We start from the raw sequence: 72,089 nt of genomic DNA, 5'->3' as shown, positions 1-72,089 counted from the left end.
TTCGAATTTTTTTCGAATTTAAATAATTGAAATTTAATTAAAGTTGGATTTTCGTTAATTTAATTTTTTTTTAACAAAACCAACTTTAATTTGTAATTTTTCATTATTAAAATATGGAATAAATGATTGAATAAAATACATATTTTTTTAAATAACGAGCTTTAATCAGAAGACATTCGATCTCCATTGTTGGTTTTACATAGCTATTGTTTTAGTGAGTAATCCTCCCTAATGGAGGAACGTTCATTAGCAAGTTAGCGCCGTTCAATCTCGAAAGATAAGTATTTTTGTAAGTTTTTTATATTAGTATTGCTCACCCTAATGGTGGCGACTGTATAAGACTTACAAGAGTATGAAACAATGGTAGAAGCTCATGAAATAAGAATGGCCTTGACTCTCGCCTAAACGGGACAACGTCGGATTCTCTTTTCGATCGAATAAAAGGTTGCTAGAATGTTTATCATTTTAGATGAATTGACAACTCTATTAAATGGATGATGCTTTGACTCTCGCCTAAACGGGACACTGTATCAGTTTGTTGGAAACCTTAGAAAATAAACTATGTTAAATTTAGTATTTTTATAACATATGTGATTATTTGTTATTTTCTAAACTTGTGTATGAATTTATTGAACCAAAACCTTACTTGTGTTTTATTGATGTGTTGTAGTGCCAATATGAATAACCCTCACCCCGATCCACTTCTAGTCAATGTCTTAGAAAATAAACTCTATATTGTGAAAATGCATCCTGGTAGTTGCTTTAACTCGCACCTATTGATGATGAATCTGAAGTTCCAAAAGGTAAATCTACTTGGAATTGAATTATCAAAGGAACAATGGGTACAATTCATTCTTAATAGTCTTCCTCCGGAGTATAATGCATTTGTTGTATCTTACATGATCAACAATTTTAACTCCTCCGACGTAGATAAGCTCGAAGCAGAATTACGAGCTCATGAACGGAATTTGATTACAATGCCACCTCTTGCTTTTGCAAACTTTAATAAGAGGAAGAGGATTAAGCATGAAGGCTCTAACAAAGCTGCTTCTTCAAGTACAATTATCAGACATGATCTTCTATGATCGAATTGTAATGAAAAGGGACATTAGGAAGAACGATGTCCCCAGCTTCTAAACAATTCAAACGAAGGTAATACTTTTGTCTTTGAATCATGTGTTTTAGAGAATGACAAATCCACATGGATTGTTGATTCTGGGTCTACTAACCATGTTTGTTCTTCATTGCAGCTGCTTGAAACTTGGGAAAATCTGCACCCAGAAGAGTTAAAGCTTAAAGTTGGGAATGGCGAATAAGTATCGGTCAAAGCAAGAGGAACGACCCGTATCAAGTTTCATACAAAAAGATTTTTACCTTTACAAAATGTTTTATTTATTCCAAACTTTAGTAGAAACTTGATTAGTGTTTCATGTTTACAAACACAATTTTATATACTAAAATTTTTGAGTTCTAATTGTTCAATTTCTCGTAATGGATTTCATATATGTGTTGCTAACATGGAACAAGGGCTTTATGTTTTAAGACCAAATACACAAATTGCACTAAATACTGAATTTTTCAATGTAGCTAAACCTAGAAGCCTTCAAAAGAAAGAGATTGATAATGATGAACAAACTTATCCATGGCATTTACGTTTAGGTAACATAGGCTTTGATAGACTCAAAAGGCTGACCAAGGACGGTTCATTAAAAGATGTCGTCTTAGGTGAATTACCAGTATGAGAGTCTTGCCTAGAAGGTAAAATGACCAAACGTTCTTTCTCTGCACAGGGAGAGCGTGCTAAACAAACCTTAGGGTTAGTGCATTCAGATATTTGCGGACCTCTGAATGTAAAAGCCCGAGGTCGTTATGAGTATTTCGTCACTTTCATTGACGATTTCTCTATCTACAGTTTTCTTTACCTAATGCAAAAGAAATCTGAAACGTTTGAAAAGTTTCAGGAATTTCATGCTTTGGCTAAAAACCAATTAGGTAAAACATGAAAGATCTTGCGAACTGATAGGGGTGGAGAATATATGGATATGCAGTTCAAAGATCATTTAATTAAACTTGGAATTGAATCCCAATATACTGCCCCAAGCACTCCACAACAAAATGGAGTTGCAGAGAGAAGAAATCTCACTCTTTTGGAAATGGTTAGGTCTATGCCGAGTTATTAACCTTTGTCTACGTCCTTCTGGGGATATGCTATACAAATGGCCAACGACATTTTAAATGTAGTTCCATCGAAAGCAGTCCCTAAGACAGCCGTCGAACTATGGAATGGTCGTACACCTAGTTTACGCCATTATAGAATTTGCGGGTGCCCTGCTCATGTTTTGAGAAAGAAAGAAGGCAAACTGGAATCGCGAACTGAAGATTGCATGTTTGTCGAAAATTCTAAAGTGACTAGGGGTGGACTATTTTATAGCTACAAGGATAATAAAGTATTTGTTTCTACAAATGCTACTTTCCTTGAAGAAAACTATATTAAAGACAACAAACTGAAAAGTAAAGTTGTATTAGAGGAAATGCTTACAGATATAACTCCTTCCAATGTTCCGTCCTCTTCCACTTAAGAAGAGGATAATCCCACTCCCTCAGTCGAAACAACTGAGAAAACTACTACTAGAGTTCTTGTTCAGAAGATCACCGCTCCTCGTCGTAGTGGGAGGGTTTCTACAAAACCGTCTCGTTATGGCTTAGAAGGTGAAATCAGTATGGTCGTTTGTGACGGTATTGAAGAAGAACCATTAACCTATAAACAGGCAATGGCAAGTCCAGAACGGAAACGCTGGTCAGCCGTCATGGATTCAGAAATGGATTCCATTAAAAAGAAAAAATTCTGGGAATATGTAGACGCACCCGATGACTATCGTCCAATCGTATGTAAGTGGGTCTACAAGAAGAAAAGAGGCACTGGAGGCGAAGTCAAAACTTTTAAAGCTAGACTGGTCGCCAAGGTTTATACCCAAAGAGAAGGTGTGGACTATGAGGAAACTTTTAGTCCAGTCGCCATGCTCAAATCCATCCGAATTCTTCTCTCCATTGCAGCCGCTTTCGACTATGAAATCTGGCAAATGGATGTCAAGACAGCCTTCCTTAATTGGGTTCTTGAAGAAACCATCTATATGGAGCAACTGGAAGGCTATGTTCTTCGAGGGCAGGAAAATAAAGTTTTCAAGTTAAATAGGTCTATTTATGGACTTAAGCAAGCTTCTCGCTCGTGGAATAAAAGGTTTGATGAAATCATCAAAACCTACGGCTTTCTTCAGAATGAAGATGAACCTTGTGTTTACCAACTCAAGGAAGACCAAGTAGTAGTATTCTTGGTCCTTTATGTTGACGACATTTTGATCATTGGCAACAATATCAAGAAAATGACTGACATTAAGGAATGGCTAGACACTTAATTCGAAATGAAAAATTTGGGTGAGGCTGCCTATGTTTTCGGTATTCAAATTATCAGAAACCGAAAGAACAGATCCCTTGCTCTCTCTCAAACAACTTACATTGATAAAGTTTAGAGAGATTTTCCATGACCAACACCAAAGGGCGACTATGCCTTCTAGATATGGTATCCATCTATCTAAGGAACAGTGTCCTACTGATCCTCAAGAGATAGAAGACATGGGAAAAGTTCCTTATGCTTCTGCAGTTGGAAGTCTAATGTATGCAATGTTGTGCACTAGACCTGACATCTGCTATGCAGTAGGAATTGTGAGCAGGTATCAGAAAAATCTAGGACAGGAACATTGGAATGTTGTTATGTATATTCTGAAATACTTGAAGAGTACAAGACATTATGTGTTAGTCTACAAGGGTGGTTGTTTAAATCCCATAGGCTATACCGACTCAGATTTCCAGGCATGTCTTAATGACAGGAAATCTACATCTGGGATGGTGTTTACTCTTGGGGGTGGAGCAGTGGTTTGGAGAAGTGCTAAACAAACAACGATTTCAGATTCTACCATGGAGGCAGAATACATAGCAGCTGCAGAGGCTGCCAAAAAACTAGTTTGGCTGAGGAAGTTCTTCACAGGTCTCAGAGTCGTGCCTGGAATGGAAAAACCTCTAATTTTGCTTTGTGATAACACTGGAGCTATAGCCAACAATAAAGAGCCTCGAAGCCACAAGATAAGCAAACATAAAGAAAGGAAATATCATATCATCAGAGAATATGTGGCAAGAGGGGATGTACTGGTGGAAAAAGTGGACACAGAAGATAACTTAGTTGATCCATTCACCAAAGTCTTGGCAGTAACTGCATTATAAAAGCACTGTCAGAATTTAGGATTAGTTGAGATGTACAGATTAGTTTTATATTAGTGCAATTGTGAGTTTGTTGGGTTTTATGCCCTAAATAAAACTCCATTTCAATGTAATCCGTATTATTCAATATCAATAAAGAAACAGAATTATTTTTCATTCATTTGTGTATGTTTTGGATCACATCATCAATTATTTGTCTATTTGATTTATAAATTCATCTAAACCCCTTTCACTTTCTTGCTCTGGTTTATTGTGTCGTCAAGCACAGTGGAAAGTAAACAAGACTATGTGATTAAAGATTCCTAGATTTATTAGAACACTCAATTACTGATATGATAATCTACAACAGAGTTTACTTGCATTTGGGGAAATGCTATGTTCTTTCCAGAGCATTGGTTAAAGGAAAGCTTGGGTTGGATGCATGGAGTATGCATCGAAAGGGACCGATATTGAACTTTGACATAGATTTATTAAACTTACCGTAATATCTATTCAATTCAATATCACCTAGTTGATCCTAGATCAAATGATCTTAATCCATATATGATTAGGCTCAATCTCAAGAGTGTTATTCGTGTTCTTTGATTTGTTAGTTAAGCCTACTTTTGGGTCAGGGTGATACGTACATTTTGGGAACACAGTAGTGCACTTGAGTGGGAGCGCTAACATAAATATGGAACCTATAGCTTCTATCTGGCGAATAGAAAGTAAAAGATGATTTCCTTCGAGCTTTACTAAATGAAAATAAATGGTTGAGTACTCATTTCACTTCGCTGAAATATCATTTATACGGGGCTAAGTGTTTTAAGGATAAAATACATTGTAGGGTGTTACGATAATTTGATCCCTTTATAGTGTAGATCATCTATATAGAGGATCATTGATAAAATTAGGATTATAACAATTGATAATTAATAGCGTGTATATATGGTGGAACATATAGAGCGTTCTATATAGCTGAGAGTGCAATTTTAAGTTGTATGCGTGGATTCAACGAATAATTAATAAGTCAGTGAATTTACTTGGTAGATTCTTGATATGCTTATTGGAAGCTCAGATATATAGGCCCCTGGTCCCCACACTAGTTGAGACAATACTACTTGTAAGACTCATTTAATTGGTTTTGATTAATCAATTATAATTATCAAATTAGACTATGTCTAGTTTGTGAATTTATCACTAAGCAATGACGAAACTGTAAAGAAAGAGTTTCTAGGGTATATTTGTTAATTAAGAGACTTTGGTTAGTCTAATTAATAAATATAATAAATGACAATATTATTTAATAATTAATTATAGTTATTAAATAGTTGAAATTTGCATTTAAATGGTTGAATTTGAAAATTGGCGTTTTTTGAGAAAATGAGATGTAGAAATGATAAAACAACAAATTGAAAAAGTGGGGCCCATATCCACAAGCCATGGCCGGCCACTTATGTAGGATTTATCATTTAATATTTTCATTATTTTAATGCCAAATAATTCAAACTTAACCCTATGTGGCATACTATAAATAGAGAGTGATGTTTTCAGAAAAAGATGATGCATCTTATTCCTTTCGAAAAAAAAACATGAGCCTTCTATCTAACCTAGCCGCCACCTCTCTTTCCTTCTTCTTCTTTGTTTGTTTCGAACCCCTTAGGGATAGAGTAGTGCCCACACACAGCAAGTGGTACCTCAATCATAGTGTGGAAGATCATGAAGAATCCAGATTGAACAAGGAGGACATTCGGGCTCAGATCTTGATAATACTCTACGACAGAAAGGATACAAGGGTTAGAGATCTGAGTGGAAGGAGACATATTATTCCGCTGCACCCAATGTAAGGTTTCTCATATTTTATATTTGTTTATTTATAATCGTTTTAGAAGTTCATATTTAGGGTGTTAAACAACATACTTCTGAGTAGATCTAAGATCCTGGTAAAATAATTCCAACAGATTGTCACAATCACCTCCCCTTACGGGGTCTAACGTCCTCATCGTCCACACTTCTGGCTGGGTCAAGGCTCTTATACCATTTGTAACGTCCCCGCTTCAAGCCTCCATTGGGGCCCTTACACCCACGGAATGAATGGCTCTTATACACGAGTACATCACTCTGGCTGCTTCATGGACTGATGACTGACCCTACAGAACAACACGAGTGTTTCCAACGTGCTTTGTCCTTACTCGCACGCTTCCTGGGAAAACTTCCCAAGAGGTCACCCATATTGAAATTGCTCCAGGCCAAGTACGCTTAACTCTGGAGTTCTTTCGTGATGGGCTACCAAAAAATAAGATGCACCTTGTTGATATAGGTAGTACCAATCAATCATCCCATACCTACACAGTCTCAGAATCATCCCACTTGTAGTCCCATACCTACACAGTCTCAGAATCATCCCACTTGACCTTCCCCAGGCGATGTGGGGTTGCATAACTTACCCAGTATTTCCCCTTACGGATCACGGGACTACTGACTGTTGCAAGATTTCATTTATCTTAGGAAAAGTCTCAACTATTCGAGAAAAGATAAAGCCGTGAAGGAATTCCTTGAATCAACAGTGAGAGGTCTCAGATATGCTTTGTTATGCATTAGACCAGACACCTGCTGTTGAGTCGGAGTAATGAGTTGGTATCAGATTAATCCAGGAAAGGAACATTGGAAGACAATCAAATAAATCTTAAGATCAAGAAGTGGAACTATATGTTAGTCGATAAGGGTGGTATTTTAGTACCCTTAGACTACACCAAATAAAATTTCTAGACTTGCCTTAGTGCTAGAAAGTTTGCTGATGAGAGGGTGATTACTCTGGGGGTGGAGTAGTGATTTTGGAGAAGTGTAAAGACCTATCTGAAGTCTGTAAGTCTACTAGAGAGACTGAATGTTAAGTTGCAGGAAAGATACTTATTCAGTCTAAGAAAAGTTCTATACATTTTTGGCATTGTACCAAAATTTATTAACTACTAGTGTTACTTCCTGACTAATGCAAAAGTAGTTGCCAAAAAGTAAGGAATCCAGTATCCCTAGAGGAGTAGACATATAGAGAGGAATTTCACAATATCAAGGATTTTGTGGTTAAGGAAATGTAATGGTGGAGGAAAGGTTGTATTGAATACAACCTGTCAGATCCTATTACGGAGAGAATACTACATACTACACTTGATCAGGATATCAAGGTGTTGAGATTAATTGAAATGCATTTTTTGTTTTATATTAGTGCAAGTGGGAGTTTGTTGGGTTTTGTGCCCTAAATAAAACCCATTTCAATATAATTAGATTTACTAATTAATAAAGATAAGAAACGACATTTTATGTTGCATGGTTCACATGATTTATTTCATGATTGTTTAATGTATAAATTCTATTAAGTCCAGAACATATATATTTATTCTTGATTATAGTGTTGTCAGAACAGTGGAATATAATCATGATTATATGTTCAAAAGTTTAATTCCCTGATTTGTCAATTCACTGGATTTAGACTGGCATGATAATCAACGATAGGTATAATACACCTTGGATAAGTGTTATGTCCTTTGTAGGGCATTGGCAAAGTTTACCAGTATCGGATGTATGGAGTAAATATTGGAAGGGACTGACATTGTTCTTAGATAAGATATCCTAAACTTACCGTTATATCTTTCTAAGTCAATATCAATGGTTGATCTTAGGTCTATGGATCTTAATCCTGACATGACGAGGTTCAATCTCAAGAGTGTTATTTGTGTTCTTTGATTTGTTAGTTAAGCCTACTTTTTGGTCTGGGTGATACGTACATTTTGGGAACATGATAGTACAATTGAGTGGGAGCGCTAATCATTGATATGAAATTTATAGCTTCTATAAGTTTTTAGAAGTGAAACAATGATTTCCTTCGAGCTTGGCTGAATAGAGATAAATGATTGAGATCTCATTTTAGTAATTATATTAGTTTACTGAAATATGATTTATAGGTAGCTAAGTGTTTTAAGGATAAAATACATTGAAGGGTAGAACGGTAAATTTGTTCCTATTCAATGTAGATCATCTATAGAGGATCTTTGACTATTAGGATTGTAACAATATATAATCATAACGTATCTATATCGTGGTACATATAGAACGTTCTATATAACTCAGAGTGTATTCAATTCCAAGTTCTATAGTGGTTCAATGAGGAATTAATAAGTTGAGAATTTACTTGGTGAATTCTAGATCTATTTATTGAAAGCTCAGTGATATAGGCCCATGGTGCCATCACTAGTTGAGATAATACTGCTTGCAGACTAAGTTAATAGATTTTAACTAATCAATTATAATCTAAAATTAGACTATGTCTTATTTATGAATTTTCACTAAGCAAGGACATAATTGTGAAGAAAAGAGGTTTTGGGGTCAGTTTGTTAATTAAGAGACTTTGTATGGTCTAATTAATAAATTACATAAATGACAATTTTATTTAGTAATTAATTATAATTATTAAATAAATAGTTTTGACATTTATAAGGTTGAATTGGAAAATATGGTATTATTGAAAAGAAGAATAAATGGTTGAAATGAAGTGGCAAAAATCTAACTAGAGATAAGTCCCATTAAGTGTACGACCAAGTGTGGATTTTTGCCCAATATTTTATTCTTTTTTAATCCATATAATTCAACACTAACCCCTAGTTGAAACACTATAAAAGGAACATGATACTCTCACTCATCAAACTTTTGTCAACCTGATTATTCAACCAAACCTAGATGAGAGAGTTTCTTCTATAGAGATTTCACCTCCTTCAATGTTCTTCACCATATTCGAAACCTTGAGTGATGAGTGCCATGCCCACTCATAGCAAGTCAAGTACTCAATCATAGTGAGTAAGACGGTGGTAACCAAACCTGAAGGAGAGAAAGAGAGCCAGGTTCAGATCTTGATAATGCTCTGCTACAGAAAGGAATCAAGGGCTAGAGATATGAACAAAAGGAGTCATTATATTCCGCTACAATCAATGTAAGGTTTTCTTAAACCCTTATGTGTTTATTTCATTGTTTTAGAGAATTCGTATTTAGGATATTAATGAAACATACTTGTTAGTAAATCAAGATCCTGGTAAAATATTCCCAACATGTGGAGCTATAGTGACCTGCCAGAATCGATAGGCCTTGTCGTACGAGGTCTTGGTAGGACAATGGCCGGCAAGTATTGACCTGGGAGGACCATGGCTGGTCAGACTTCCCTGTAGGTCTATGGATGGCTAGGATTGACCTGGTAGGACTCCATGAACAACTCTACACGTGGACATCAAAGGTGGGCTACGAATTGGGCCCTAAAAGTCTAACAAAATAGCTAAATAATATATAGAATCAAGGCCATTTGGGTCTTTTGTAAATATCTAACTAATTATGCTGTTTCCAAGGGATTTGAATTGTAAACCTAGGGTTTAAGACTTCCCATATAAAGGCCTTAATCTCTAGCTGAAAACCTAAGTTTCCTTTAAGTCACTTAGCCTCCTATAGCTTTAAGTCTCTCTCTCTCTCTCTCTCTCTCTCTCTCTCTCTCTCTCTCTCTCTCTCTCTCTCTCTCTCTCTCTCTCTCTCTCTCTCTCTCTCTCTCTCTCTCTCTCTCTCTCTCTCTCTCTCTCTCTCTCTCTCTCTCTCTCTCTCTCTCTCTCTCTCTCTAATTGGCAACCAAAAGGGGAGTAGGTCATTACCCGCTATTACAAGGGATTCGAACCTCTATAACAAATCTTTGTGTTTATTTGTGTAACACGTGGCAAACATCAGATCTATACGACCCAGCTGTCAGTTGATCATCTTTTAAGGTCAACAACATATTTTTTTAGTAAAATATTATATGATAATTATCTTTTATGTTAATTAAATACTAATAAAATTTAAAATTAATCTAGATATTTTATAGATATCATAATTGTTGACGCTAAAAAGTTACCAACATCAGCTCGCTAATTGGCAAGATGATTAATAATTTAAGTAAATAATTTAGAGAGACACAAAATATTTATTGTAGCTCACTCCCTATGTAAAGCCCGCTTAGTTAATTTGGAAATTAGCAGTTGTTTATGTTTAAACATGAAATTATTTATAGCCATTTAAATAATTTATTGTGGATATTTATGGAGTTCAGATATGCATGGGTATGTTATCAGTAGCTTTTATATTTCGCATTTCTGGTGTCCGGTATTTTGGAACGCGGCGTTTGGCTCAGTAGAAATCACAACTTAGTATGTTAGTATTTTGGGGACGGGTTTTAGACATTGGGAATGTCGGGAATGGCCGGGAATTTAGAATGTCCCAAAAATACCCCTTTAGTATGATTTATGTGATTTTATGGTGGAGGGGCAAAATGGTCTTTTTGCCCCATTAGTGTTTTGTCTTATGTGAGTTTATTAAATGAATTAAATGGTTATTTTATGCATGTTATTTGGCTGAATATATTGAATTATTATAGCTTTTATTCTTTTCCCAAACTTAGAAAATAAAATCACTTTTTATTCAAAGAAACTCTCTCAACTCTCTCTCTCTCTATTCGGCCATTAGAGGCAGCTCCTAGGGTGATTTTCCTCTTCAAATTCTTGTAGATTTTAGCTTGTTGTGTGTCTCTAATCAAGGTAATTCTTGTCTTGCTCTTCTATTTAGTTTTCTTGAGTTTTTTTGTGAAATTGGATGAAATGCATGTTGGATTTTATGTTGTTGTTGCTGCTGTAATCTGATTATTATTTTGAGTTTAAGCATGTTAGTTTAGGGTTGTTTTGATGCTTGATTACTAGGTTGAGCATGCTAGAGGTTTATATGTGAAAATATGTGATTTTGAAAGAAAATGTGATGTTTTGTTTCTGTGAATTGCTGGATGTTGTTGTTTGGTTTCAGAGGTTATATTATGCTAGTTTAAGAAGTTTTAAGCTAGTTTGATTGCTGTTTAGGTGGTTTTGCTCAAGCTTGAGTTTGGAACTCAAAGCTTGAGCTCCAATGGTGAATTTTGCATGTGTGATTTCTGGGTAGGTTGGATGCTCTAGAATTGTTATTTGGGACATATAGAACAGGTCTGGAAAGTTTGGGACCAATTGGGGTCGAATTGGTCAAGTTATGTAATTTTATGTTTGCTGCCTGCGAGGAACCGGAATTCCGGTTGAGCATCCGGAATTCCGGATGGGGGTTCAGAATTTCCCAGAACCGGAATTCCGGTTGGGCAACCGGTCTGCCGGTTGGGGGATTTTTCAGAACCCTAGTTTTCCTCGTTTTTGGGTTTTTAGGGGTATTGCCATGCTTTTTATCGATAGGGAAACTTTTAGTTTCAAGTTTTAGTCCCCGGGAAGTGATTTAGCGTGTCACTTATAGCGTTGTGATTTTTATGGTTTAGGAGCCGATGTCCGTTTCGGCTTCGGTTCCGGTCGGGTTGGCCAAGCACACCTGAAATCGGAATCCAGGTAAGATTAGTATAACAGTATGCATATGTAGATTACATGTTTAGCGTGCATGTAGGAAGCCTGTTAGATTACATTAGATATGTATTTAGGCTTCAAACCACCCAACCCTGTCACGTCGGTACAGGCTGGAGTATGACCAGCAGCCGGAGTATGACCGGTTCGACCGATCAGGCTGACACTTGGTTGGTGGTTCAGGGCTATTGACCTATCCCGTCGGTACGAGTGGAGTATGACCGGCGGCGGAGTATGACCGGTTCGACCGATCAGGAGGATACTTGTCAATAGTACCGTCCCCTGAACGTTCAAAACTCAGTACCATGTTGGACATGGCAGTAGTGCTCAGTACCATGTTGGACATGGCAGTAGCGGGACTCAGTATCGTGTTGGACACGGCAGTCAGTTTTATGTATGATATTATTATGCTTTTCTTACTGAGTCTGTCGACTCACAGTTTATGTTCATGTGTAGGTAAAGGCAAGGCGATTCTTTGATGGACCGTGAGCGAGCTTATGAGATTGTACATGTCGGGGCGGTTAGGCCTGGAGCGTACGATCCTCGGGACAGCACGGCTGAGATTTTGTAACTGTCGTTAGACGACTTTCTTTTTGATGTAAAAGTTAATCAGTCAAAACTTTTGTAAATATTTTTAAATCGGGATCCCGAGACTTTTGTAAAATGGTTTATAAGTTTAATGAAAAAGCAAAATTTTAATTAATCACATTTTTCCATAAACCTCGTTGATTAGCAACGAGCTGCACAGTACGTTTAAAAATCACGTAATACGCCTAAGATAGTTAGGGTGTTACAATTTGGTATCAGAGCCGCCAGGTTGTCTTCCGAAGATCGTCACGACATGTACAATCATCATCAGCAGTTAGCTCGGTTCACGGTTCAGTAAGCCTTTATTGCTTTAGTAGTTTATTTTATTCAGTTATGAAAAAGAAAAGCCTGTTAGGAAGCATGTTAGTGGCCTGATAGTAGAATAGGCGCATGTTTCATTTCTAATTTCCAAATTAAGCGGCATTAGTAACCTCGCCCTGAATACGACCTGATATGCCAACTCTTGGTTTCGCAGGCGGTTCTAACTAGATGGACGCCAGGCGGACTACCAGGAGTCAGGGCAACTCCGTAGGGTCGAATCAGGGACAGGGAGCTCAGTTTCCCCCACCTGCTCGGGGCCGAGGTAGAGGTCCCCGAGGCAGAGCTCGTGGTCGGGGTGATGAGAACCCGCCACAGGCTGCCCAGGCTCCCCCAGCCGATCAGGGAGCCCCGAATTGGGAGTTGCGGTTTGCGGAGATGCAAGCCAGGATCGAAGAGCAAGAGATTCAGAGGTTGAGACAGCAGGGTGCTCCTGCAGTTCCAGTGCCCGTAGTTCCAGTGGCACCTGCCCCTGCTGCCCAGGCCGAGATAGTGGTGGCGGCCCACAGATTGGAACCATTGTATGAGCGGTTCCGGAAACAAGCACCTCCTGTATTCCTGGGAGGTCCAGATGTATCGAAAGCCGAGCAGTGGCTGACGGTGATTAACCGAATTCTGAATTTCATGGGTGTCACCGGTAATGACAGAGTGGTGTGCGCCACATTTCAGTTCCAGGAGGATGCCCTGGTATGGTGGGACATGGTGTCTCAGATTCACGATGTCACCACCATGACCTGGGAAAGGTTCCAGGAACTCTTCAACGCGAAATACTATAATGAGGCGGTCAGAAGCGCCAAGAGGAAAGAGTTCGTTCACCTGACCCAGCGGGAGAACATGAGCGTCACTGAGTATACTACTCAGTTTGACCGGTTGGCGAGGTTAGCCTCGGGAATTGTGCCGACCGACTTCAGTAGAAAGGAGAAGTATCTGGACGGGTTGAATCCCAAGATCAGGCATGACCTGATGATTACCACAGACGACAGCACCACCTATGCTCAGATGGTGGAGAAGGCATTGCGAGCTGAGGGCGCAGTGGGGTGCATGTCAGAGTCAGCTAGTACTCCGATTAGTGGCGGAGCTCCTACCCCTCCTGCATCAGGCTTTAGCAGGGGGAGTAGTGGTTCGGCCATTGATCAGAGGAAGAGGGCACCCACTGCTTCCGGCAGCTCGAGTCAGAACAAGAGGTTCCGGGGGAACCCGAACAGAGGGAGTCGTCCTGGTGGTAATGAGACCCGATTCTCCTATCCCGAGTGCCCTAGTTGCAAGAGGCATCATCGGCGTGAGTGCAAGGGGCAGGGATGCTTTCATTGTGGCATGCCCGGACACTTCAAGAGGGAATGTCCCCAGCTCCGACCTGAGGCACCGAGAGCTCCAGCGATACCCACTCCAGCCAGGGTGTTCGCTATCACGCAGGCTGATGCAGATGCCAGCCCATCGGTTGTTACGGGTCGGCTTTTTATTAACAACTCGCTTTATTCGGTCTTTGTTTGATTACGGGGCTACACGTTCTTATGTGGCGGCCGAGTCTTTAGTAAGTTGGGTAGACCCTTTGATAGATATGAATCGGGGTTTGGAACCCCGTTACACAGCGGAGAATTGGTTATCTCCAATAGGTGGATTAGGTCTATGCCGATCAGGGTAGATGGTAGAGAGTTAAGCGCTGATCTGATAGAGATGAGCTTAGTCGAATTCGATATTATTTTAGGAATGGATTTCCTATCTAAATATTCGGCGAGCATTGACTGTAAGAGGAAGATGGTGGTCTTTCAACCAGAAAGTGAAGAACCGTTCGTATTTGTGGGTTCGGTTCAGGGATCTCGGATCCCGGTGATCTCGGCTATGTCAGCGAGAGAATTATTGCACGGTGGGTGCTTAGGGTTTCTGGCCGTGGTGGTGGACACCACTCGGCCAGACACCATTCGGCCAGAGGACATCAGAGTGGTTCGGGAATTTTTGGACGTTTTTCCCGAAGAACTTCCAGGGTTACCACCTCAGCGGGAGATTGACTTCGTGATTGACTTGGCACCAGGGGTGGATCCGGTTTCTAAAGCCCCGTATAGGATGGCTCCAGCTGAACTTAAGGAGTTAAAGATTCAGCTCCAAGGGTTGCTTGACATAGGGTTCATTCGGCCCAGTGTGTCACCCTGGGGAGCCCCGGTTTTGTTCGTCAAGAAGAAGGATGGATCTATGAGGATGTGCATCGACTACAGAGAGTTGAACAAGCTGACGGTGAAGAATAAATATCCATTACCTAGGATCGATGACTTGTTCGATCAGCTTCAGGAGAAGACGGTCTTTTCTAAGATTGATCTCCGTTCGGGTTATCATCAGTTGAGGATCCGAGAGGAGGACATTCCAAAGACGGCTTTCTGCACTAGGTATGGACACTACGAGTTTCTGGTTATGTCATTCGGACTAACCAATGCTCCTGCAGCATTCATGGACCTGATGAATAGAGTATTCAAGGATTTCCTCGATATCTGTGTGATTGTGTTTATCGACGACATCCTCGTGTACTCTCAGTCAGAAGAGGAGCATGAGTTACATCTTCAATTGGTACTGCAACGACTTCGAGAACATAGACTTTACGCCAAGTTCAAGAAATGTGAGTTCTGGTTGTCTCAAGTGTCCTTCCTAGGACACATTGTGGGTGAAGACGGGATCAAGGTGGATCCCGGGAAGATCGAATCCGTCAGGGATTGGCCGAGACCGAAGACAGTGACAGAGATCAGAAGCTTCTTGGGATTAGCTGGGTACTATCGTAGGTTCGTGGAGGGGTTCTCCAAAATTTCAATGCCCCTAACCGAGCTTACAAAGAAGAATCAGCGATTTATCTGGTCAGATAAATGCGAAGCTAGTTTTCAGGAGCTGAAGCAGAGATTGATTACTGCTCCGGTACTAGCTTTGCCTTCGGACAAGGAGAAGTTCGTAGTCATCTTGTGACGCATCCAAACAGGGTTTGGGGTGCGTATTGATGCAAGCCGATCGGGTTATCGCTTATGCCTCCCGTCAGTTAAAGGATTATGAACAGCGATACCCGACTCATGATTTAGAATTGGCCGCAGTGGTTTTTGCACTGAAGATTTGGCGGCATTACCTTTATGGGGAGAAGTGCGAGATCTATACCGACCATAAAAGTCTCAAGTATTTCTTTACTCAGAAAGATTTGAACATGAGACAAAGGCGTTGGTTGGAGTTAGTGAAGGATTATGATTGCGAGATCCTCTATCATCCCGGAAAAGCCAATGTAGTGGCCGATGCCCTGAGCAGAAAGGGTCCCGGGCAAGTAGCTGGCATGGTTCAGATCTCACCCCAGCTAGCAGTGGATATGGTTAGATCCAGCATTGAGTTTGTGGTAGGTCAGCTTCACAACTTAACGCTGCAATCTGATCTGTTGGAAAGAATAAAGGTTGCTCAGATGACAGATCCGGAGTTAGTGAAGAACCGAGACGAGGTATTGGCTGGTCAAGCCAAAGACTTTTCAGTGTCAGATAGTGGGATGCTTTTGTATAAAGCTAGGGTTTGTGTTCCGAGCAGTGTGGAACTGAGAAATGAGATCTTTGAGGAGGCTCATTCTACTCCATATTCTCTGCATCCCGGCACCACCAAGATGTACCAAGATTTGAAACCGTACTTCTGGTGGAACGGTATGAAGAAGAATTTGGTAGAATTCGTATCGAGATGCCTCACGTGTCAACAGATCAAGGCTGAACATCAGAGACCAGCAGGATTGTTGCAGCCTCTAACCCTACCAGAATGGAAATGGGAGGATATTACTATGGATTTTGTGGTCGGGTTACCTAGGACCACGGGTATGTTTGATTCCATCTGGGTAGTAGTGGACCGATTTACGAAATCTGCTCATTTTCTGCCGGTTAGAACAACGTTTACAGTGGATCAGTTGGCAGAGTTATATGTTAGGGAGATAGTGAGACTTCACGGGGTACCGAAGTCTATAGTTTCGGACAGGGATCCGAAATTCACCTCCAAATTTTGGCAAAGTTTGCAACGGGCAATGGGTACGAAGCTAAAATTCAGTACAGCATTCCATCCTCAGACAGATGGTCAGTCCGAAAGGACAATTCAGATATTGGAGGATATGTTGAGAGCCTGTGTTATGGACTTTGAGGGTTCATGGAGTAAATACCTACCGTTAATAGAATTTTCATACAACAACAGTTACCAGAGTACGATAGGGATGGCACCCTATGAACTGTTGTACGGTAGGAAATGTAGATCCCCTATCCACTGGGATGAGACAGGGGAGAGGAAATACCTAGGTCCGGAGTCAGTTCAGCGGACCAATGAGGCAATAGAAAAGATAAAAGCTAGAATGCTTGCCTCACAGAGCAGACAGAAGAGTTACGCAGATCCGAAACGTAGGGACGTTGAGTTCCGAGTAGGGGACCATGTGTTTTTGCGAGTATCTCCGATGAAGGGGATTAAACGTTTCGGGAAAAGAGGCAAGTTATGCCCTAGATTTACAGGACCTTTCGAGATTCTCGAGAAGATAGGTCAAGTGGCATATCGGTTAGCATTGCCTCCAGCTTTATCAGCAGTGCACAACGTATTTCATGTCTCAATGTTGAGAAAATACGTTTCAGACCCCTCTCATATACTCAGTTATGAGAGCCTTCAGCTTCAGTCAGATATGTCTTATGAGGAACAGCCAGTGCAGATCCTGGATAGAAAGGATAAAGTCCTTCGGAATAAGACCATAGCGTTGGTTAAGGTTCTCTGGAGAAACAGTAAGCCACCTGGGAGCTTGAGTCAGATATGCGAGCTCAATATCCAGAGTTATTCAGGTTAGATTTCGGGGACGAAATCCTTTTAAGGGGGGGATAGTTGTAAAGCCCGCTTAGTTAATTTGGAAATTAGCAGTTGTTTATGTTTAAACATGAAATTATTTATAGCCATTTAAATAATTTATTGTGGATATTTATGGAGTTCAGATATGCATGGGTATGTTATCAGTAGCTTTTATATTTCGCATTTCCGGTGTCCGGTATTTTGGAACGCGGCGTTTGGCTCAGTAGAAATCACAACTTAGTATGTTAGTATTTTGGGGACGGGTTTTAGACATTGGGAATGTCGGGAATGGCCGGGAATTTAGAATGTCCCAAAAATACCCCTTTAGTATGATTTATGTGATTTTATGGTGGAGGGGCAAAATGGTCTTTTTGCCCCATTAGTGTTTTGTCTTATGTGAGTTTATTAAATGAATTAAATGGTTATTTTATGCATGTTATTTGGCTGAATATATTGAATTATTATAGCTTTTATTCTTTTCCCAAACTTAGAAAATAAAATCACTTTTTATTCAAAGAAACTCTCTCAACTCTCTCTCTCTCTATTCGGCCATTAGAGGCAGCTCCTAGGGTGATTTTCCTCTTCAAATTCTTGTAGATTTTAGCTTGTTGTGTGTCTCTAATCAAGGTAATTCTTGTCTTGCTCTTCTATTTAGTTTTCTTGAGTTTTTTGTGAAATTGGATGAAATGCATGTTGGATTTTATGTTGTTGTTGCTGCTGTAATCTGATTATTATTTTGAGTTTAAGCATGTTAGTTTAGGGTTGTTTTGATGCTTGATTACTAGGTTGAGCATGCTAGAGGTTTATATGTGAAAATATGTGATTTTGAAAGAAAATGTGATGTTTTGTTTCTGTGAATTGCTGGATGTTGTTGTTTGGTTTCAGAGGTTATATTATGCTAGTTTAAGAAGTTTTAAGCTAGTTTGATTGCTGTTTAGGTGGTTTTGCTCAAGCTTGAGTTTGGAACTCAAAGCTTGAGCTCCAATGGTGAATTTTGCATGTGTGATTTCTGGGTAGGTTGGATGCTCTAGAATTGTTATTTGGGACATATAGAACAGGTCTGGAAAGTTTGGGACCAATTGGGGTCGAATTGGTCAAGTTATGTAATTTGATGTTTGTCGCTCGCGAGGAACCGGAATTCGGTTGAGCATCCGGAATTCGGATGGGGGTTCGAAATTTCCCAAAGCCGGAATTCGGTTGGGCAGCGATACTGTAGGTTGGGGGATTTTTCAGAACCCTAGTTTTCCTCGTTTTTGGGTTTTTAGGGGTATTGCCATGCTTTTTATCGATAGGGAAACTTTTAGTTTCAAGTTTTAGTCCCCGGGAAGTGATTTAGCGTGTCACTTATAGCGTTGTGATTTTTATGGTTTAGGAGCCAGTAATCCACCGTTCAGCTTCGGGCCGATCGGGTTGACCGCACACACGAAATCGGAATCCGAGTAAGATTAGTATAACGGTATGCATATGTAGATTACATGTTTAGCGTGCATGTAGGAAGCCCGTTAGATTACATTAGATATGTATTTAGGCTTCAAACCACCCAACCCCTGTCACGTCGGTACGAGTGGAGTATGACCGACGGCGGAGTATGACCGGTTCGACCGATCAGGCTGACACTTGGTTGGTGGTTCAGGGCTATTGACCTATCCCGTCGGTACAGGCTGGAGTATGACCAGCAGCCGGAGTATGACCGGTTCGACCGATCAGGAGGATACTTGTCAATAGTACCGTCCCCTGAACGTTCAAAACTCAGTACCATGTTGGACATGGCAGTAGTGCTCAGTACCATGTTGGACATGGCAGTAGCGGGACTCAGTATCGTGTTGGACACGGCAGTCAGTTTTATGTATGATATTATTATGCTTTTCTTACTGAGTCTGTCGACTCACAGTTTATGTTCATGTGTAGGTAAAGGCAAGGCAGTTGCTGATGGACCGTGAGCGAGCTTATGAGATTGTACATGTCGGGGCGGTTAGGCCTGGAGCGTACGATCCTCGGGACAGCACGGCTGAGATTTTGTAACTGTCGTTAGACGACTTTCTTTTTGATGTAAAAGTTAATCAGTCAAAACTTTTGTAAATATTTTTAAATCGGGATCCCGAGACTTTTGTAAAATGGTTTATAAGTTTAATGAAAAAGCAAAATTTTAATTAATCACATTTTTCCATAAACCTCGTTGATTAGCAACGAGCTGCACAGTACGTTTAAAAATCACGTAATACGCCTAAGATAGTTAGGGTGTTACACCCTATATGGTGATAGTAATGGAACTATGTCTATTTCAAGTTTTTATTTCTCACAAGATGGTAATTACAATAATAGCATAAGTATTAGAATCTCCAAACTCTAGAGAGAGAGAAAGTCTAAAGAGAGAAGCTCTAACTTTCTGGGTAGTTTTCAAAAAATCAGCTAAGGGAACTGTCCTTTTATAGGTGAAGGAGACAAACAAAAAAAGATAAAAAATTAAAAATAAGTTATTTTCCACTATTGCCAATTTTTTGAGCCTAGTGGGTCTCGCTTCGGGTAACGAAGAGCTTATTTCCGTAACTCCCTAAGGGATGAAATTTAATGATGATAGATTTAGAATTACATATGGAGTGTGAGACATGACTTGATAGATCATTGAAAAAAAATTAAATACTCAAGTTGAATCACATCAATCAGAGAAAAATTAAGTGAGTTATGGTTGTTTTACTAAAGGAAGTTCAAGTCCCACAACCAGGTTGACACCTAGCGCCCAGGTTGACATCCCACGCCTAGGTTGACATCTAACGTAAACCTGGACGATGGGTAAGTATAAAAACGTCAAAAGGATGTCCTTTAAGATGCCTAAATTATAGTTTGACCCCACTTAGTCCACTAATATGTTCTGGTGAAGATGATCACCTGTTCGCAGAGATGTTGCTATTTCGCGAAAATGTGAGACTCAAAACTCTTCATTTCTAGGTGTGCTGGAAATGAGAAATGCGAAGTTGTGAATTTGATTCTTCTAACTTTGTAGATCTTGGATTCGTAAAAACTAGACCGACGGTCAAAATGACATCAATGATAGATAAGTAAAACCTAGTGCATCAGGCCATTTGTTGACTTAAGCATTGGGCCTTTTCAACTGAGCTCCTGGGATTCTATTTTTGATACTTCCATGGTTTTTGAAATTAAAGATGGGGTCTCCTAGACAGTTTTTGACCATGCTAGATTCAATAGGTTCATTGGATTTGGCATTTGAGTAATTAAATGTTGCATTTTAGGTTGCTTGTCAACCTGGGCGCTAGGCCCAACCCTAGGTCAACCTGGGCATTGCGCCCTATTTCTAGGGACTCAACCTTGTGTTTTTCTCCCCAAGTTTACTTGAATCTTTTTTATTTCTAATGATGGAAAAAAATCTCGGAATACTTTTTGCTAAAATTGATCTGAAATAGCCCAGGTTGACAAAATGTCAACTTGGGCACTGGGCCTAGCCCCACGTGGTATTTCCTCTCAATGTGTTTACACCGCTTGTGGCTTCGAGGCTCTTTAGTTTTTGCTATAGCACCAGCGTTGTCACAAAGTAAAACTAGTGGGTTTTCCATTCTAGGAACAACACCAAGTTCTACAAAGAACTTTCTTAGCCAAATAAGTTCCTTAGCAGCGTCAGCAGCAACTATGTATTCGACCTCCATGTTAGAGTCAGATATTGCAGACTACTTGTCACTATTGGGTTTTATGCCCTAAATAAAACTCAATTTCAATGTAATCTCTATTATTCAATATCAATAAAGAAACATAAGTATTTTCATCACTTATATGTGTGTCATTTGGTTCATGTTATCATTTACTTGTTTATTTGATTTATAAATTCATCCGAACCCTTATCACATTTATGTTCTTGTTTATTGTGTTGTCAGCACAGTGGAAAGTAATCAAGATTATGTGATTAAAGATATATTCCTAGATTTATTAGTACACAGGGTTTAACTGATATGACAATCTACAACATAGTTTACTTACACCTTGGATAAGTGCTATGTTCTTTCCAAGGCATTGGTTATAGTAAAGCTTCGGTTGGATGCATGGAGTATGCATCGGAAGGGACCGATATTAAACTTTGAATCAGATATATTAAACTTACCGTAATATCTATTCAATTCAATATCACCTAGTTGATCCTAGATCAAATGATCTTAATCCTGATATGGTTAGGTTCAATCTCAAGAGTATTATACATGTTCTTTGATTTGTTAGTTAAGCCTACTTTTGGGTCAGGGTGATACATACATTTTGGGAACATGGTAGTACAATTGAGTGGGAGCGCTAAACATAGATATGGAATCTATAACTTATATCTAGCAAATAGAAGTGAAATGATGATTTTCTTCGAGCTTGGCTAAACAGAGATAAATTGTTGAGTACTCATTTCAGTTCGCTGAAATATCATTTATACGGGGCTATGTGTTTTAAGGATAAAATACATTGAAGGGTGTAACGGTAATTTAATCCCTATACATTGAAGATCATCTATAGATGATCATTGATTATTGGGATTATAACGAATAATTGATAGCGTATCTATATGGTGGAACATATAGAGCGTTCTATATAGCTGAGAGTGCAATTCCAAGTTCTATGCATGGATGCAACAAGGAATTAATAAGTCAGTGAATTTACCTGGTAAGTTCTTGGTCTGCTTATTGGAAGTTCTGATACATAGGCCCATGGTCCCCATACTATTTGAGATAATACTACTTGTAAGACTCAGTTAATTGATTTTGATTAATCAATTATAATTCTAAAATTAGACTATGTCTAGTTTATGAATTTTCACTAAGCAAGGGCTAAATTGTTAAGAAAGAGTGTCTAGGGTACATTTGTTAATTAAGAGACTTTGGTTAGTCTAATTAATAAATATATTAAATGACAATATTATTTAATAATTAATTTTTAGTTATTAAATAATTAGAATTGGCATTTAAATGGTTAAATTAGAAAATTGACGTTTTGGAGAAAATGAGATGTAGAAATGATAAAACAACAAAATTGTAAAAGTGGGGCCCATTATCCTATACCTAGGCCGGCCACTTATCTTGGTTTTTATCATTTATTTTTTCATTATTTTAATGCTAAATAATTCTAACCTAACCCTAGGTGGTTGACTATAAATAGGTAGTGATGGCTTCAGGAAAAGATAATGCATCTTAATTCCTTCAGAGAAAAACTGAGTGCCTTCTCTCCTTAACCTAGCCGCCACCCTCTCCTCCTCTTCTTCACCACTGTAACCGAACCCTTGAGTGATAGAGTGAGTGCCCACACACATCAAGTGGTACCTCAATCATAGTGTGGAAGATTGTGAAGAATCCAGATTCAAGAGAAGGACATTCAAGCTCAGATCTTGGTGATACTCACCGACAGAAAGGATACAATGGTTAGAGATCTAAGTGGAAGGAGACAATAAATTCTACTACAACCACTGTAAGGTTTCTCATACTTTATAAGTGTTTATTTAATATCGTTTTAAAAGTTCATATTTATGATGTTTAAACGACATACTTGTTAGTAAATCTATGATCTTGGTAAAATATTTCCAAAAACTGGTATCAGAGCCATGATAATTGATTTATTATCAAGAAATTTGGACTTAAAAAGATTTGTGTGTGATTTGGATGGTTTCATGTTGATCTGTATGTTATTTGATGATTGATTGATGCTTGTGAAATTTTATGAAAAATAGTTGAATTTTTGTTTCTGGAATTATTTTTGTTGGATAGTTTAGAAAAAATTAAGCAATTCACCGTTTTACAGAACTTAATTTCGATTTTATTTGATTTAGTTATGATTTTTTGAAGTTTTGAAAAAGGATAGAGTGATCACTCTCCCTCACGCGCGCGGAACCGAGGTGCACTCGGTCAGCAGCGTGTTTGGACACGTTTTGTCCGAAGGAACACGTGCAGGGATGTCTGAAGTCCCGTTCTGCGTGCGCGGAAATCCTGCCAGCAGCCTCTGGCGCCGAGTTTTCTCAGCTTTGCACTTTGTGGGCGCGCACAATTTTTTCGATTTTTCATGCTATTTCATTGAATTAATTTCCAATTTTTTGTGTAGTTTTGTATTTTTATTTTTACTTTTCATATTTCAAATCTAATTATAAGAAATAAATTAATAGGATTTTTAAAAATTAATTTAAGATATTTGTGTAATTTTAACTTGAAAATAGGTAAAAATCTATCTTTTTGCTTAATTAATTATCTTATTTTTAAAATTTGATTATTTTATCTTATTTTTAAATTTAAGGTGAGATATTATTAATTTTTTTAAATTATTCTATGTTTAAATAAATTGACCTTATTTAAATTTAAAATCATGATATTTTGAATAGATATAGAATATTTTGCTAACTTTTAAATTTTTTTATTTTTTTTTATTTAAATTAAATTATAAAATCAAAAAAAGGATATTAAATTATCATTTTATTTTATTGAATATTTAATTTATAACATAACATGAAATTTAAAAGATAGTTAGCATTTTTTTTAAAAGATATTTAGGTTAGTTGAAACTTAATTTTTCAAAATTGTAGGTTTAATTTTAAATTTTTTTATTATTTATTTAATTACTTTTTTTAAAACCGAAAATATTTTTTTATTGTTATTTATTTATTTTCGAAAAATATTAAATAAATCCTACATCCAACTATCCAACTTGTTGTACGAGTATGTATTTTTAGCTTGTTTGTAACTTATATAAAACCTATTATTGCTTGATCTAAATTGTCATGGCTAACTTGTTGACAGATCCAATGATCTGATTTTAACCCATGGTTCAAGTGATAATTTGTAACAGGTAAATTTTACATTCTTCTTTCATCTGTGTATGACCTAGAAACATGATAGGATCCATCCAAATCTGTGTGCCTGTGTGAGCCTATATGTTTACTTTATGTTTAGATGCATATAGGTAGTTCATTTAATTTTCTTTAATTAAGATGAACCAGGTTGCTAAATAAACTGTCACACAATGATAGATTTTATTTAGGCCCATTTAGTTTTTTGGCCTATTCAATTAATAATAGCTGTTCATTTTAAGGTTAAATTCCTCTTTTTTGGGCCTTGTGTGAGAGTTAGGGGGCCAATAGAAGTGGGTACGACATACTGAACCCAACTCTCCCTCAGATGAACAATCCCAACTGTGAAAGCCCATTTGCCTGATTTGAATAATTGTACTAGGTTACTTAAATTACTTTAACCTAATAAAATTCATTAGCAACATAATTAATTTCAAAGTAAATGGATTTTTTTTTTCATTCGTATATTTGGAAATTAATTTAAGAAAAACAGACTTAGTTTAATGAAATTATTTCTAGATAAACTATATGTATTTTTCTTGTATCTAATTAAATATGAATTATAACTAACTAGATTCTTTCTGAAGCTTATTTTAATTAATTCCTTAAATATTCCTACTTTAGTTGTAAATTGGTTATTTCTAACTAATTTTATTTATCAACTTAAATTTGAATATCTTTTGAATTTCAAAATTAAGTTAAGGAATTCTAGGAATTGGTTATTGAAGATTCTTAAGATATTTTTTAAGTTGAATTTTTTTTTAAATTTTGGATCAACTTAAAATGGAATATTTTTCAATTTAGGTAGTTACAACTTGATTTTGATATTTAATTAAATTTTATTTGAAAAATATTTAAGTTTAGATTTTTCTAGAACAACTTAAATTAGATATTTTTTCAGATTATATTTTATTATATTTTAATTATTTATATAATTTCGAATTTTATTTATAATTTTCCAATATTAAATAATTTGAAAATTTTAATTAAAGTTGGAAATATTTTAAATAATTTTTTTTACCAACTTTAATTTATAATTTTCATTATTAAAATATAGGATAAAATATAGGATAAAATAAATGATTAAATAAAATACATATTTTAAACAATGAGCTTTAATCAAGAGACATTCGATCTCCATTGTTGATTTTACATAGTTATTGTTTTAGTGAGTAATCCTCCCTAATAGAGGAACGTTCCTTAGCAATTTAACGCCGTAGAATCTTGAAAGATAAGTATTTTTTGTAAGTGTTTATTTTAGTATAGATCACCCTAATGGTGGCGACTATTATAGGGCTTACAAAAGTATGAAACAATGGTGGGGGCTCATGAAATAGGAATGGCCTGGACTCTCGCCTAAACGGGACAACGTTGGATTCTCTTTTCGATCGAATAAAAGGCTGCTAGAATGTTTATAATTTTAGATGAATTGACAACTCTATTCAATGGATGATGCTTTGACTCTCGCCTAAACGGGACACTCTATCAGTTTGTTGGAAACCTTGAAAAATAAAATATGTTAGAATTTCGGTATGTTTATAAACATATGTGATTACTTGTTATTTTCTGAACTTGTGTATGAATTTATTGAACCAAAACCTTACTTATGTTTATTGATATTTGTAGTGCCATTATGAATAACCCACACCCCGATCTACTCCTAGTCAATGTCTTAGCAAATGAACTCTATAGTGTGAAGATGCACCCTGGTAGTTGCATAAACTCGCACCTATTGATGGTGAATTTGAAGTTCCAAAAGGAAAATGTACTTGGAATTGAATTATCAAAGGAACAAAGGGTTCAATTCATACTTAATAGTCTTCCACCAGAGTATAATGCATTGTTGTATCTTACATGATCAACAATTTTAACTCTTCCAGCATGGATAAGCTCGAAGCAGAATTACGAGCTCATGAACGGAATCTGATTGCAATGCCACCTCCTGGTTTTGCAAACTTTAATCAGAGGAAAGGGATTAAGCATGAAGCTTCAAACAAAGCTGCTTCTTCAAATACAATTGATAGTCATATTCTTCTATGTTCGAATTGTAATGAGAAAGGACATCAGGAAGAACGATGTTCCAGGCTTCTAAACAATTCAAACGAAGGTAATGCTTTTGTCTTTGAATCATGTGTTTTAGAGAATGAAAAATCCATATGGATTGTTGATTCTGGATCTACTAACCATGTTTGTTCTTCATTTCAGCTGCTAGAAACTTGGGAAAATCTGCACCCAGAAGAGTTAAATCTTAAAGTTGGAAATGGCGAGTTAGTATCGGTCCAAGCCAAAGGAAAAGCCCACCTCAAGTTTCAAAATAGATTTTTACTTTTAGAAAATGTTTTATTTATTCCAAACATTAGTAGAAACTTGATTAGTGTTTCATGTTTGGAAACACATCTTTATAAATTGAATTTTTCGAGTACTATTTGCACAATTTCTCGTAATAGATTTCAATTATGTGTTGCTCACATAGAACAAGGGCTTTATGTTTTGAGACTGGATATACAAATCGCACTAAACAATGAACTTTTCAATGTTGCTAGACCTAGAAACCTTAAAAGAAAAGAGATTAATGATGATGAACAAACTTCTCTATGAGATTTACGTTTAGGTCACATAGGCTATGATAGACTCAATAGGCTAACCAAAGACGGTCCATTGAAAAATGTCGTCTTAGGTGAATTACCTGTATGCGAGTCTTGCCTTGAAGGAAAAATTACCAAACGTTCTCTCTCTGCAAAGGGAGAGCGTGCCAAACAACCCATAGGGTTAGTACATTCAAATGTCTGCAGACCCTTGAATGTCAAAGCCCGAGGTGGTTATGAGTATTCCGTCACTTTCATTGACGATTTCTCTAGATATATTTTCCTTTACCTAATGCAAAAGAAATCTGAAACGTTTGAAAAGTTTCAGGAATTTCATGCTTTGGCTCAAAACCAATTAGGTAAAACATTAAAGATCTTGCGAACTGATAGGGGTGGAGAGTATATGGATATGCAGTTCAAAGATCATTTAATTGAACTCAGAATTGAATCCCAATATACTGCCGCTAGCACTCCACAGCAAAAGGGAGTAGCAGAGAGAAGGAATCGCACTCTTTTGGAAATGGTTAGGTCTATGCTGAGTTATTCAACTCTGCCTACGTCCTTCTGAGGATATGCTATACAGATGGCAAATGACATTCTAAATGTTGTTCCATCTAAAGCAGTCCCTAAGACAACCGTCGAACTATGGAATGGTCATACACCTAGTTTACGCCATCATAGGATTTGGGGGTGCCCTGCTCATGTCTGGAGAAAGAAAAAATGCAAACTGGAATCGTGAACTGAAGTTTGCATGTTTGTCGAAAATTCTAAAGAGACTAGGGGTGGACTATTTTATAGTTACAAGGATAACAAAGTGTTTGTCTCTACAAATGCTACTTTCCTTGAAGAAAACTATATTAAAGACTACAAACCGAAAAGTAAAGTTGTGTTAGAGGAAATTGTTACGATTTTTTATGTTTATTACGCAAGTGTACGCAATCAAGTAGTATCTCACGCAAGTGAGGTCGAACCACAGGGAATTGGATTACGTACGACTAAACTATACTTATGATTCTATTTGGTAAAATAATAAGTTTGCAATTTGAAAGTAAATAACTCAGAAAATTAAAGAGAAAATAAACGAAGATTAATCAAGATGAGAGATTAGGGAGGTGAATCCTGTTGATCAGTTACCAATGTTAATACCTAATTGCTATCCTTATCTCAATGTGAATGACAGATTATAAATTAACCTAACTCTTTTCAGATCTTTTAGGTTCTAAATAATATGTTCTCTAATTAACTTCTTACTTAAATCAACACAAAATCAGCATTAAGCAATAATCTATTCGTCACTGAGGCTATGTAAATACTTTCGTTTCACATCAAAACCTAGACTATCCAAATTTTAGCATTCTCAATTCTCACTTTTCAGATTTCGAATTGAGATGATTAAACATGTAAAAGGTGATGAAGCTTGCACATGGAATTAAACACAAATATAGATAGTATTCACACATAAGATGAAGGAATGGTAATTATTTATTAACTAGGCATAAACTTAAACAACATTCATCATCCTCCCTTATTGGGAAATTTAGTTCATAATAACTCTAAAAATATCCATGATTAATTCAGAAACAAAAACAAACATAAAGAAGAAATTAAGGGTAAAAGAAAGAAACTAGAAGGTGATATCGCTCCGGGTCTTCAAGATAGCTTTCTCTCCACTTGCATCCACTATTTAGGTCTATTTCTCCTTGCTTTGACCTTAAGTGTCGTATTCCTTATATAGGGATGAGAAGTGTGCCTCCAATTTGAGAAAAAACCAAAATTAAGTCAAATCTGCGATTTCCCTACCTAGTCGCAACTAGCACTTAAGCTGGTCGCGACTACAGGCAAACCTCAAAAATCGAAGGTTCTGCCAAACCTCGAAGTCGCGACCAGAGTCGCGACCTGGCTCTCTGGAGGTCGCAACTACTGACGCGTCTGGAGCCGAATTTTCCAATTTTTTTCCAGTTTATCCCAGTTTTTCGCCATTTGACTGAATTTGAACTTTAACACTCCGGGAACCTGAAATAATGAAAATCAAGCGTAAAACTGCTCCAAAAGACACCAATAGACGAGATAATGCTAACTTTAAATACCCAAAACATAGGCTAATTATAACCTAACAAAATCCCCCAAACTATATTCTTACTCGCCCCCGAGTAAGATAAAAAAACTAACTACACTATCAGATAATTACTATGATGCTGACTCATGCTCTATTTCCTTCCTTGCATAAACTAGAATTTTGATCCTACTAACTCTAACAATTAACTTGGATGCTCAATTAATAACACTATGTACAACTGCAAAAATTTATTCAAATGTGAAACATTGTTATAAAAGTTTTACTCTCTCCACTAATGTTGACAGTATTCTTCGAAATCATTAGGTCTTTTCAAGGCTTAGGTATAATTGCTCAGATATTTAGGGATAGGCAAAAGAAAATTTTTGGCTCAAGATATCATAAGCACACAAACAGAACCCGGGTTTAGATGAATTTATAAATCAAATAAACAAGTAAATGATAACATGAACCAAGTGACACACAAATAAGTGATGAAAATACTTTTGTTTCTTTATTGATATTGAATAATATAGATTTCCTTGAAATGGAGTTTTATTTAGGGCATAAAACCCAACAAACTCCCACTTGCACTAATATAAAATTAATCAGTACATTTAATTTAATCCTAAATTCTGATGTTGCTTTTCGAATGCAGTTCCTGCTAAGACCTTGGTGAATGGATCAGTTTGGTTGTCCTCTGTGTCCACTTTTTCCACCAGTACATTCCCTCTTGCCACATATTCTCTGATGATGTGATACTTCCTTTCGATATGCTTTCTTCTCTTCTGGCTTGGAGGCTCCTTACTGTTGGCTATGGCTCCAGTGTTATCACAAAGAAAAACCAATGGTTTTTCCATTCCAGGGACGACACCGAGTCCAGTGAAGAACTTTCTAAGCCAGACAAGTTTTTTTGCAGCCTCTGCAGCAGCTATGTATTCTCCCTCCATGGTAGAGTCTGAAATCACAGTTTGTTTAGCACTTCTCCAAACCACTCCTCCACCCCCCAAGAGTAAACATCATCCTAGATGTAGATTTCCTGTCATCAAGACATGCCTGGAAATCTGAATCGGTGTAGCCTACGAGATTTAAAGCACCAACCTTGTAGACTAACACAAATTTCCTTGTACTCTTCAAGTACTTCAAGATATGCTTAACAGCACTCCAATGTTCCTGTCCTGGATTTGTCTGATACTTGCTCACAATTCCTACAGCATAACAGATGTCAGGTCTAGTGCATAGCATTGCATACATTAGAGTCCCAACTGCAGAAGCATAAGGAACTCTTCTCATGTCCTCTATATCTTGAGGATTAGTGGGACACTGTTCCTTAGATAGACAGATACCATATCTAGAGGGGATAGTCACCCCTTTTGTGTTTGTCATTGAGAGTCTCTCTAATACCTTATCTATGTAAGTTGTTTGAGAGAGAGAGAGAAAGGGATCTGTTCTTCTGGTTTCTGATAATCTGAATACCGAGAACATAGGCAGCTTCACCCCAAATCTTTCATTTCGAATTGATTGTCTAGCCATTCCTTGATGTCAGTCATTTTCTTGACATTGTTTCCAATGATCAAAATGTCATCAACATAAAGGACGAGAAATACTACCACTTGGTTTTCCTTGAGTTGGTAAACACAAGGTTCATCTTCATTCTGAAGAAAGTCGTAGGTCTTGATGATTTCATCAAACCTTTTGTTCCAGGAGCAAGAAGCTTGCTTAAGTCCATAAATAGACCTATTGAGTTTGCAAACTTTCTTTTCCTGCCCTGGAAGAACATAGCCTTCTGGTTGCTCCATATAGATAGTTTCTTCAAGAATTCCATTAAGGAAGGCTATCTTAACATCCATTTGCTAGATTTCATAATCGAAAGCGGTTACGATGGAGAGAAGAATTCGGATGGATTTGAGCATGGCGACCGGACTAAAAGTTTCCTCATAGTCCACACCTTCTCTTTGGGTATTGTAGAAAATAGTGATTCGAATTATGTGTATATTTCATAGAATAGTACATATTTATATAAAAAGCTAGGAGACTAAAAAAGAAAACTACTAAATATCTAATTCTTTTACAGCTAATATACGGCTAATATCTAACACTCACCCTCAAGCTGGAGCATAGATGTTAATCATGCCCAGCTTGTTACAAAGATAATCAACCCGCACCCCAGTCAAAGCCTTTGTAAAAATATCTCCTAGTTGTTCTCCGGTCTTCACATATCCTGTGGAGATCAGACCTTGTTGAGTTATCTCACGAACAAAATGACAATCAATCTCAATCTGCTTAGTTCGCTCGTGGAATACAAGATTTGAGGCAATATGAAGAGCAGCTTGATTATCAAACCATAATTTTGCTGGAACAGAAGTCTTAAACCTGAATTCAGTCAAAAGTTGATAAATCCATATTACCTCACACACAGACTGGGCCATAACTCTATATTCTGATTCAGCACTGCATCTAGATACAACATTTTGTTTCTTACTCTTCGAAGAGACCAGATTGCCCCCAACAAATACACAATATCCTAAAGTAGATCGTCTATCTACTTTGGAGCCTGCCCAATCTGCATCAGAAAAATACTCAATCTGGGTATGTCCATGATCTTTGTAAATTATACCTCGTCCTGGTGCTCCTTTCAAGTAACATAAAATTTGCTCTAATGCTGCCCAATGATGAATTGTTGGAGAAGACATAAACTGGCTTATGACACTAACCGGGAATGCAATATTTGGACGAGTCACAGTTAGATAATTCAACTTTCCAACTAATCTGCAATATTTCGCAGGATCATCAAATGGTTTCCCATCACGTGTAAGATGCACAGCTGGATTCATCGGAGCATTATAAGGTTTTGCTCCTAATTTTCCTGTCTCAGTTAACAAATCAAGTACATACTTTCTTTGAGACAGAAAAATACCTTGTTTACACTGAGTAACTTCAATACCCAAGAAATACTTGAGCTCCCCTAAATCTTTCGTGTTAAACTGGGTGTGAATGAAAGACTTAAGGGATGAGATGCCTTCAGTATCATTTCCAGTAATAACGATGTCATCAACATACACCACTAATAGAATGATACCAGTAGTTGATCTTTTATAAAACACAGAATGATCTGACTTACTTTCCAACAAACCAAAATTCTCAACAGCTTGACTAAATTTACCAAACCAAGCACGAGGGCTTTGTTTCAATCCATATAAAGATTTGCGAAGATGACAAACTCGCCCTAACTCCCCTTGAGCAACAAACCCAGGAGGTTGCTCCATATATACTTCTTCCTCAAGATCTCCATGAAGAAAAGCATTTTTAATATCAAGCTGATGCAAAGGCCAATGATGAGTAGCTTCCATGGAAATGAACAGTCGAACAGATGTGAGTTTAGCAACAGGAGAAAAAGTATCACAATAGTCCACTCCATACGTTTGAGCATAACCCTTGGCAACAAGACGGGCCTTTAAGCGAGCAACTGTGCCGTCTGGATTGAATTTAACCGTAAACACCCATTTGCACCCGATGGCCTGTTTTCCGAAAGGTAAATCAACCAGGACCAAAGTACCATTCGCAACCAAAGCATTCATCTCTTCTATCATTGCAGCAAGCCAACCAGGATGAGACATCGCTTCACGAACAGTTTTAGAAATAGTGATAGAATCAAGAGAAGTAATAAAAGAGCAAGAAGAAGAGGAGAGATGATTATAAGACACAAAAGAAGAAATAGGAAATGTACATTGGCGTTTACCTTTACGTAGTGCAGGACATGAAATAGGAGGTCGAGGAGGGGGGCGCCTGGTGTACCCCCAAGAGTAAAGAACATCCCAGATGTAGACTTCCTATCATCAAGACAAGCCTAGAAAACTGAGTGGGTATAGTCTACTGGATTTAAAGCACCACCCTTGTAGACTAACAAATAATGCCTTATACTCTTTAAATATTTTAGAATATGCTTAACTGTAGTCTAATATTCGTCTCCTCGATTCGACTGATACTTGCTCACAATTCCTACTGCATCGAAAATGTCTGGTCTAGTGCATAACATAGCATACATTAGACTTCCAACTGCTGAAGCATAAGGAACCCTTCTCATATCTTCTATCTCTTGGAAATCTATGGGACACTGTTCCTTAGATAGTCGCACACCAGGTCTAGAGGTCATAGCTGCCCCTTTATTGTTTTTCATTAAGAATCGCTCTAGCACCTTATAAATGTAAGTTGCTTGTGAGAGAGCAAGCTATCTATTCTTCCAATTTCTAATGAATTGAATACCAAGAACATAGCTAGCTTCGCCCAAATCATTCATTTTGAATTGAGTGTTTAGCTATTCCTTAATGTCAAATATTTTCTTGATATTGTTACGAATGATCAGAGTGTCATCATCATAAAGGACTAGGAATTCTACCACTTGATTATACTTGAGGTTTTACTCACATGTTTGATCTTTATTTTGGTGAAAGCCATAGGTTTTGATTATTTCATCAAATCTTTTGTTCCAAGAGCGAGATTCCTGCTTAAGTCCATAAATAGACCTATTTAGCTTGCAAACCTTCTCTTCTTGTCTTGGAAGTTTATAACCTTCTGGTTGCTCTATATAGATTGTCTCATCAAGAATTCTATTAAGGAAAATTATCTGGACATCCATTTTCCAAACTTCATAATCGAAAGCGGCTGCTATGGAGAGAAGTATTCTGATTGATTTGAGCATGTCAACTAGACTAAAAATATCGTCATCGTCCACACCTTTTCTTTGAGTATAACCCTTTGCGAAAAGTCTAGCTTTAAAAGTTTTGACTTCTCCACCAACACCTCTTTTCTTCTTGTAGACCCATATACATACAATTGGATGATAATCATTAGGTGCATCTACATATTCTGAGACTTTATTTTTTTTCATGGAATCCATTTCTGAATCCATGTCAGTTGACCATTGTTTGTGTTCTTCGACATTCCATTGCCATTTTATAGGTTAATGGATCGTCACCAATACCATCACCAATGACACTATTGATTTCACCATTCAAGTGTTCGGTTTTGTGCCCTAAATAAAACCCATTTCAATATAATCAGATTTAATAATTAATAAAGATCAAAAATCATTTTATGTTGCTTGGTTCACATGATTTATTTCATGATTATATTTAATGTATAAATTCTATTAAGTCCAGAACATACATATTTGTCCGTGATGATAGTGTTGTCAACACAGTGGAATATAATCATGATTATATGTTCGAAAGTTTAATTCCAAGACTTGTCAGTTCATTGGATTTAGACTGGCATGATAATCAGCGATAGGTATTCTTACACCTTGGAAAAGTGGTGTGTCCTTTCCAGGGCATTGGCAAAGTTTACCAGTATCGGATGTATAAAGTATCCATTGGAAGGGACCGATATTGAAATTTGATTAGATATGATAAAGTTACCATAATATCTATTCAATTCAATATCACCTAGTTGATCCTAGATCAAATGATCTTAATCTTGACATGGTTAGGTTCGATCTCAAGAGTATTATACATGTTATTTGATTTGTTAGTTAAGCCTACTTTTTGGTCAGGGTGACACATACATTTGGGGAACATGATAGTACGATTGAGTGGGAGCGCTAATCATAGATATAGAATCTATAGCTTCTATAGGTATTTAGAAGTGAAATGATGATTTCCTTCGACCTTGTCTGAATAGAGATAAATGATTGAGATCTCATTTTAGTGATTATATTATTTCACTAAAATATCATTTATAGGTGGCAAGTGTTTTAAGGATAAAATACATTGAAAGGGTGTAACGAAAATTTTATCCCTATGCAATGTAGATCATCTATAGAGGATCATTGATTATTGGGATTATAACAATGGATAATTAATAGAGTATCTATATCGTGGAACATATAGAGCGTTCTATATGACTGAGAGTACAATTCCATGTTCTATGAGTGGATGCAATGAAAAATTAGTAAGTTAGTGAGTTAACTTGGTAAATTCTAGGACTCCTTATTGGAAGCTTGGTTATATAGGCCCATGGTCCCCATACTAGTTGAGACCATACTTCTTGTAAGACTCAGATAATTGATTTTAATTAATCAATTATAATTCTAAAATTAGACTATGTCTAGTTTATGAATTTTCACTAAGCAAGGCATTAAATGTGAAGAAAAGAGATTCTAGGTCTTATTTATTAATTGAGAGACTTTATTAAGTCTAATTAATAAATATATTAAATGAAAATATTATTTAATAATTAATTTTTAGTTATTAAATAATTGGAATTGGCATTTAAGTGGTTAAATTGGAAAATTAGCGTTTTTGAGAAAATGAGATGGGAAAATGAAAAAATGGCAAAATTGCAAAGTAGGCGCATTATCGAACCCATGGCCGGCCACTATGCATGGATTTTACCATTTATTTTTTCATTATTTTAATGCCTAATAATTCCTAACCTAAACCTAGTGGTTGCCTATAAATAGATAGTGATGGCTCACACTTAATGATGGATGAAATTTCACTTTGAGAAAACTTTCCTGAACCTTCTTAATATTAGGTCGAAACCACTTCCTCTCTTTTCTTCTTCAACCTTTCATACCTTGAGTGATACAGTGAGTGCCCACACAAATCAAGTGGTATCTCAATCATAGTGTGGAATATTGTAAAGAATCCAATCAACAAGAAGGAGAATCGGGCTTAAGGAAGGAGAGAAAGAAATCCAGGTTCAGATCTTGATAATGCTCTGCTACAGAAAGGAATCAAGGGCTAGAGATCTGAACGGAAAGAGTCATTATATTCCGCTGCACCCAATGTAAGGTTTCCTAAACCTTATATGTGTTTATTTCATTGTTTTAGAAATTCATATTAGGATGTGAATGAAACATACTTGTTAGTAAATCTAGATCTTCGTAAAATATTTCCAACATTAAGATATAATGAGAAGGTTTTGTAAAAACCAAAAACCCTCCCGCTGCGATGAGGAGCTGTGATCTTCTGAATAGGAACATTAGTGGTTGTTTTCTCCTTTGTATCAACTTGCATTGGTTCAACAAAGGGAGTGGGATCATCCTCTATTTTAGTAGAAGACGATGGAACATTAGTTGGAGTTATTTCTGAAAGCATTTCCTCCAATGCTACTTTGTTTTTCCCCTTGAAGTTTTTAATCTAGCCATCTTCAAGGAAAGTGGTGCTTGTAGAAAATACTTTATCATCCTTGTGACAATAAAATAGTCCACCCCTAGTCTCTTTAGAATTCCTAACAAACATGCAAACTTTAGTTCACTTTTCTAGCTTGCGATCTTTCTTTCTTAAGAAATGACCAGGGCACCTCCAGACTCTGTAATGACGTAAACAGGGTATACGACCATATCATAATTCTAAAGGTGTCTTAGGGACTAATTTAGATGGAACAAAATTTAAAATGTCAGTTTCCATTTAAATAGCATATCCCCGCAAGGATATTGATAGAGTTGAATAGCATATCATAGACCTAACAATTTCTAAAAGTGTGTAATTTCTTCTCTCTGCAACTTCCTTTTGTTGTGGAGTGCTAGGGGAAGTCAGTTGGGATTAAATTCCAAGTTCAATTAAAAGATCTTTGAACTGGATATCCATATATTCTCCACCCCTATCAGTTCACAAGATATTTAAGATTTTACCCAATTAGTTTTGAGCCAATGATAGAAATTCTCAAAACTTCTCAAAAGTTTCTGAAATCTTATGCCTAAGGCAAATATGACTATATCTAGAGTAATCATCAATGAAAGTGAAAAAGTACTTACAACCACCTCTGGCTTTGATATTTAGTGGTCCAAAATGATCTACATGCACTATTCCTTGTGGTCCTTGGCACGCTCTCCATTTGCAGAGAAAGAACGTTTTGTCATTTTGCCTTTTAAGCAAGATTCACAAACTTGTAATTTACCTAAGGCGATATTATTCAATGGACCACCTTGTTGGAATATCTTTCACCAGGACCTAGATGAAAATAAACACATAAAAGGTATGAGAAACCTTACATTGGTTGCAGCGAAATTAAATGACTCATTCCACTCAAATCTCTAACGCTTGTATCCTTTCTGTCATAGAGTATCACCAAGATCTGAGCCTGAAACTCCTTCAATTGTTTGGATTCTTCACAGTCTTACACACTATGATTGAGGACTAACTTGCTATGGGTGGGCATGCACTCAATCACTAAAGGCTGAAATTTAATGGTGAAGAAGACTATAGGATTTCAAAAGTTAGAAGGAAAAGAAGAAGAAGAAGAAGTCTCAAACTCACTAGTTGTCTGACAAGAAGAAAACTAGGTCAAGAGTCATTAGAAGCATTAGTTGGATAATGAGACTTTTCTTTTCTTTTTATACTAATTCACTTAGGGTTAGGATTGATTTATTTGGAATAAAAAAAATGTTAAAATAATGGTAAAAAATGGACTAAGTGGCCAGCTCTTAGTGGGTCCATGACTAGTTAGATTTTTGTCACTTTTCTCAACCATTTATCTATTTTTCACAAATACCACTTTTTGCAATTTAATCCTACAAATGCCAAAACTACTTATTTAATAATTAAATTAATTATCAAATAAAATTTTCATTTATAATATTTATTAATTAGACTCCACAAAGTCTCTTAATTAACGAATAAACCTTAAAATCCTATTTCTTCACAATCAAGCCATAAGTTAGTGAAAATTCACAAACTAGACATAGTATAATTTTAGAATTATAATTAATTTACTAAAATCAATTAACTGAGTCTTACAAGCATTTTTTTCTCAACTAGTATGGGGACCATGGGCCTATATAACTGAGCTTCCAATAAGCAGATCTAGAATTTACTAAGTAAATTTTCTAACTTATTAATTCGTCCTTGCACCACTATATATTTGGAATTGCACTCTCAATTATATAGAACGCTCTATATGCTCCACGATATAGATACGCTATGAGTTATCCATTTTTTATAATCCTAATAATCAATGATCCTCTATAGATGATTTACATTGAGTAGGGACAAAATTACCATTACACCCTTTAATGTATTTTATCCTTAAACCACTTAGCAACCTATAAATAATATTTCAGTGAACTAATATAATCACTAAAATGAGTGCTCTATCATTTATCTCCATTAAGCCAAGCTCGAAGGAAATCATCGTTTCACTTCTATGTTTGGATAGAAGCTATAGATTCCGTATCTATGATTAGCGCTTCCACTCAATTGAACTACCATGTCCTTAATCTATATGTCACGAGAAGATCCATTGGTCGACTTTAACGAATAGATTGAAGAACACAAATAATACAATTGAACTAGAACCTAACCATCTCAGGATTGAGATCATTTGATCTAAGATCAACTAGGTGATATTGAATTGAATAGATATTACGTTAAGTTTATTATATGTAGTCCAAGTTCAATATTGGTCCCTTCCGATGCATACTCCATACATCCAACCCAAGCTTACTGTAACCAGTGCCCTGGAAAGAACATAACACTTATCCAAGGTGCAAGTAAACTACGTGGTAGATTATCCGGACAGTTAAACCCTGTGTACTGATAAATCATAAGAATACATTTAATCACACAAATCTTGATTACTTTCCACTGTATTGTCAACACAATAAACAAGAATATCAGTGTGATAAGGATTTGGATGAATTTATAAATCAAATAAGTAAATAAATGATCACATGAACCAAATAACACATTAAACAAGTAATGAAATTAAATTTGTTTCTTTATTAATAATTGAATAGAAAAAATTAAATTGAAATAGAATTTTATTTAGGGCACAAAGCCCAACAAACCTTTAGTTAACTTGGGAAGTCTGTCATAGTCTATATAACCAAGATGTAACTGCCATAGATATGTTTCATCTTTATTATCGATCTTTTACTTTTTTGGTTTCTAGGCTTTGCTATTTTGAACAATTTGTTATTAAGCCCCATTGGTTCATCTTGTATAAGAACATAAAGCCCTTATTCCATAGTAGCAACACATATTTGAATATCATTACGAGAAATAATAGAATTAAAACTTGAAAAATTCAATTTATATTGTTGAAATTTTAAACATGAAATAGAAATCAAGTTTATACTAGAATAATAGGATGGGTGCTTGATCGAATTGACTGCCACTAGTCCCATCAATGCTGGACGACCCAACAATATATTATAAGTCGATGCCAGGTCGACAACTAAGAAGTCTTGCATAACAGTGGCAGATAGGGGTGCTTCACCCAAGGTTAATGCGAGCTCGATTATGCCAAGACTGGCAATGCAGTCTCTGATAAATCTGCAAAGATTCACCATACAAGGCCTCAATTTGGATTTTTCGAGCCCCATCTGTTGGAAATATTTTACCAGGATCTAGATTTACTAACAAGTATGTTTCATTAACATCCTAATATGAATTCTAAAAAATGAAATAAACACATATCAAGTTTAGGAAACCTTACATTGGGTGTAGCGGAATATAATGACTCCTTCCGTTTAGATCTCTAGCCCTTGATTCCTTTTGGTAGCAGAGCATCCCCAAGATCTGAACCTGGATCTCTTTCTCTCCTTCCTTGATGCTGATTCTCCTTCTTTTTAAGTGGATTCTTCACAATCTTCCACACTATGATTGAGATACCACTTGATGTGTGTGGGCACTCACTCATTCACTCAAGGTTCGAAAATAGAAGAAGAAAAGGCGAGGGAAAGTGGCTGCTAGGGTATAGGAAAGAAAGCTTAGAATTTTCTCTGAAGGAATGAGATGCATCATCTTTTTCCTGAAGCCATCACTACCTATTTATAGGTTACCACCTAGGTTTAGGTTAGAATTATTTGGCATTAAAATAATAGAAAAATAAATCGTAAAATTCTACAAGTGTGGCCGGCCATAGGATAGTTATTGGGCCCACTTTGCAATTTTGCCATTTTGTCATTTTCCATCCTATTTTCTCAAAAACGCCAATTTTCCAATTTAACCACTTAAATACCAATTCCAATTATTTAATAACTAAAAATTAATTATTAAATAATATTGTCATTTAATATATTTATTAATTAGACATATAAAATCTCTTAATTAACAAATAAAACCTAGAATCTCTTTTCTTCAAAATTTTGGCCTTGCTTAGTGAAAATTCATAAACTAGACATAGTCTAATTTTAGAATTATAATTGATTAATTAAAATCAATTAACTGAGCCTTACAAGAAGTATGGTCTCAACTAGTATGGGGACCATGGGCCTATATAACCGAGCTTCCAATAAGTAGATCAAGAACTTACCAAGTAAATCCACTAACTTATTAATTCCTTGTTGAATCTACGCATAGAACTTAGAATTGCACTCTCAGTCATATAGAACGCTCTATATGTTCCACGATATAGATACGCTATAAATTATCTATTGTTATAATCCTAATTTGATCAATGATCCTCTAATAGATGATCTACATTGTATAGGGACTAAAGTACCGTTACACCCTTCAATGTATTTTATCCTTAAAACACTTTGCTCTCTATAAATGATATTTCAGCGAAGTGAAATGAGTAGTCAACCATTTATCTCTGTTTAGCCAAGCTCGAAGGAAATCATCGTTTAACTTCTAAATACCTATAGAAGTTATAGATTCCATATCTATGTTTAGCGCTGCCACTCAATTATACTATCATGTTCCCAAAATGTACTATCACCCCGACCGAAAAGTAGGCTTAACTAACAAATCAAAGAACATGTATAATACTCTTGAGATCGAACCTAATCATATCAGGATTAAGATCATTTGATCTAGGATCAACTAGGTGATATTGAATTGAATAGATATTACGGTAAATTTTAACATATCTAATCAAAGTTTAATATCGGTCCCTTCCAGTGTATACTCCATACATCCGATACTAGTAAACTTTGCCAATGCCCTGGAAAGGACATAACACTTATCCAAGGTGTAAGAATACCTATCGTTGATTATCATGCCAGGCTAAATCCAGTGAACTAACAAATCAAGGAATTAAACTTTCGAACATATAATCAAGATTATATTCCATCGTGCTGACAACACTATAATCATTAACAAATACATATGTTCTGGACTTAATAGAATTTATACATTATATATAATCATGAATAAATCATGTGAACCATGCAACATAAATGTTATTTCTGATCTTTATTAGTAAATCTGATTATATTGAAATGGGTTTTATTTAGGGCAAAAAACCCAACCCCATCTTCCTTACAGTTTCCTTATAGAGGATATTTAACCGTTTTCTATTAACACTCTCTTGATCCTTTTATTGGCGAGTTGAATGGTAATCACCAATGGATCGACGTGAGGATACCTCACGTTTTTCTTGTCTTCCTCCGTGAATATAATTGGAGGTTCTTCGCTTTTCACTTTCTTGGAAGGTTTTGGGGCAAATGTCGACTGCTCGTTCTTTATCTCTTTCACATATCTTTTCTGGGCGTTATTGCTTTCCCCTGCGATATGTGGCCCTCCCAAAATAACCAGGATGTCCTCTCCTTCAACAGGAAGAGGTTGTAACCCCTGGTTGTTTGAATTATTGGGCAGACTTGGCTGGTTATATCCATGACCCTGTCTTTTCACGTACTATTTGAAATGGCCTCAAGCGATGAGACTCTCAATCTCATCTTTCAATTGGCAACGTTCGTCGGTCGTATGCTCAATATCCTCATAAAATTTACAATACCTGTTAGGATCTCTTTTGCTCCTCGCATTCCGCGTGGGCTCGGGCTTGGCGAAGGCAACCTTTTGCTCATGTGTGAGGTAAATATTCTCTCGAGTTACATTAAGCTCGGTATAAATAGTATACACTGGCATGTACTTATCGTGCTTCTTCTATTTCTTTTTATCCTTCGACGGTTCTTTAGAACCGTCCTTTCTCTTTGAACCAGAAGCCCCCGAGTTATCAATTCTCGTGGAAACAGTAGTTGTTGAAATGTTGCTGGGTTTTCTTCCTGAGCTTGTTTTAAACAAATTCATTTCCTTTCAGGCTTCTTCCTTTTGAAGGAATACCTGGGCCCTTTCGTTGAACTCAGTGATGTTTCTTACTGGACAACCTTGTAAGTCATCCCATAGTTTGCCTCCGCAATTGATGAATCAATAGAGATCCCCGTTTAGAGGGCTGTAAGTTGTGTGCTGTTATCCAAATTCCTAACCCTAGCTGCAACCGTGCTAAAACGACTCAAGTAATCCTTAAGTGTCTCTCTCGGCTACTGTTTTATATTGGTTAGCGACCCCGCTTCGGGTCGTCTATCCATGGTAGCCTGGAACTATTTCTTGAAATCCCTGGACAACTGCTCCTAGGAAGTTATTGAATGGTGAGTAAACTTCTTAAACCAGCTGCTCGCTGCTCCAATAAGCGAGGTGGGGAACAAAATACAGCGTAAATTGTTCATCACATTACTTGCTCACATTATTGTATTAAAGTTATTCAAATGCACGACTAAATTAGTGGTTTTGTCATATGACGAGACATGCAGGTTTTTGAATCTTGAAGGAAAAGGGGTACTCATGATATCTGGATGATACGGCTCAAGCTCGTCGTCTGAGTCGTATCCTGATTGTCTCCCTAGTTCCCCCACTTGATATCTCCTGAACTTGTCCTCCAGCTCATTTATCCGCAATTGGATGGGATCCTCTTGCTTTGGACCGAGCTGTTGGCGAAGGTCGGGTTTCTTTCGATTCAAGTGCTCTCGCAGATCCGGTTGGGAGTGATTGCTGACGGACCTTGTCTTACTCACAAATTGTGTCCTACTCATAGACTTTGTCTTTGAGTGACTCGCGGATTTACTGGTTCCCATACCTTCTCGATCATTATCTCGTTGAGTACTTTCTCCCATTTGAGTTGATCGACTGTGGGTTCTTGCCCGCCTCGAGGTCATGCTTGCTTCTTCACGCTCTGTTCTTTCCCCCTGAGTGTGGTTTGTCGTATTTCCTCCATTAGGGTCTGTACGAGTCCTCGCTCTATGGGTTTGAGAAGAATGCTAGTGATTTCTTGCATGTGACCTACGTGTTGGGTTTTGTGCCCAAAATAAAACCCATTACAATCTGATAAGTTATCAATTTCAGAGATTTGAAGTGATTTATATTAACATGTATTTTACATGCTTATGGTTTAATATATATATTTAATATATACACAAAATCAGTTAAGTTCAGAACATATATTTATTCACAATTACAGTATTGTCAACACAGTGGAATGTGATTGTGATTATATGATTCAAAAGACTAAGTCCCTGTTTCATCAGTGTTCTGGATTTACACTGATGTGATAATCAGCGATGAAGTATACTTACACTTGGAGTAAGTGTTATGTTCTTTCCAGGACATTGGTAAAGTATACTAGTTTCGAATGTATGGAGTATACATTGGACTGGACCGATATTGAACTTAGTCAAGATATTATAAACTTACAGTTGTATCTTTCCAAGCCAATATCACTAGTTGATCTTAGATTAAAAGAATCTAAATCCTGATATGCTTAGGCTCAATCTCAGGAGTGCTATTCATGTTCTTTGATTTATTAGTTAAGCCTACTTTTGGGTCAGGGTGATACGTATATATTGGGAACATGATAGTACGACTGAGTGGGAGCGCTGAACATAAATAAGGAATCTATAGCTTCTACTGGTGTATAGAAGTCAAGTGATGATTTCCTTCGAGCTTAGCTCAATAGAAGTAAATGGATGAGCTCTTGTTTCAGTGACTATATCTTAGATCACTAAAACATCATTTACAGGTAGCTAATTGTTTTAACGGGCCAAATACATTGAGGGGTGAAAACGGTAAATTTATCCCTTCTCGATGTAAATCATCTATATAGAGGATCTTTGATCACATTAAGATTAGAACGATTGTTAAATGAGATAGTGAATCTATAGCGTGGAACATATAGAACGCTCTATATAAGTCTGAGAGTGCAATTCCAAGTTCTAAGAGTGGATTCAACAACGAATTAATAAGTTAGGGAATTTACTCGATAAATTCGGTTCGGCTTATTGGAAGCTCAGTAATATAGATCCATGGTCCCCATTCTAGTTGAGACCATACTGCTTGTAATACTCAATAATTGATTTATGATTAATCAATTGTAATTCTAAACTTAAACTATGTCTAGTTTGTGTATTTTTCACTAAGCAGGGGTGAAATTGTAAAGAAAAGAGATTCTAGGTTTATTTATTAATTAAGAGACTCCATATGCCTAATTAATAATTATGTTAAATGACAATATTATTTAATAATCTATTTTAGTTATTAAATAATTAGTTTTGGCATTTAAATGGTTAGAATTGGAAAATTGGCGTTTTTGAGAAAATAGAAATAAAAATTGTGAAAACTGCAAAATCCAAGTGAGGCCCATTAACACCATGGCCGGCCACTTGTTCAAGAATTTTCCAATTATTATTTTCATTATTTTAATGTCAATTAATTACTAACCTAAACCAAGTAGTTGCTTATAAATAGAAAGTGATGGCTCACACCAAAAAAAGCAGTTAAGCAATTATTCAGTAATTCAGGAAACTGGCTCTTTCAGAACTTTGAGCTTTTCCTTTTCTCTCTATAGCCAAACCCTCTATCTCTTCTCTTCCTCTTCCAATTTCGAGATACCCTAGTAAAATAGTTGTGCCCACACACAGCAAGTGGTACCTCAATCATAGTTTGGAAGATCGTGAAGAATCCAAATCAAAGAGAAGGACATTCGGACTCAGATCTTGATAATACTCTGCGACAGAAAGGATACAAGGGTTAGAGATCTGAGTGGAAGGACACATTACTCTGCTGCAACGAATGTAAGGTTTTCTTAACTTTATATGTGTTTATTATCGTTTTAGAAAGTTCATATTTAGGATGTTAAATAACATACTTGTGAGTAGATCTAAGTTCCTGGTAAAATAATTTCTAACACTACGTTCTCTCGGTTGAGTCCCAAGATCCTCTTCATTGTCATGAGGAATTTCTCGTTCATCAGTTTTAGGTTTCTTCCCATTTTCCCAGGGTTGTTCTTCCTAGGTATTTTTTAGTCTCCTAGTTCGTGAGCCACGAGGTCTGCCTCGTGGTCTTCTCACTCCAGGTTCAGGTTGATTTTGAGCATTCATCCCTTGTGCTGCCCTGGCTACGACTGTATCACATTCTAATTCAGCGTTCCGTCGTGCGCCTCTTCCAGACGGTGTCTTAGGCAGCGGTTTTCTGTTTCATAAGTACCTTCTCCCATAGGCTGGGCACCTCCACGATTGGGCTCTTCATCCCTCGTCCCAGGGTTCTTTCCACTGCCACGCTGAGTTCTCTTCGAGCGTGTTGTCCACGTACTAGGACCAACGTCGAGTTGGGTTCTCCACGAACGTGTGGTCCGAATGTTGGGGCCACCCTCAGGTTGAGTCCTTCTAGAGTGGGTGGTCCGTCGAGACCGTGGGGTTGTAGACCTTCTGGAGCCCATGGGCACTTTCCCAGAACAATGATTAGTTTCCTCATGTGGGGTATTAACATTTTCTGGGTTTTCAACCATGAAGGAGGTGGTTTTTCTTCAAAAGAAACGAGGGTTTTTTTCTGAGCTTTTTGACAGAGGCTCTCTATGAAAGCGCCAAACTGTTAACGCAGATTTTCATTAACCAAATTTGAGCCTAACCGTAACAATCTCACACAGAAAAAATAAACCTATACAAGTAAAAGTATGAACACAAGGTTTTTACGTAGTTTTGTAGTTAAAATTCTACATAGTCCACGAGTTAATCTTATTCAGATCTCTGATTGTTTTCTCATGGCCTCTTTTGTATGAGTTTTTCAGTCCCTTTTTTTATCTTGTTTGCCACTATTTATAATTACATAGCAGACAGTTAATTACAAAGTTGACTGTAATCTGCTTACAACAATCATCCCCTAAAATCATGGGGTTTGATTACATATCACGTAGTGTAAATGTGTTTATTATTTGGAAATCATACAACTGTGATTTTTCCACTTTTACTAGGTCAAAATGATCGTGTTTTTAAACACGTATTTAATTGTTATATCTAGGGATGTCTCGACAGAAGCTTTGTTCTAGTGATCATAATAGCAGCTGGGGCCATTTTTTCCTTCTGAGGTCGAGGATACACGTCTTGTGATGATTGCGGTTCTTATTTACAAAGAGTTCTTTGAGGCTCGTTTGAATGTTAGCTTCTGACTCGTCAGGATTGTAAGCCTCACCGAAAAAATATCTAAAGTTAACTGGGCGAAGTTACTGGAAACCTTCCCATATCAAGATAGACACCTCGCTTACTAGGTCTCGGACTAACCCAATTGTTGCACTTAGTTTGTTCATTATACACTAAGTGCTTCCGCAGTTGATATGTGTCACTTTCATCTTCCTAGATGTAATGTACTTGATCCCTCGCTATTCACATTCAGCGACATATGGTTTCTCACAAATATACTAAGCAACAGTTTGTATATTGATACCTCGCATAAGACCTTACAGTCAGCAGGTTACAAATATACTCTGACATTTACGTAATTAATGAGTTATTCCATAAAAAGCGATTGCATCGATCCATATTTCTTTTATCCTGACACATGTCCCCCACTGAGATGGTAGTCGAATTTCGGGTATAACAATTACAAACTGATGTTCAAATGAGCTAATAATCTAGAAGTAGTTAGCTACTGAGATTATGATTTTGCTAGTTGTACTGATTAACTTAAATCAGCACCTGGTTATGTGTTTATGTTTGTTGGTGGAGCTGTGTCATGGATGAGTAAAAGACAAACCTTGACTGCTACTTCTACTATGGAGGCTAACTTTGTTTTTTTGTTATGAGGCTACATAACATGGTGTATGGCTAAAGAATTTCATTTCAAGCCTTAGATTTGTTGATTCTATAGCAAGGCCATTAAAAGTGTTCGATGATAATTCAATTGTTGTTTTCATGGCTAAGAACAATAAAAGTGGAAGTCGAAGCAAGCACATCGGCATTAAGTACTTAGCTATTAAATAACGTGTTAAAGAAAATAAAGTGGTCATTCAAGACATTAGCACTAAATTGATGATTGTCGATCCTATGACGAAAGACTTGCCACCTCATATATTCAAGGATCATGTAGAGAACATGGAATTTGGGTCCCTTATGTAATTTTTACAAATAATGTTATTATTAATGAAACTCTTATTTTCATATTTTCTCATATTCATGCGCATCTTAATTTTGTGAGAAAAGAAAATTACATCTAAAGAGAGTTAAGAGAGCGAGAAAGCATGATTTCCCATATCAAAACTATCACTAGAATTGAAGCTCAAACGTCAATGGCGGAAGGTATTTCGGTACTTTCATCGCCTATATGATTTTAATATAGGGATTTTTACTCCATACACCATATTATCTGAAAATTTTACATTTATACGGAGTAAGAGAAATTTAAACTTTTTTATTTTTTCATTTGTATATTTTAAATTTATACGACCACGCTAATCTCTTCTTAGATACAAGTTTTTTCGTTCTCTCTAATTTCACCTTCAATTTTATTCATCCTTCATTGACTTAACCTTCACTATATATAGTCACATTTACCTTTGATAACTATGGCCAACAACAACACTTTGAAAAAAAATTAATAAGCAACCATACAATTCCTTAGAAAAGGCTATTACACATAGAGGAAATAGAATTATTGTATTTACCAAGCTAAAAGAAATGCTAGGTACCCACAAGACTCAAGAGAGCAAAGAAGAACTATGAACAAGAAAATAGCAAGAAGAATATACTCTGTTTTTCTAGATGTAAAACAGGGCAACTCTTACTTATGGTACCTACATTTATATATATATGTGTGTGTGCGTGTGTCTGTGTTTATATGGGCCAGATTGAATAGCAAGTGTAAAAAACTTATTTTTAATCGATAACTAAAAAAACTTAAACATGATGAATTTTTCTCTCATATAAGGTAGAATTGTAACAAACTTTCCTTATACCATTCTCATACACGTACTCTATTATTATGCACATGATCAAGTCTCATGCACTTACTCTGCTAGTACTTGCTCCACAATAAGCGTCAAAATACTACAAATGAATACTTCAGATTTTCCAAGATAATTATATCTTGCACATTAAATTAGTTTGTGATATATGTTAGACTTTGGGATTATATTGAACTCTTTGGTGTGTGATACTAATGTGGTAGTTTCTTAGTTATTTTAATACTTCTAACACTCATGTATTTAGATGCTAGTGTGGTATTATTTTTTGTTGTTTTGTAATTGTTTTTGAATTAATATATTGTAGAATTGATATTTTGTTGTTTTTTCGTTATTTTTTTGCTGTTTGTAATTTAATTTAGGTTGGTGCAAAATGAGATTTATGTCTTTTTGTTTTTGAGTTGTTTGTTGGTTGTTTCACATTAGAATAATATAATGTGGGGTAAATTTTTTAAAAAAAAAACTAAGAAACCTCATTCGAAGTCATCCAAAGTTGATCCTAAAATGGGTTTTGAAACACATTGCAGATAAGGGAATGGGTGATGTTGCAAAGCCATCGGTTCTAAAAAAAGACCTCTTCCAGATAACATTGAGTCTCGTAAGACAAAGAGAACCAAATCTTCGAAATCTGTCAAGGATATAAGTTGGGTTTTGTTTTTTTTTAAAATTTTTTTTAGTTTTTCTCTTGTTGTTGTGTTTTTCGTTTGTTGTTTTGTGTTTTAAACTTTTCCCTCCTTGTTGTTTTAAGTTAACTCTGATTCTGACTTTGAGGAGGAAGTTCATGATTTGGAAGTGAAACCTAAAGGTAAACCCAAAGTATGTCTACCTTGAATTTTTTCATTTTTTTAAGTTGAAATTTTTTAATCAACTGTTGTTTTTTATTTTGTTTTTGTTTTACCTTATTATATTCACGGTTTTATGTTTTGTCTCATTTTTTTGTGTATTTCTTTATGTATTTATCTTGATGTTGTTTTGTGTTATTTTTTGATTTTGTTTCTGCTATTAAACAGTTTGTAGCATTATTGGTCTTTTAGTGTTGCATTGGCTTAGTCTAAACAGTTGTTTTAATGTTTGTTTTCAGTAGTTTTCGTGTTGTTTAATTTAATTTCACGGTTGACAATTACTATGGTAATTTCATGTTTTGCAGATTGTTGTTAATATGTTGTTTGGAAGTTGTTCATCTTTTAAGCTGTTGATGTCTGGGTGTTTTTAAAATGTTGTTGTTTGATTTTTTTTTATTTTTTTTCTGGAGGCTTAGATTATGTTTGTCTTTTTCATATTTTTGAAAATTATTTATTTAATTGTTCGAATATTTTGCTTATAATTTTTATTGTTATATACCTACTTTCAGGTCCCTCCTAAAAGTTCAAAAAAGTTTGAAGACTTTGATATTCCCCCCAAAAAAAAAGTATGATTCAAAACAACATAATACAATGCAACAGACAAATTTTATTAAAAGAAAATCAAACTATTTGATAAATTATTTATATATATATAAAAAAAAAAGAGCTATACCGCTAAAGCAGATGCACTGGTTGGTGTAGAAATTACAATCCGTAGCAAACACTGATTCTAAACGTTTTTCATCCTCATCTTCAAAGATATATAAATTTTAATAATCGTTCTCAGGCATGATGTAAAATTGTAATAAATAATAGTAATCCGAACAAATCAACAATAACAAACATAATATAGGAAGATTGAGATAAACTTGAAACTTAAATCATCCAAGAGAAAAAAGTCACAAGCTTTATGGTTGAAATATTATTATAAAAATTGGTTTCAACAAAAAAAAAATATTATAATTTTCGGTGCATTGCGGGTTTGATGTAGAGTTTTTTTTCATAATAAAATTCAATTAGTTGATTTATAGGTTATGTTTAGTTATTTTAAGTTTTTTTTACAATATTGATGTGTTATTAATTTTTATATGAAAGTTGGGTTGTTGTCTAGTTATTTATTTTTTGATATTTATAATCACAAATAATAAAAAAAATATATATATGCTTAATTTCATAAGTATATTTTTTAGTGTTGAAGTCTAATTTATTTCTAATTGAGTAATTTCTTTTATTAATTTTAAAATTTCATTTTAGTTGACAAAATATTTTAATATATATTTAATCTCTATATTAATCTGGAGTTGTTCTCTAATGATTTTAAATCATAGTTTCATAATTTTATTCTAACAAAATTTGTTTATTTATTCCAATAAAGTTATGGTTTTTTTTTTTATGAATAAGATGATTTCATTACTCCAAACAACCAATTATACATCCAAAGAGCAGCCTCAAATAAAAAGAGAGGACCTCACTTCTAAACTATGTACACTTTACAAAGACACAAACCACACTTTACAATGAATCAAACCACACTCTATCACAATTAGAGACTTTCTTTGGCCATATACATGATACTCTATTCTTAGTTACATTTTGAACTTGTTGAAAAATCACCCTACAATTATTCTCTTTACCATCCCAAAGCTTAAGGTTTCGGCAGATCCACAGTTGGTACATCAGGGCAGCAAGAGTAGCTGCATACACACCTCTCTTGAGCTTACTCATCCTAGCTTTTCCAAGCCACAACACAGCCTTTTCAACAGTTTGCACACTAGTCTTCCATCCCAACCAATTTTTATCCAAATCAAAGCATTCTCGGGTGAAAGAGCTAGCAAAAAAGAGGTGATCAACACTCTCTTCTGCATTACTGCTGCATAAATGGCAGCTACTGTCAATCTCAGGTCTATAAATCTTCACTCTATTCTTTGTCTTCAATCTTTGTAGCATGGAGAGCCATAAAATAAAGCTATGCTTAGGACAATTCAATCGGCTCCACACCACAGATGTCCACTGTTTTTTCACACCAGCAGGAACCAACTTTGTATAGCCAGTCGACACATTATACTGATTGCAGCAGTTTTGTATTTCATTTTCATCAAAAAGCTCCATGACTTTACCCTTCAATGAAACTAATTTTCTCCAATACCAGCTATCATTTGTGTTAGCACTATATTGCCACCAATCTGCCCCTTTAATATACACACAATGAACCCATTTAACCCATAGGTTATCCTCTTTTTTTGCTACCGCCCATATGTACTTAAACATTGCTGCATTGTTCCAATCCCCTACTGATTTCAACCCCAATCCACCTGCTGATTTTGTATTGCACACCTTACTCCAAGCAACAGCAGCCACACCTGTCAATTTGTGCTTCCCATTCCACAAAAAACCTCTACAGATAGACTCTATTTCCTTTATAGTGGTCTTAGGGAGGACCATTATTTGACACCAATATGAGTGGATTGCCATCAATACTGAATTTATGAGCACAATTCTCCCTGCAAAAGAAAAATTTCTAGAGCTCCAGGTTCTAATTTGGGCAACCATCTTTTCCACAAGAAGATCACACTGCTTAGCTGAAAGCTTTTTTGGGCAAATGGGAATACCCAAATATTTGAATGGTACTTCTTGTTTTCAGAAACGAGAAGCATCCAAAATTCTTTGGATATCTACATCGCCCATGTTATTACAATAAATAGCAGTTTAAGAGGGATTCGGTTTCAAACCTGATGTTTGCGAAAATAGCTCAAGACCTTGAAGCATGAGATAGATGCTTTTGTAGTCACCATTACAAAACAACAGAACATCATCTGGAAAGCTAAGGTGGTTGAGCTTCAAATCTCCACATCTCTCATGAAACTTGAAGTCCTGTTTGAGCCCCACTTTCTTCATTATTCTGGATAAGTATTCCATTCCCAAGACAAACAACAATGGGGAAATTGGGTCACCTTGCCTCAAACCTCTTTTTGATTCAAAGTAACCATGAAGAGACCCATTAAACATCAATGAGAATTTCGGAGTTCGGACACATACCATAATTAGCTTAACAAAGCTAACTGGAAATATGAAAGCCATAAGCATCTCTTCAATGAAGTCCCATTCACTGTATCATAAGCTTTTTGCAAATCCAACTTGATCATGCAATTCGCCTTGGAGGTTTTCCTTCCATAGTGCCTTATTAAGTCTTGACAGACCATAATGTCATGCCCAATGAACCTATTGGGTTTTATGCCTTAAATAAAACTCATTTCAATATAATCAGATTTACTTATTAATATAGATCAGAAATAACATTTAATGTTGCATGGTTCACAAGATTTATTTCATGATTATTTACATAATGTATGAATTCTATTTAAGTCCAGAACATATCAATTTGTTAATGATTATAGTGTTGTCAACACAGTGGAATATAATCTTAATTATATGTTCGAAAGTTTATTCCCTGATTTGTCAGTTCACTAGATTTAGACTGACATGATAATCAGCGATAGGTATTCTTACACCTTGGATAAGTGTTATGTCCTTTCCAGGGCATTGGAAAAGTTTACCAGTATCAAATGTATGGAGTATACATCGGAAGGGACCGATATTGAACTTTGATTAGATATATTAAATTTACCGTAATATCTATTCAATTCAATATCACATGTTGATCCTAGATCAAATGATCTTAATCCTGATATGATTAGGTTCGATCTCAAGAGTATTATACATGTTCTTTGATTTGTTAGTTAAGCCTACTTTTGGGTCAGGGTGATACGTACATTTTGGGAACATGATAGTATAATTGAGTGGGAGCGCTAACATAAATATGGAATCTATAACTTCTATAGGGATTTAGAAGTGAAACGATGATATCCTTCGAGCTTGGCTAAACAGAGATAAATGGTGGAGATCTCATTTCACTCCGCTGAAATATCATTTATAAGGAGCTAAGTATTTTAAGGATAAAATACATTGAAGGTGTAACGATAACTTAGTGCATATTCAATGTAGATCATCTATTAGAGGATCATTGATCAAATTAGGATTATAACAATGGATAACTAATGACGTATCTATATCGTGGAACATATAGAGCATTCTATATACTGAGAGTGAAATTCTAAGTTCTATGTGTGGATTCAACAAAGAATTAATAAGTCAGTGAGTTTAAAATTTAAATTCTTGATCTGCTTATTGGAAGCTCGGATATATAGACCCATGGTCCCCATACTAGTTGAGACCATACTGCTTGTACGACTCAGTTAATTGATTTTGATTAATCAATTATAATTCTATATGTCTAGTTTATGAATTTTCACTAAGCAAGGGCGAAATTTTAAAGAAAAGAGATTCTAGGTTTATTTATTAATTAAGAGACTTTATATGTCTAATTAATAAATATATTAAATGACAATATTATTTAATAATTAATTTTTAGTTATTAAATAATTGGAATTGACATTTAAATGGTTGAATTTGAAAATTGGCGTTTTTGAGAAAATGAGATGCAGAAATGATAAAACAGCAAAATTGCATAAGTGAGGCTCATTATCCAAGGCCCATGGCCGGCCACACTTATAGGGTTTTATCATTTATTTTTTCATTATTTTAATGCCAAATAATTCTAACTTAAACCTAGGTGGTTACCTATAAATAGAAAGTGATGGCTCTCATTCACACTTAACTTTGTCAGATGAAATTTGAGCCTCCTATTCTATTCTCTATAGGCCGAACCTCTTCCCTTCTCTTTTCTTCTCTAAATTTCAAATTCCTTGAGTGAATGAGTGAGTGCCCACACACATCAAGTGGTATCTCAATCATAGTGTGTAAGACTGTGGAAAATCAACCAACAAGAAGGAGATTCAACATCAAATGAAGGAGAGAAAGAGATCCAGGTTCAGATCTTGGTGATGCTCTGCTACAGAAAGGAATCAAGGGCTAGAGATCTGAACGAAAGGAGTCATTATATTCCGCTGCACCCAATGTAAGGTTTCTTAAACTCTTATGTATTTATTTCATTGTTTTAGAATTCATATTAGGATGTTAATGAAACATACTTGTTAGTAAATCTAGATCCTGGTAAAATATATCCAACAGAACCTTCCCTGTACAAATTCGCTCTGATTCTTTGAAATCAAATCCGATAGCATTAGTTTCAGCCTTGAATAGATCATCTTTGCTGCGGCTTTGTATAATACATTGCAACATGCTATTGGTCTATAATCACCAGCAACATTGGGGCACTTTGTTTTTGGCACAAGGGCCAAAACTGTATTGTTCACCTCTCTAAGAATTTATCCAGAGTGCAAAAAGGAGGTAATGGATTCATAAACATGTTCCCCTACTAAATCCCAATTGTCTTGAAAGAAAGAGCTGCTAAATCCGTCTGGACCAGGAGCTTTGTTTCCAGGAATATCAAATATTGCCTTCTTGACTTCCTCTTTTGTGTACTGCATAACGAGCATGTCCGCTTGTTGATTAGACAGAATAGGCCCTTGCTCTATAATTCTCTTCATAACCGATCTCCTCTTAGGCATCTTACTCCCCAGAATCTGGTTCTAGTACTCAAGAAACAAAGTTGAAATTATATGAGGATTATCAACTCTTACCCCACTAGTATCCATGATAGAGAAAATCTAATTTTGACTTCTTCTAACACGAATACTATTGTGGTAAAAAGCTGCATTCGAGTCCCCATCTTTGAGCCATAGAATCTTTGCTTTTTGTTGGAGAAAAGAAGCATAAGCATTTTCGATCGAGGCAAATTCCTTTCTGACAGCAACTTCACGACTCTGTAAATCTATATTCATTGGGTTCTGATGTAGTTCCTTTTGACATTCCTCCAACTCCTCTTTAGCCTTGGCATGTGCAATAGGTAACTTGGCAAAACGTTGCTTATTTAACAGTTTAAACAGCAGCTTCAGCCCCTTTAATTTAGTGACAATCTGAAACATTTTCGTGCCCTTGTCCCTTTCCAACCATCTATCTCGAACCAACTTGTTATACTCAGGATGGGAAGCCCACATCTTGAAGTACCAGAACGGTTTCTTACCACCAAGAAGAAGAACCGAAATCGTTAGAACAGCTGGAGAGTGATCTAGCAGCCCCTCATTAAGGAATACAACTTCAGCATTCGGGTGAGAGTCAAGCCAACTTGGATTTGCAAGGACTCTATCTATTTTAGAGTAAATCCTCTCATCTCCAAGTTGCTTATTAGACCAAGTAAAGAAATTACCAAAAAACTTCACATCCTCAAGGTTGCATTCTTCAACACAATCACGAAACTCCGAGGAGTTCTTATCTTTACTTTGCTGCCTATTCTTTCTTCCTTATTAAGTATGTCATTAAAATCTCCATGAATCACCCACGCTTCTTTACTTGCTATGTCTCTTCAGTCACCCCATAAACTCCTTCTCCCAATCTCATCATTAAAACCATAGACAAATGTCACAAAGCACTTTGTTTTCTTGTCTATAGTTTCAACAAAGAGATGTATGAGTTGACTAGTACACTTAATGATGTTAACATCAAAACTATTTGGATTCCAACTTACTATTATCCGACCACCCTTGTGCCAAGCAATATTGGAGGCGAAGCACCACCCGAAAACATCCTTATATATAAGGCTCCCGAATTCCGAGCCTTAACTCTTGTCTCGAGGAGACCAACAAGACCAACCTTTTGAGAGCTAATCAATTGCTTGACTAGATTTTGTTTTTGTTGGCTATTGATCCCTCGGACATTCCAACTTAAAATTTTATCCATTATTAAGAGAGGGCCCTCCCCCCCCCCCCTCCTATGTTATCATCTTCTAATATTTGCCCTGCTTTTCCTACTTCTTTATCTCCCTTTTTCTCACCTATTTCATCTCCATTATTCTCCCCCAAAGCAAGAAACTTGTTACTAGTTGTAGTAGCAGTAGGTTCTTTCTCAGGTTTAGATTTCCATCCCTTTGGAACTTTTTGAAAGCCATCGGCATCAACTTTGTTGCTGTCATCCTTTTCTTTTATCACACCCTACTGCTGCCCAGTGAATTTCTTTACCCACTGCTGCTGTTTTTTGGGTTCTTTCCTTCTACATTCTGCCGTCAAGTGCCCCAAACCTTCATAATGTGCACATATTACAGGTTTCCATTCATACGAAATGGTGACTGAAGTATTGCAGCCATTCTCATCCTCAAATTCTATCATCTCGGGCAAGTCTTGCTTAATAGAAACCTCAATCAAGACTCTTGGAAAACTCAGTTTTTCTCTATTTTTTGTGGCCTCATCAACCATAACCGGCTTCCCAATTTGTCCAATAATCTTGAACAAAGACCTCTCTCCCCAATACTTGAGTTCTAGGTCATCTAGATGAACCCAAATAGGTACCATCCTAATATCTTCTTTTTTCACATTGATAGAGGGCTCCAATTCTTTCATGACAATTGGTCTTCAGTTGAAAAAGATATAACCTCCCCTGAGCACATCATCTCTAGATTCAACTGAATAAAACCGAATGATATAGATGCCATATGACAGTAAGCCAACTCTCTCAACTTTATCAGTCCACATTCTCCTCACAAAACCCTCAAACACAGCTAACGGGGGATTCGCTCCTAAAACGTAACAAACTATTGATGGTTTCCAGAAATCCACTTCCTCTTGAATATCATCATTAGTAATCTTCACCTTATTACACCCTGAATTTGAAAATAAATTCCTAACAACAATTACAGATCTCAGTATAGGAGGATTCGTAGCCATACCTTGCGAAAGCTTTGCAGAACATTGCTCAGAGGCTTCCATGAAGTGGGCGAAATCCTTCCTGATGTCTTCCTGCTGCATAATCGATCGAAGAGAGGACTTCGGTGATAAAGCCTCTGGTTCCAGCAATCCTGGTGGAATTCCAATAGATCCATCAATCGAGTCTTCATCTTCAGCATCCGAGAACTCAATAGGGGCAACTCCAAGAACCGCATCCATTGATTTAGTCTTCCTGACATCTGAAACAGAATTCGGACCCTTCTTCTTCACCAGCTTCGTCGAATTCCCTTTCCCACGCCCTCTTCCTCTTGTCTTCACCATAGCTCCAGCACCCGCTGCCAGGAGTCGAGAGGGAGAATAAAGTTATGGTTTCAGTTTATATATTCTAAAACATTATTTAAACATTATTATTATATTTTATGTTTTTTTAATTTCTTTTTAGGTTGTTGTTGTCCTATTTGTAAGTTTTTTTTTCTTTTCTGTTCACTTAATATGTTGATGTCGAATTAATTTGTATTTTGAAAGTTAGGTTGTTATCCAGTTATTTTTGTTGTTATTTAGTTGTTTTTGTGTTATTATTGTGTTGCGAAAAAAAGCCTAACAGGACAAAGCCCACTACGTCCAAACTTGCCACGTGGGGCCACTGACGATTTGATGCTGTAATCTTATGCGCGTCAGTCAACTTTGATGCTTTTACCCCACTCGCGTGTGAGTCTCACTTGCTCACATATCCACATGTACGGCTCACTTTCTTATCCGCATCTGGGCTTTATTTCTACCGTAAAAAATTTAAAAGATAGTATTTTTGAAATAAGTAAAAAGTATAAATGTTTATTTTTCCTTGTCAATAAATGTTTATTTTTAGTAGTATTAATGCCAAATAGAAAAAATCCCTAGTTAACCCTATTTGCAATAATATATCTACGCTACTTTTTTTGAATAAACTCTACTGTAGTTTTTAAATTGAGTACTTTCTCTTAATTATGTGTTATTGAACATAGTTATGTTGCAGTGTAAAAGGATGTGAGTGTGACCGTAAGTTTTATGTAACCTGATGGTAGAGTTTTTTCCTTTTGTTTTTCCACTACATTATATACAGATATATATATTTGCTGAATTATATATATATATATATATGTTACATGCATAGATAGATACATTGTCACTGTCTCTCACCCAACATCTTATTAAAAGTTGAAGCCTGAGACACAAAGCAGCTGCAAAGCAACTTCAAACTACATTATTTTTTTTTTTTTGGTACAATAATCTAAACAAAACATATATATAATTTATATATACGGTCAAATTTGCATAACCTTTTAAGGTACTCTGTATTTCTAAAAAGTTATTATTGCTTCCAAGCTTTCTTAAAGTCTCATGCAGCCTTTGCTTTACCTAATGATCAAAATATTATATTTCCACAGCTCTCTTTCAACAACAACCCTCTCTCAGAAAACGTAACCTTCCATCTGACCCTGCTAGCTAGCTACTTATTATTTGCATAAATATTCAAATGTTTTGTCATCCATATTGGCATCTGTAATCAATTTCTCAATAGCACATTAACATGGCAATAATGTACCAAGCACCCTCATCACTAATTCTTTCTCTCTTTCTCTTTATTGGGTTTCTATCTTCCACATCTGAATCTGCTCTAGTAAAGTACCAGTTTGATGTAAGTGTACAGATAACTATATTATTTGAGTACTTATCAAAGTAATGCGTATAGTTATTAATTGTTAATTAATGAATAATACAGGTCCAAGTGAAGAATGTGAGCCGGTTATGCCACTCAAAACCAATAGTCACAGTAAATGGAATGTTTCCAGGGCCTACTATTTATGTCCGAGAGGGAGATAGACTTCTCATCAATGTCACTAACCACGCTCAGTATAATGTATCCATTCATTGGTACAAATTAATTAATATAGTGTATAATTTATTTCATCTTGTTATATTATATATATATATATATAATTAATAACAAAATGTCCTATATAAAAATATATATTTATACAGGCATGGTTTGAAGCAATTTCGCAATGGGTGGGCAGATGGACCAGCATACATAACACAATGTCCAATCAAGACAGGTCACAGCTACACCTATGATATCAATGTTACAGATCAACGTGGTACATTATGGTGGCATGCACATATTTTGTGGCTTAGAGCTACCGTTTATGGTGCCATTGTTGTAATGCCTAAACAAGGAGCTTCATTTCCTTTTCCTCAACCCAACCAAGAAGCTAATATTATCTTAGGTTGGTAATTAACTAACATATTACATACTTTAACTAAACATCATCATTAACTAAACTAGCTCATAATATATGCAGGAGAGTGGTGGAACACAGATGTTGAAACAAGTGTGAACCAAGCAAACAAATTGGGGTTGCCACCACCCCAATCTGATGCTCATACCATTAATGGAAAACCAGGGCCACTCTTCCCTTGTTCAGAAAAACGTAAACTCCATCTCATTGTTTTAATTGATCATCCTATTTTGCTCAAAAATTAAAGACGAAGACTTATTCATTTTTATTCTTGATTTTGATTTCATCAGATACTTATGCCATGGAAGTTGAGAGGGGAAAAACATACCTCCTGAGGATAATCAATGCTGCACTTAATGACGAACTATTCTTCGCCATAGCAGGACACAACATGACCGTGGTTGAAATAGATGCAGTCTACACAAAGCCCTTCACAACAAAATCAATACTAATTGCACCAGGCCAAACGACAAACGTACTTGTTAAGGCTGACCAACCTCCAAACAGGTATTTCATGGCAGCCAGGCCATTCATGGACGCACCAGTACCAGTAGACAACAAGACAGTCACAGCCATTTTACAATACAAAGGTGTACCAAACACAGTCTTACCAATCTTACCACAACTCCCACGTCCAAACGATACTAATGTAGCATTCAACTACAACAACCAGCTCAAGAGTTTGAACACACCACAGTTCCCTGCTAAAGTCCCTACCAAAGTGGACCGTCACTTATTTTACACCATTGGTTTGGGCCAAAACTCATGTCCGACTTGTCTAAATGGGACTCAGTTTGCAGCATCTTTGAACAACATTACCTTTGTTATGCCTCAAGTGGGGCTGTTGCAGGCTCATTACTTCAACATTTCAGGTGTTTTCAGGGCTAACTTCCCTGACAAACCTCCAGTTCCATTCAACTATACTGGTGCCCCACTGACCGCCAATCTCGGTTCTTCTTTAGGGACAAGGCTAAGTAAGGTGGCCTACAATTCAAGTGTTGAGCTGGTTTTGCAAGATACCAATCTTCTGACTGTTGAGTCCCACCCTTTTCATCTTCATGGATATAATTTCTTTGTGATTGGGAGTGGGGTTGGGAATTTTGACCCTGCTAAAGATCCTGCAAAATATAACCTTGTTGACCCTCCTGAGAGAAACACTGTTGGTGTCCCTACTGGTGGTTGGACTGCAATAAGGTTCAGAGCTGATAATCCTGGTAGGTTTATATGTTACATTTATTACTATATCCATGTTTAGCAATTTAATTTAATCTTCAAGAGTTCTTTTAGTTTGTTTATTTCCATTAAGTGTTTTTAGTGTTCAGAGTATGATAGTAATTAACACCTAGCTACAGTGACGAAGCAAGAAATTTAGTTGAGTGAGGGCTTGAATAAATATTAAGTCAAAACTAATAAAAATAATGATAAATGTATCTTTCAAATTTTCATCTTCAACAAAATAAAATAATACTGTTGACAAAAATAAAATAAAATATTGTCAATGGTATTATTTTATTTTTTAATAAAGTATTATTTTTTATTATTATTTGTATTAGACTACTCTTAAAATGGGCTTGATTAGAATAAGAGTAGGTTCATGAATCATGATTATGATATTGAGTGAGGGCTTTTGTGAATTGGACTTTAATAAATTGAGCAAAGTGAATTAATATATGTATATATCTACATATAAAAAATTTGATGTATATATTTGAGTGAGGGCTTTAGCCCACACATGGGCTAAAGTCCCTCCGTCCCTGCCTAGCTATTTAAGTTTATTCAGCAAAAATTTTATACTTTTCTATATATTGTACAGCTTCCAATAAAAAATTACACATCACTACATTAGATTAGAAAAATAAAATCTAAATATCTAATTTTAAAATTAAGAATTTTGTGAAAAAATAAAACTATAAAGAATTTAATTGATACAGTTTATAGAATTTAAGGATTTGATTCCGTTAGTTTTTTCCTAATGATTAATTATATTTATGGTGTATAACTAGGTGTGTGGTTTATGCATTGTCACCTTGAGTTGCACACCATGTGGGGTTTGAAAATGGCTTTTGTTGTTGAGAATGGGAAGTTGCCAAGCCAATCAATCTTGCCACCACCAAAAGATCTTCCACCCTGCTAACCAAAACAAACGACACGTCGTTCGATGGAGCTCTTACTTAATTCATTTTATTTGTTCTGATTTCATTCATTGTCGTTTTTTCTTTCTCCTTTCTTTTGTAGCAATTCATTGTCATTTTCAAATATATCTGTTTCTTTGTTCTTTTAGAAACAACATACATCATGTCATTGACTTCACAATTGTATAATTATGAAACTATAGCTGAGATTTGTATGAGATTGCTTCGTGTACGTATAATTAATGGAATCAATAATCATTGAGATAATTCTTTTCATTTATTTTTTTAGGGTAAATTGCATCATAAATATTTCATGTTTCAGATTTTATACACTAATGTTTATTTTTGGAGGCAAAAATACATAATGTTACAATTTTCTTACACCGTTACTACCACTTTTGTTATTAACTCATAAATATAGACACGTGAAGGACCCAAATGCATTACATTTTTTTATTTTATTTTAAAATTTAATATTCTTAATATCATAAACTAAATGCTACTTGTTTTTTTTTAAAAAAATAAGACAGATGCAATACTCAATTACCATAGCTGAGTGAACCGGTGTAATATATGGAACATGATTATCGAATTGAAATGTCAATATTATTGTAAAAATTGTTATGAGAACAAGTTTTTTTTAAACAAGTAGCATTTAGTTTCTGATATTAAGAATATTAAGTTTTAAAATAAAGTAAAAATAAATGTAATGCATCTGAACCCTCCGCATGTCTATATTTATGAGTTAACGGATGTGGTAGTAACGGTGTAAGAGAATTGTAACATTAGGTATTTTTGCCTCCAAAAATAAACATTAGGTATTTAAGTGTGTAAAATCTGAAACATTAGGTATTTATCCCGCAATTTACCCTACTTTTTATTATCTTCCAAAATAAAAATAGAAGTTAACCTGTTATCATTGTCTAAGCTTCATTCACAAATAAAACAACTATGTGTACAATGTACCAAGCTAATTTCATGTAGAATATAGAATAATGTAATAATTGATTATTATATCTAAAAAATAAAAAAATGTAATCCGCGTTTTTAGATTAATGACATGTGCATTTCCAAAGCTCAACATCAGCTAAAGCAGGCACATTTCTGGGCCCACTAAAATTTATAAGTCGACCCATCTTTGGACTTAGGCTATGGCTCCGAATCTGAATGTAAGTCTAGTTGGCAGACAGATCGGACAACTTTTGTCCGGGAAAGGCTGTTTAGTTCAGAGGGCGAAGAGTCCATCAAGATCTAACTGGTTGCCCTCATTGGATTATCAGTATACGCGCGGTCAATTGAAGAGACATCTAGAAGTCTCTGAATATCATCATACGTAGCGTCCTCCAAACACAGGATCCCACCATGTCAGGGTTTGTCCATGGAGTGCGCGCACTACCAAAAGGCAACCACCATTTTGTCTATCGTCATATTCTTTGACATTCTCAGTACCAACACAACAGTGCACGACATGTGGCATTATAGTCGGTACCCACTCATATGGACGACCGTTATCTCGTGAATTAGGCCTCACCCCATTGGCCTAAAGTCAATACATATTGTATTTTACCTTATCAGTGGCTAGTTGACACCTCTAAATCCTACCGGGTTTGGGTTCACCCATACTCAGTTCTACTCTATAAATAGAACATGTTCCCTTCATGTAAAGGGATTGGTTGGGAAATCAATTCTTAGAAAAAGGTTAAGAATTAAGGTTCATTTGTTAAAGTAAAAAATATTTGTGTAAAGATACTTTGAAGCTTTTTTAGATTGATAATATTGACTCGAGAACTAAGGCTCATTAGTGCCTAGATCATGTAAAATCTTGGTTGTTTTCTTCATTCTTTTTTAAGCTTATTTCATAATATATTTCCGAAAATTTTGATAAATATTTTGGTGCTTTCATCGAGTGATGAGGAAAGATTTAACATAGTTGTCATCTACAATAGTGATTGCAATCTGAAAGGCAATGGTCAAGTCGTCTCCTTGACATGTTAGGGACGATGTTGTTTAAAGACAGCGAAAACTAACTCTCCCCGACAAACGCTCAAATGGCTTTCGCAAGGAATGGGGTAATGTCGAAGGTGGGCAACCGTCCGCAACCAAAAGACCAGCATCGCAAAAATCAAGTTGATGACAATCCCATTGATGAGGATGAGCAAGAAGGTTGGGAAATGACCATAATAAAAACTACAACCAAGAGTATGAAGACGAATACTACGAGCAAGATCCTGAAGTAATACGACTCTAGTAGGAGCTTGCAGACACCTAAAGGAGGTTAGCAAAGCAGGGAGAAGCCTTGCGTTAGATACAAGAAACCTTGGCACTGCTACAAGTTCAAGCTAACCTCCTAGAAAAAAGCCCTCCTGCTATGAAATTTAACAATCCTAGAGTTGGGCCCTCCTCCCTAGAAAATAACAAAGGGAACGGTGTAATGGGTGCCCCTCCTCGAAGACCCACGGACATGTTGGGGTTTTATGCCCTAAATAAAATCTATTTCAATATAATTTTATTTACTAATTAATAAAAAAATCAAAAATCATCTTTGTTGCTTGTTTCATATGATTACTTTCATGATTATAAGTTCGATATAAAATTTTTATTAAATCCCGAACATATAGTTGCTCATGATTATAGTATATCTCAACCCAATATAAGATGATTATTATTATATGCTTCATACTATTTAGTCTGAAAATTTATTAGTGGAGTAGATTTACACGGACATGATACTCAACAAATGTTGTTCGCTTACACTTGGATAAGTAGAATATCTTTTCAAGAGCATTAGTAAAGTAAACTTGTATCAGATGAATCGACGATACATCAAACCAGACTGATATTAACAGTAGAAAAGATATCATACACTTATTGTTACATCATTTCTATGTCAATGCCACTTAGTTGATCTTAGATCAATTGATCTCAGTCTTCATATGGTTAAACTTTAGCTGAATTGTACTACACGAGTTCTTAGACTTATTCATTACTAGTTTACGAGTAGTAGCCCATACTTACATGTTGGGAGCTCGGTAGAGAAATTGAGTGGGAGCCTTAATAATAGAGATGGAATCTATTGCTAATATAAATACTTAGATGTAAAATGATAGTTTCTTTAGAGCTTAGCTAAACGATATAAATGGAAGAGCTCTAATTTTAACAATTATATTTGTTTATTAAAATATCATTTATAAGGAGCTAATTTTTTTAAAAATAAAATACATCAAAGGGCAAAACAGTAAATTTGACCTTACTTGATGTAAATGGTCTATAGGGCATCATTGATTATTTAGATTAAATAATAGATAATTTACAGCGTATCTATTTTTGATATATAGAGCATTCTATGTAATCCACAATGCAATTCCAAATCTATATTGGAGTCTGAAAGAATGAATATGTTAATAAATCTACTTAGTAAATTTTAGATTAATTTATTGGGAGCTTGGTTACTTAGGCCCATGATTTCCACATTGTCTACAATAATATCGTCTTGTAGAATCAATTAATTATTTTAATAAGTTAATCAGAATTCAAAAATAGACTGTCTTATTTGAGAATATTCACCAAATTTGAGTTATTTTGAGAAGAAAATAAAAATAAGGGTTTTTTTGTTAATTTAGACAATTTATGAGTCTAATTAATAAATATATTTAAATTATAATTTATTAATAATTATTTATAATTATTTAATTAAAATTGATAATTAAATAATTTGATAAGATAAAAGTAAAATTGGAAAATACTTATTTGTTTCATTAAATTAAAATAAAATGGCAAAAATTAAATCCAAGTTCATATTATTATTGACCATGGGTTGGATTTTAGGCCCCATAGTCTTTGTTTTAGCCTTCTAAATTATTGTAATTGTTATATAAAGAAAGAGAAGAGAGCTTTATCAACCTAAGAATTAGAGTTCATCTTCTAAGAAAAAAAAACATTTGTATATAGATACTTTGAAGCTTTTCCAAATCTAACTTGTGGAATAAGACTCATTGATGCGAGAACCACGTAAAATTTTGATTTTTTTCTTCTTTCTTTATTAAACTTAATTATTTTATAATTGGTTTCGGAAAATCTCTATAAACAAACAATATAATGTGTTCCATTGACGAACTCTATTTTTTTTTTCATTAGGACTTTGAAATATACTTTATTTTAGTCAATTAACATAATGTTTAAAATTTTGAAGTGTACTTTTATTAGTATTATTTGTAGGAGTATCCTATAACTCCTCTCCTTGGAAATAATTAAGGTAAAAAAAAAAAGTAAAAACTCTAATAAGATTAAGAGATGATATATAATATAATACACTCCATAATAATAATGATAATTACTTTCCCAAAATAAACATTGCTGGACTCTTGTTCCTGTTCATGATATCTAATAAGCTTAATTAACAAACAAAACAACTACGAACAATGTTAATAAAGATTATTAACAAGTTGATACCAGAAATAAGAAGGAAAAGATTCAAAACTGATCACATTGCAAAGATGATCATGAATTCATGATCCGATTATTATTGAAACTCATTAATGACTAATATGAGCTAGCTCACCATTATTAATCTTCTGATCAGCAATATTTTTTTTATTAGCATCCAAAGCTGATTCTGGTGGCACTACAAGCTTAATACTGGAGCGTTTTAACTCCTTTTGCGTAGAATTAGACTGAGATTTCTTCCTAAAGCCAAAACTCTTGGGAAGAAGACTCCAACTTTTCTTGGTCTTGGTGAGCTTCTGAAGCTCTTTTTTCATGTTTGAACACTCCTTTTCGATCTCCGAAACACGTAGCTTCATGGCATGATCATCAAGTACATTACTGCTACACTTGATAATCTGTTCTTGATCTTTGGAAACCGTCTCCAATGATCGGCAGCCATGATCGGTTGATCTTGGGATCAGACCAAGATTTCCAGTGCTGATAGGAAGATTTTGAGAGGTGTCAAGATTGTCAGAGACAAAAAACCAACCAGAGATTGATGTCCTAAGCCGAAGCTGTTCGAAGAAAAGGACTTGAACAATAACTCGAAGAGGGAGCCTGTCATTTTGGGCTGCATGGGTACTAGCTTCCAGTGAAAGTTTCTGACAGTTCATTAGTCTGCAGAGTTGTTCTCTATCTGAATCTGTAATCCATGGATGTGCCTAAATTCCATATATATAAACATGGTTTAATAATTAATATTAAACTTAGACGAACTAGTAAGCATAATCACATAAATATAAGACTTTTACTATATGAAATCTTTTTTACTGGACAGATTTTCTGTCAAATAATACATCAATTGCCTCGTTCATCAGAATGTAGGACTTAATTTTATGATCAAAGATTGATAAACATTGTTTAAGCGAAACACGTAAATAAAGTACTGTGATCTAAAATTCTTATCTTAAAATGGGAAGATCATATTATTATTAGATAAGAAATTATAACTTCATATCAAAATAGTTTGATCAGTTTAGGTAACTTTACCTTTAAGTAGACATCAATGGCATTATAAATACCATCATCAACAGGCCTAACGTAATCAGGTATGATAGCAGCAAGAGCTTGAAACTTGGGCAATTTCAAGTTAACATCAACCGCCACCTCAGCAAGATACCCATCAACAAGAGTAGCCACCATTGTCATAGGTCCCAACCCATCACAATTATTATTCTCAGCAGTACTTACAACTTGATGGCCTTCTTCAACTATGCAAGGAGAAGAAGATTCAAGGGAGACACTCAAAAAATTATCCAAAATCCTCTGAACACACTCTATATCATAAAGGGTCTCAACAGAGTACCCCATATTTGGTATTAAAAGATCGACCAAAGAAGCTTGGTCCAATTGTGTCCCAATTCTTTTCTCCAAATTCTCCCTACAAGAAGAGCTGGCTTGTAATATCATTGCAACTCTAAGAAGCTTCAATAAACTCTTTGAAGAAGTGACCCCTTTCTTGTACGGAATCAATCCAACAATCTCTTCAAGAAGAGTCCTCATTTCTGACTCGGAAATGGTGGCACCAGATGATGAGTTGTTGACGTAACTGTAATCGTTCAAACTCGTTTGAGTGTTCATTATTGGAAGGTATTTCTTAGCATAGTACATGATTGACAAAGCTATTGTTTCGGGCTTCATTCCTTTGGCTTCAACAGCTAAGATGAATCGTTTGTAGAGATTCAAACTAAGAAACGACACGTCGTCGAACCACCAATCATCTCCAAGAGGCAGAGGTTTGGTTTCAGAGTATATTCCGTTCCATAAAGAAGAGGTTTTTGGACTGATATTCTTAACGTCGTTATGGTCCGTTAAAGGCCAGTTAAACAAACCAGGATCAGCACAAGCTTTAGTGGCTAGTGAATCTATGAGTCTTGAAACAATGTGGAGCTCTTCAGCTGTAGTTTGAACCTCTTCGCAGGTTTCCAGAGCCTTAATTGAGTCGACCCAGCTGCTGAAAACTTCACTTAGAAGTGACTCAGTCAGTGAAATAAGATTTCTTTCTCCCATATCTTCAGTCATTTGGAGATACTCTGCTGCACATCTGAGACTAACGACGTTAGAGGAAGTGATCTCTGTTTTGACGCCGTAACAAAACTTAGCTACGAGCTCGAAAGCTTTAGCTCCGCCAGGTAGGTCATGAAGCTCTAAAACACATGAAGTTGATGATAGTTCTGTTGTAGCTTCCTCTCTCCCATTGTTTAACTCTTCGATAAGCTTTTCCAGTAACCCACTTCTTGATAGCAGTGGAAACTTCACACAAACCAAATCCATAAAAAAATACTCCATTTTTGAAATACTTAAAATGGGTTCTTTTTAATATTAAAAATACTAAATAAGTTGTATCATTAATATATCATATATAATTACAACATTTCAGTGTTTTTCTTTTTAATGGAAATGTTCAAAAGAGTAAGAAACAATATGATCACAAAAATTATGAACCTAATGTGCTCATTGGCATAACCTAATGGTTTCTTAACTTTGAATCTTCATCCCCTAATATAAAAAATAATGTACATATTGATATATATACATATAATGGATCATCTATCGAAAAAGCTCTAATTTATTATAGAAAAATTAATACATAAAAATTATATATATACCAAAACACCTCTAATTTATTATAAAAGTAATCAATACTTAAAAAATATATATGTGCACCAAAATTTTATACGTCATTGGTTAAAGAAATACCTAGTACATATTTTTGGCACATATTTGTAATTTTTTGTTCATATCTTAACAGTTTTAATGTATATTAGCCAAATAATATTAGAAAAATTTAAATTTTTATGCTAAATTTTTTATTTATTAGAAAAATTTGTTATTTCGGATTGTTCCATCTGGTTGAAAAAGACAATAATAAAAAAATTTTAACAAAATACAATGATAAAAAAATTAAATTTGATTTAAATATTTTTATATAAACTTATTTTGATGTAGTGTAAAAAATATTTTTATATTTTTTTTTAATTATGTACCTAAATTAAGCATAAAAATTCAAATTTTTTTTTTAATATTCTCCATTAAATCAAAGTTCAATCGTTTAATATTTTTTAAAATTAATATTTATAATTAAATTTATTTAGTTACCTGCTAAAATCCATTAAGAAGTATATTGTATACATATATATATTAAGTTAATATTATGTTTTGATGTACTTTATTTTAGTTATTTATATTTTTAGTTATATCATTAGTTTTTTTATGTTATTAATATACAACATCATTTTTTATTTAAAAAGTTATTTACTTCAAGTGATATTTATATAATAAAAAGATAAAATAATATTTAAAATATGTTGTTAATTATAATTTTAGTTTAACCATAATAATTTTAATTTTGCAATGATTTTCATTTTTGTAAAAATATCATACACATTTTGTTTGTTTCAAAAAATAATAAAAAAATATTTTTTTTAATAACTGTAAAAGGTAACCTGAATACAACAAGAACTCTTTATTTTATTTTATTTTTTTGAACACAAAGAAAGCAATAATAAAAAGATATATTTTAGATACATGCAATGAGTTTAACTTTAAAACGTAACATTAAAAAAAAAAAAAAAAAAAAAAAACTTTATGCTATATAGCCACATTTAATATAAGACAAAAAAATTACATATATATATATAGTAAGTTTAAATTTAAATTGAGATTTTTTTAAAAAAAAAACTATTTTCTATTATATAGCTACATTTAATATAACATATTATATAATAAACATTTACAATTCAATGACAATATCTAATTGAGCTTTTATAAAATAAAATAACAAATTATTTTAAAAATATACAAAAATAATAATAAAAAAATTATAAAAATATGGTCGTACAAAATTTTATATATTTATTACAATTTTTAAGATTTTATTTACAGAAAATACAATTTTTTTTATATTTTTATGTTATAGTCATGTTATGTTTGTTGTTGTTTTGTTATTGATATTTTATCATTTGTATATTATTTTCATGTTGTTTTGATTTTTGATGTGATTTTTTAATTATTTTCGTATTCTTCTTACAAAACAGTAAAAATGTAAAAATATATATTAAAAAAGTTTATCATGTAAAAGTTTTAAATAGCGTAATTTGTGTAAATTTTGGGCTAAGTATATGTGTTGAAGGCCCGGCTGATAGGGCTTCACCGCCCCTTTGCCCCCACCCATTAAGTCTCGCTAGTACAATAGATGAGACCTCGTGGTTAGAGAAATACAATGTTACATCAGCTGGAGTATTAAGTGGAGCGGGGATCACCCTCATTTACATGCTTATGGGCAATTATTAGAACTAATCCAATGATGGGTCGAGTTGGGCCGAGGCCCCCAATTTTAATCAAACTTCTCTTTAAAACTGTGGGATTATTTCAGAAATACCTAAAAACAACTAACAATACATTTTACAAAATTTTGAGTTTTTTTTAATATATAGTTTCACAGATTTTTTTTTTCTTTATTTAAAGTTATTTTCATGCTGCGAAAATATAGTATAACATTTCAATAACATAAAAACAATACAAAACCGTAAAAATGTAAATTAAAAAAAATTACAAAAATTTCTTTGTGAAAATTTCCCTAAAAATTAAGAATTTAATTTAATTTTTATAAATACTATATTTATATTTTTTTACCACAATTTAATAATAAAAAAATGAAATTATTTCCTTCCATTTTTTTTTTATTGGAAATGCTATTTCTTTTGACAAAGTGCTTAAATATTTTTTTTCCAAAAATAAAGTATTTTTTTTAAAAAAAAAATTAAATTTTCTTGGCCAAAGCCCTCAGCAGGCTCGAGTCGATCCTCCTCGTCAGGGCCGGCCCAAGCATTGGGCAGCTTGGGCCATTGCACAAGGCCCCCATTTTTTAAGGCCCAATTTTTTTATTTTTATTATTAAAGAAAATGCCTATTTTTTTTCTTTTTTTTTCCTATTATATACACATAAATAAAAAATTTATAATTGAAAATTTATGAATAAATCTTAAAAAAAAAAATCTAGTAATAAAATTTTAGTTTTAAAGTACACGGTTATTTTTTAAAAAAAAACCCCAATTTTAAAATTTTGCACGAGACTCCAAAATACTTGGACCGGCCCTGCTCCTCGTATTAGTATTTAACGAGGTATTTTATTATTAGTGGAAATAAAATTGTAGGTCTAACATATATTTATTTTAAAATAATATGTATAATTAATAATTCAGGTCAAACAGACATTTGAAGACATTTCTTAGCTACATACTATTTTTTATTGTCAGTTGGTATTCTTTTAATACATTTTTTGGTTTATGTTGAAAGAGCATCTCTCTTTGGTAATTTAACTTGTGGCACTGGTTAGCCGTTTCCAAATTATTACATTATATCTATGTGATTTCAATATGAAATCAGTAGTTGATTTCAATTTGAAATCAGTAGTGTTTCTTATATAAATAGCAAATACTCGTGATATCAGAAGTATTATATCTATATATATATATATATATATATATATATATGTAAGGCATTGATAGAATATTGAATGAAGATACTAAACATCCCATATTAAATGTTAATTCATGCATGATTTTGAGAAATTCACCTTGTGGAGATGAAAGGACATCTCCCCAACCTCAATTGCAATATCGCTTGGAAGCCCAGTTGTGCATAACCTGATAGAACAACAACAAGTATATATGATGATATATATATTGACATGTATATGGATGTATCTATATATTTACGTGGAGATGAAGAGATATATATACATATATATGTATACCATGTTCGGCCCTCGCGATGGAAGGCTTCAGATTTAGAGCCAAGTCTCATGCAAGCCATGGGTGTAGAGCTAATATTATTAATTAATTATACGTAATAATATATCTTTCGTTTACAGAAACGAGGGAAATGTATGTAGTAGTAGTAGTATAGTAGTAGAAGTTATACTTGTTGTGATTATTACTATTTTTTTTGATGTTGTGAGATGGTCGAAACGTAAGTAGTGGATTATAATAATAATTAGATTAGATCTGGTTGAAATTGTCAAATGATCCACGTGCATGCATGTGATGACGTGGCAATTATTGTTGTGATAGATCTTCTAACAGAGAAAAGAAGAAAGAATTAATTTTGCGAGTCTAAAGCTAGAAACAGAACCGGATTGAGTGGAGTAATGCGATTCCATCGCTCTCATTTTAGCCAGTTCTAACTCTAATGGTATAGAAGGTAATGCTCACTAGTAATAATACCATTCAATTGATAAAATATAATGAATATTATACCACATTACCACTGTTGTTTTAGTTAAAAATATTTAGCATCATGCGCTTTTTATTTTGTTTCAAATTATAACATGTTGACCACTACAAAAAACTACTACTTTTAGTAACAATATAAACACAACAAAAAGTTACTTGTGACTAAAACATAATATTTAGTTACAAGTTATCATTAATTTAGTTTTAGTCACAACAAATATTGTGATACTAAAAATACATTTAGTCACAACAAATTGTAATTATTGTGACTAATACTTTTAACCACGGACCTTTTAGTCACAACACAATAATGATAATTTATAATTAGCCACAACTTTTTTATTTTTAGTCACAAATTTTGTTGTGACTAAAAGTAAAATTTTTTGTAGCGGATCATGTTGTGTGTGGCATACTAAACTGTACTTAAACATTGAGAGTTGTATATAATAGACACAACTGCATCAAAGAAAGAAAAAAAGTAAAGAGTAATTGGCGGCAAAACCCCCTCAACTCTTAATTCACTTGCAAATAACCATCCAACCTTATATTTTGGTGGGAAAACCCTCCAAAGTGCTAAACTGTTAGCAAATTTAAGG

The 72,089-nt window shown here is 35.2% G+C and overlaps 3 protein-coding genes across 3 annotated transcripts; 1 reads left to right on the top strand and 2 right to left on the bottom strand.

Moving 5' to 3' along the window:
* Window positions 1-50,144: 50,144 nt before the first annotated feature.
* Window positions 50,145-51,710, bottom strand: LOC115710950 (uncharacterized). The gene is made up of 2 exons (XM_030639297.1): window positions 51,362-51,710; window positions 50,145-51,262 (listed from the first exon to the last, which is right to left on the bottom strand). The coding sequence occupies exons 1-2, from the start codon at window positions 51,708-51,710 to the stop codon at window positions 50,145-50,147; spliced, it is 1,467 nt and encodes a 488-aa protein (XP_030495157.1).
* A 6,060-nt stretch (window positions 51,711-57,770) lies between these two features.
* On the top strand, window positions 57,771-61,043 carry LOC115708687 (laccase-11). The gene is made up of 6 exons (XM_030636672.2): window positions 57,771-58,043; window positions 58,128-58,279; window positions 58,388-58,632; window positions 58,708-58,836; window positions 58,935-59,858; window positions 60,648-61,043. Exons 1-6 carry the CDS (start codon window positions 57,936-57,938, stop codon window positions 60,776-60,778), a joined length of 1,689 nt encoding a protein of 562 aa, XP_030492532.1. The 5' UTR covers window positions 57,771-57,935; the 3' UTR covers window positions 60,779-61,043.
* Window positions 61,044-65,201: 4,158 nt separating this feature from the next.
* On the bottom strand, window positions 65,202-71,217 carry LOC115710719 (BTB/POZ domain-containing protein At5g03250-like). The gene is made up of 4 exons (XM_030639074.2): window positions 71,016-71,217; window positions 70,836-70,905; window positions 66,249-67,511; window positions 65,202-65,920 (listed from the first exon to the last, which is right to left on the bottom strand). The coding sequence occupies exons 1-4, from the start codon at window positions 71,072-71,074 to the stop codon at window positions 65,309-65,311; spliced, it is 2,004 nt and encodes a 667-aa protein (XP_030494934.2). The 5' UTR covers window positions 71,075-71,217; the 3' UTR covers window positions 65,202-65,308.
* Between the last annotated feature and the right edge of the window lie 872 nt (window positions 71,218-72,089).

This window comes from Cannabis sativa, chromosome 3 (assembly GCF_029168945.1).
Source record: "Cannabis sativa cultivar Pink pepper isolate KNU-18-1 chromosome 3, ASM2916894v1, whole genome shotgun sequence".
NCBI classification, from domain to species: Eukaryota; Viridiplantae; Streptophyta; class Magnoliopsida; order Rosales; family Cannabaceae; genus Cannabis; species Cannabis sativa.
The sequence above is the reverse complement of the archived record's forward strand: the minus strand, read 5'-3'. Positions and strand labels throughout refer to the sequence as shown.

Coding starts and splice junctions, on each gene's coding strand:
- LOC115710950 (XM_030639297.1), bottom strand. CDS start 51,710: ATGGCTTTCATATTTCCAGTTAGCTTTGTTAAGCTAATTATGGTATGT. Junction 51,263..51,361: donor GCTATTTTCGCAAACATCAG/GTTTGAAACCGA, acceptor TCTGAAAACAAG/AAGTACCATTCAAATATTTG.
- LOC115708687 (XM_030636672.2), top strand. CDS start 57,936: ATGGCAATAATGTACCAAGCACCCTCATCACTAATTCTTTCTCTCTTT. Junction 58,044..58,127: donor TAGTAAAGTACCAGTTTGAT/GTAAGTGTACAG, acceptor TGAATAATACAG/GTCCAAGTGAAGAATGTGAG. Junction 59,859..60,647: donor GTTCAGAGCTGATAATCCTG/GTAGGTTTATAT, acceptor GTGTATAACTAG/GTGTGTGGTTTATGCATTGT.
- LOC115710719 (XM_030639074.2), bottom strand. CDS start 71,074: ATGGCTTGCATGAGACTTGGCTCTAAATCTGAAGCCTTCCATCGCGAG. Junction 70,906..71,015: donor CATCGCGAGGGCCGAACATG/GTATACATATAT, acceptor TTGTTCTATCAG/GTTATGCACAACTGGGCTTC. Junction 67,512..70,835: donor TGTCCTTTCATCTCCACAAG/GTGAATTTCTCA, acceptor GTTTGTGTGAAG/TTTCCACTGCTATCAAGAAG.